At 44.6% G+C, this 72,089-nt stretch overlaps 1 protein-coding gene across 4 annotated transcripts; it reads left to right on the forward strand.

Moving 5' to 3' along the window:
- The first annotated feature begins 414 nt into the window (after nt 1–414).
- On the forward strand, nt 415–56,149 carry LOC146717363 (transcription factor COE1-like). 4 transcript variants are annotated; one of them, XM_085474987.1, is made up of 17 exons: nt 415–1,456; nt 2,379–2,535; nt 3,717–3,780; nt 4,486–4,541; nt 5,890–5,963; nt 7,412–7,480; nt 30,081–30,162; nt 32,054–32,195; nt 34,566–34,696; nt 36,663–36,789; nt 43,836–43,924; nt 47,295–47,360; nt 47,944–48,106; nt 49,654–49,833; nt 51,430–51,627; nt 51,870–51,938; nt 53,134–56,149. In XM_085474987.1, exons 1-16 carry the CDS (start codon nt 1,323–1,325, stop codon nt 51,935–51,937), a joined length of 1,800 nt encoding a protein of 599 aa, XP_085331113.1. In that variant the 5' UTR covers nt 415–1,322; the 3' UTR covers nt 51,938; nt 53,134–56,149. The 4 variants fall into 4 exon arrangements, with proteins under 4 accessions (XP_085331113.1, XP_085331104.1, XP_085331121.1 ...); XM_085474978.1 differs by having other exon boundaries at nt 53,137–56,149; XM_085474995.1 differs by lacking the exon at nt 51,870–51,938.
- The last annotated feature ends 15,940 nt before the right edge of the window (nt 56,150–72,089 follow it).

The raw sequence follows: 72,089 nt of genomic DNA on the forward strand, positions 1-72,089 counted from the left end.
CGGATTGTTTCACTCCACTAGTGCATGCTTTGTCACATAATAACGAGACAAAAACGAAAAAAATGTTTGTATATGATCCTCATTAGAACATTTAATCAGAATCTGTTTGGGCTTTTTGCAGATGGATGCGGGGATATTTCGTGGCGTGCAGTTTCTCTTGCTCTTCTCTTTGCTCACAGACGGAAAACTATATGGATCAAACTAACTTCCTCCCTGGAGCTGGTGTTTGATTGCCATGAACATATTAACTGTCAGCTCTAAACACTAAACACAAAAAAGATTTAACACGCACACATCACGCACGCACAGAGAGAGAGGGAGAGCGCGCGCAAAGCTTCAGGCTAAGTGGCTGGGGCGGGACAGTGCGCGGAGCGAGGCGGGGACAGAAGGCAGGCGGGCGGGCAACGTGGTGGTCGGGTTGGTGGACAGATGATTGTCCGCGTTATTAACTATGTTTGAGGCGTGCAGACCACGCCTCCTTCACCTACTAGTCCTCCCCTTTGCGTGCAGACCACGCCTCCTTCACCTACTAGTCCTCTCTCCTGTTTGGCATCCCAGAGATGGTCCAAAGTGATTCCTCAGGGAAGGAAAAAGAGCGCAAATCACCCGAGCGGGAGATGAGGAGGAGTTGAGCCGCTGCTGCCCGGGACTGCCGCTTAATTGCGCGTAATCTTCCGTTTCATTCATCTGAGCTGAGAGAGAGAGGAGGGGAAGACTTTGTAAATAAGGAAACGGAGCTAAGGAAAGCGAAACGCGTTTTCATCTCCTCGTTTTTCGTTTTCTCTTTGGACTGTTTGTTTGCAAAGAAAAAAAAGAAAAGAGAGAGAAAGAGGGGGAAACTGACATTTTTGCTCGCGTTTATGTCAGCTGCACCTTGATCCCGGGGACTGTCGCCAACTCAGTGCAGCCTCTCATCCTGCGCTTCCCCCCTCTTTCATCGTTTCTCACGCTGTTCATCTTCCCACAGCTGCTGCTTCCCCACTCCGTTTTCCTTCTGGAGTCGCTGACACGAGGTGCAGCTAACCTCGGATGCTGACAGCTCCCGGCCTCCCTTTATTCTTTCTTTCTTTTTTTTCCCTTCCACATGTCGCATCTTTTGTTTACTTTGAGAAACACGCCGCAACTAAACGCCGAGTGAAACAGACCACGCTACTTTGCTCGTTCTGACAGCGCGATCAAACAGACAAGCAAGAGGAGGGGAGGCAGGAGGGGAAAAGAAGAAGAAGAAGAGAGAGAGTGAAAGGAGGGAGCCGAGGAGAGGAGGAGAGAGAGAGGGGGGAGAGAGTGAGTGAGAGATAGAGACAGTGTGAAGGTGCGTTTTGATGTTTGGCATCCACGAGAGCATCCAGAGGAGTGGGAGTAGTATGAAAGAAGAGCCCATGGTGGCCGGGATGAACGCGGTTCGGACATGGATGCAGGGCGCCGGGGTGCTGGACGCCAACACAGCCGCCCAGAGGTGAGCCCAAGGCGGCCTTGGCGGTGCGCTGACTGCGGGGCGTGGAGACCGGGGATATGGGGGGGAGAAAAGCCGCTCAGATCTGCGGTGTTAAAGACGGGAGAGCGGCTGCATCACTTGGGGCAGCACGAGTCCCCAGAGGACGCAGTTGTGGGATAATCACCGCTCCCCCTCCAGGCATTTCAAGCCCTTTTCCCCTCATTTTTCTCTTTCTTTTTTCTTTTTTTTTAGCTCAAAGTCCGACTTACTAAAATATTGTATGTGCCTCGAAGTTTTTTATTTAACGGATTTCAGGAAGAAGGGGCTGTAACAGTGACTAAAACTCCAGGGCGAGCGGGGTTTAAATGTTCCCTCAGCATAACTTTAGTTTGAAAAAGTGAGCGCTGAGTTTTGCTTAGACTTTTCAGCTCACTTTGTTGTTTACTCCTCCTTTATTATTCATATTATTAGTAGTAGTTGTGATTTTGTTGTGATAAAACCGAGTAGCTTATGTGCATATAGAATTATATTTTTCAGGTCTACAATTTCGCAGTTTTCCCACAAAATAAAAGAAAGTGAATTTGATTTCATTAAAGCTGCAGTAGAAAGTAATGACGCTAACATGGACGACAGGCCTACCATCGAGAGAGCAACTGATGTGTCCAAATTATGACGTTAATATTAAATAGTACGTCGAAGCAATTTAACTTTACGCTTTAACATTTAGCCATATTTCTGTAATTATTGTTGATGAAACTGCAGCTTTTTTATTCAACTGCACAGAGACGAATTTTGCCAGCGATGAGGTTGAATCTGAGGGCAGGTTTCTGTCGTGCTGTGATTCTATTTTCTTCATTTTATTCTTTTTTTTTATTTTTATGTATATATATTTTTTCAATGCCCGTCGTTTTGGATGCTAGTTGGTCTGTGCTTGTGTCCGCAGCGGAGTGGGTCTCGCTCGGGCACACTTCGAGAAACAGCCGCCCTCCAACCTCCGCAAGTCCAACTTCTTCCACTTCGTCCTGGCTTTGTACGACAGACAGGGTCAGCCTGTGGAAATAGAGAGAACCACTTTCGTCGACTTTGTAGAGAAGGAAAAGGTGAGTTTGCAAATTAAATATACAAACAAACACACACACACACACACACACACACACACACACACACACATATATATATATATATATATATATATATATATATATATATATATATATATATATATATATATATATATATATATATACATACATGCCTTATTATTTATTTTCATCGTCTCACTGCCTGTAATAAAATATTCAAAGGAAAGAGTACAATGTTTAAATTGCAGCGAAGCATCGACTGACGCCTGACAATATAGTCAAAGTGATAAATTACCAAACGCACACAGCAGGGATTATTACTCCCGAAGGCTTTCCTGATGTGATTTTTAGACGTGGGTTCCTAAAAAAAATATAATACTTTCAGACTTCTGATTATATTTGTCATTACTCTGACTTTCTTCATAGCTGCAAAATAATGAATATTACACATATTTACAGCAACTTTTGCGCTCATCTACCGAGAACCATATTGACTTTTATATTCTGTGACAGCTCAGCACAGCATGCAGCCCATTCCTGCAGGTGCTCTCCTGACAAGCTTCTTCATTTTCACATGTTTTTTTTAAATTTTCTTTAAAAAGGGAACTTTCAATATTAGTCTTTGAAGTCACATCGATATAGGAAAATGTTTTACTTATTAATAAGTGCTGCATTTATTAGCATTTAACAACGACTTCTTTATAATTAATTATAGTCAAATGTTTTTGTGCTGCCCAATAAGAAGACGTTACACATTGCGCGTTGTCGTGTTGGGGGGAGATAATAAATGTGTAGGAAGTTGTATCATTTTAAAAATAGGAAATAAAATAAAATGAAGCTGTGGGAGAACGGTAGAATAGTTTAGGTTACAAAGCTTAAAAACAAATTTAAAAAACAGTGTTTTAAAAAAACAAAAAACAAAAAAACAATTAATTATTAAGAAGTTGGGTTTCTTATTCTTTGTCAAATAGCCTCATTAAAAGTTACGGATTCCTTTTTTTTTATTTTTCTAACTCTTCTCTGCAAACTCGATACGAAGAGGTGAGAGAGAAATGAAAACTTAATTTCACTGTATATATATATATAGATATAGATATATAGATATATATATATCAAGTTGTAGACATGCAGTCGAAGTACCAGGACGAGGTGGCTCGCTTGTCTGCTTGCTTTTACCGGGTCTGGTTTAATTTTCATAGGAAATGACGGGGGAAAAGACCAACAATGGGATCCATTATAGACTTCAGCTCCTCTACAGTAACGGTGAGTTTGGTTTCCATAATTTTTATGGAGCAATAACAGAAGCAGCGTGTCAATGAAACGTCAAACGCAAGTGAGAAAACTCTGGAAATAAATGTTTTAGGTGGTCACTTGGTTGAGCTTCGGTTTAGAGGTTTTATAGTTTTCTTCTATGGATTTATTAGCTTTCAGGCAACATGAAAGATGATAACTTCAGATATTTTTAAATTATTGCATTATTACTCATAAATGAAAAAACAAAAGCATGTTTTTTAATTATTATTTGTATTATTTATGTATTTATTTATTGCTGTTTCATTTGCTTCTACCAATAAACGCAGTGTATTTCTCTTTAGGAGTAAAAAACTCCAAGCTGCAAAATAAAACGTCTTCCTTTTAAACTTTTTTTTTTAAAAGTCTTCCTTCCTTCGTTGAACAATTAAGTTGTATTGATTATGTTTTAGTAGACTCCTGCTGTGCTTATTTTCAGTCTTAAGTTGATACTAAATATTTATGCAGATAAAATCAACACAGTAAAGACAGCAAATTGAATTTTCAAGTTCCAACCAAACTGACAGCGTGCAACAAATACTGAAAGTCATTATTAACAGTTTAGACTCATCGTTTCCATGAAGTGGCTCGCAGGGGAAACCAGAAAGAATACATTTTGTGCTCAGAGAGATTCCCCAGCCCGTAAACGCTTTGACTTTTTAACGTGTGTGTGTGCAGGGATCAGGACGGAGCAGGACTTGTATGTTCGTCTCATTGACTCTATGACTAAACAGGTAAGACGTGCTTCCTTAGACTAAAAAACAACAAAAAATGAACTCTACAATGGTTTGCTGGCTCTGTTGATCTGACTGTTGACCCCCCCCCCCACCCAGCCACCCAAACCCAGCCACCAACCCCCTCCTCTTGCCCCCCCCCCCCCCCATGCATGCCTGTGTCTGGGACCCTCAACTTCAGCACAGCACAGCCTGCTTGATAAACGACCTGTCTTACCTGTGGAATACATTTACAGAGGCCCAGAAAAGTAGAGGACATGTGTCCTCATATTCTACCTCTGCACAGCAGCTAGTGAGGGTGTGTGTGTGTGTGTGTGTGTGTGTGTGTGTGTGTGTGTGTGTGTGTGTGTGTGTGTGTGTGTTTTTAACAGGCAATATATAAGTGTGTGTTCACATGAATGTGTATGTGTGTGTGTGTGTGTGTGTGTGTGTGTGTGTGTGTGTGTGTGATTGTGAGTGTGTGAATCTCTCGGTCGTGGCGATGTGTTAGTGTTTGAGAGAGACAGTGATGCATGCCAGCTCACTCTTTGAGGACCTTGACCCTCATTTCCTCAATGTGAAACAGAACAAACTATCCCAGAGTGTGTTATTGCCAATTCAATCGCACAAAGAAATACAGAGCAGCTCATGTGGGCTGGCGCACTACTGAGGGATTTCACCGCTCGGATGAATTAGACAACGAAGAAAGTGAGCCTCTTCAGCGCTGTTTTGATATCAGGTCTTTTGTTTTGCCAATTCTTCCTCTGGTGCCATTAGGCTTGAAGAGAGTTTGTCTGAGATTGAAAAGAGTAGGAGGAGATGTTGTTTGTGCGAGAGCGTGTGTGTTTGCATGTTTATCGGTGCCCGCACGCGTGTGTGAGTGTGTGTGAGATTGTGTTTGTGTGTGTGTGTGCAGGGCGATCACAGCCCTGGAGAGCATGTTGAGTGGGGTTGGAGGGGTAACCAGACTAGATTTTTGGACGCTGTGCTGTATGGACCAGATGGTGCACTATACTCCAGTCTGGCAGTCCAACTGCTCACTGTACACCACGTATAAACATACGTGCATGCACAAACACATATGCACGAGCAGTAGTACACACACACCAACAATTTTGCTCTTACTGTCTCTGTCAGAACAGAGAGTTCCTGTTCAGGAGGACTGGATTCCCACGATACACAGATTTGCCAGATAGACAAACACTACTCCCAGATGAAAGACACACACACATGCACACACATCTTTCTGTTTTTTACTTGCCCCCTGCATCGTAGTTTGACTTTTTTTTTTCTCTTAATACACCACTGAAAAAATGTAAACTACAATCATTTTAACTTTCTGTTATCTTTCCCCCTCCCCTTTCTTTAGGCCATTGTTTATGAGGGCCAGGACAAAAATCCAGAGATGTGTCGGGTGCTGCTGACCCATGAGATCATGTGCAGGTAAAACGCAAAGCATTTTATACCACATTTCTCACTCCGAAGATGTCTTTGTTGGTGTAAAGAGGGGGCAAGGACATGAGGAGCGCTGCTAAATTGCAATAGAAATCTTATCATTTTCCTCAAAGTGGGTTGGGGAGACGGGCCCTGGCCTATTTCTGTTGTGCGTGTATGTGTCGGTGTGTATGTGCGCGTGTGCATCCCTCTCATGTTCAGCTAATTAGGACAAGGAAAAGCTCATTACTCAAACCCATCCTCCTCAGTTTGTGTAATACATGCAGTTTGCTGTGTCCTGACAGTGAGCTATGTGCAGAGGGAGACAGACTCAAATTACACATAAAATAAAGACACACACACACTCAGTCAAAAGTAGTAAGCTGGGAGGACTCTCACAGTCTCGTTGCATGCATTCACAATCAATAAAGGCATCACACAGCGTGCGATTGTCTCTTACAAAACCAGCCATCTAGAAGAACATGTAAGAATTGCATGGAGAAAAATGGCTAGTGGCAAAGTGTAGACACTTCCTGGTTATCACACAAGGCAATTTAGACCACTTGTTTTCATATGCTGCAGGAAACGGTCGAGATCAGAAATCTGATCTGGCTCTCCAGTCCTCTTGTCCTGGGGGACTTGAGAAAGCAGGGGGAGGGTCAGTCTCTCTCCAGCCTTCTCTCACTTGCTTCGATGTCTTTCTTCATCTCCTCCCACACACACACACAGATACAGTAGATGCACACATGTAGTCAGACACAGGTACACACAGACATGCAAAGGCTCAGGTGAGCAGACAAGAGAGAGAAAGGTAGACGCAATGATACTTTTTGGGGGGGAATACAGAAGGGGGGGTGTCGACGACACACAACACGCTGTTACATAGCGGTGCAGTCAAATGATTCAGAAAGGACTCGTCACATCAGTATGCAACCCCCTTCTACCCGGCATGCACTACTCTCCAGGTCCAGTGGGACCACTCTGTGACCCACTTCTGAGAGAGAGAAAGAACAAGCGAGAGAGAGAGGGAGAGAGGCGGGATAGAGGGAGGGGACGAGCACTGAGGAAAAATAGAGAACATAAGATGTCTGGTTTTGTGATGTCTGACAGAAATGGAGCTAACCTGAGCCCTGGAGGCTAATTCAAGTTTTTATCCAGTCCCATTCAAGCTCGTTCCCGTTCTCCTCCAAACTTTGCCTAAAAATCGCCCGGCTGATCTCGCCTACTGTAGTGCAAAAGCCCCAGTCTTACCTTGACAAGCTAAACAGAAATCCAACCCATGCTTCCTCTTGAACTCCACAAAAGTCTCACGCCCCCTTTACTCCCACATCCCTCTCCTATATGCTCATCTGCTTTCTTCTCCCCTTAATGCTGCACCTTATCTTGCTCTCGCTGCTGTTTGCATCCAGGTGACTAACCCCCCATCCTTTTTTTTGTCTCATCCCCATCCCCTGCAGTCGATGCTGCGATAAGAAGAGTTGTGGCAACAGGAACGAGACCCCATCAGACCCTGTCATCATCGACAGGTAAGCAAACTTTGCCCTTTGACCCCGGCACGATGATGCGCTGTCACCGCAAACACAAGTGCAGCAGGTATAACTGTGGAGGGGTGTGTGAAACAAGCGCTGTGGGCCAAGTACAGGAGCAGTAAATAATGGTAGAACATACAAAGCATGACGAGAAGCCATTTAAATTTTTAGCGAAAGAAAGCAGTTGGAAGGGGTCTTTGACATGTGATTTGGCTGAGAAATTGCAACCTGCAGGCCTAATAAAGCAGCCACAGGTTGTTTTCTGGGGGTTTTTGAGCAGCCATAATTGTCTGTGTAAGCAGAAAGTGTGAAACGGCAGTAAATTATATTCCAGCTGTATGTTTGTGTTAGTGTGTTTGCGTGCGTGAAGTGGAGGAGCAATCACGGAGCAGTCGAGCTCTGCTTCAAGTGTGGTCAAACAGCGTTTGTGTGGTCGTGCTGATGACTTAGCTGATGAGCAGTTAGGGTTACAGCTACTACGCTCTGGTGTGTGTATTTCTGTGTATAAATCTCACTCGTGGATGGCTATTGTTAGCTGGGTTGTTTTTTTTTACACACTCACAGTCTTTTGCCTTTCTTCTGCTGTCATAAACTACCTCTGACTGATGCAGCAGCTTGCAGGATTTATAGTCAGAGAGATTTACTGTCCGGCCTCTGCCATGTGTGTGCGTGTGGCACGCGGGAGGACGAGGGAAGGTATTTTGCTCGTACTCGAGCTGTTCTCGTTCGTGCAGATTTAAGGCGGTTCTGATCAGGACTTAAAGAGAGCTGAAGAGACTTTCCATGAAGGAATTTGGAATGTATTTTCTGATATTCAACTATGTCCTAGCCACTGCGTCATTGGGTAAAATGAGGCAGATTGTAGTCTATCTGATGTCTGATTTGAATTTGTCACATTTGAGTGTATTTGTGTGAGTGTTAATGAGGCAGTGACCTGTGCTATCTGATGAACACAGCTGTCCCGTTCTCACTGCTGCTCTGTGGAAAGCTACTTTTTTACCTGTGCGAGTGTGTGTGTACATATATATATATATAAATATATATATTTATGTGTGTTCAAGTTTGTGTGTGTGCATGCGCCACCCTTGTTCCGCTCCACTGAAGCAGAAGGCCTCACCTCAGCGCTCCCTGAGACAGCTGCACCCCACCACGTGGCCTCAGACAACACGCCTGCCCATCACTCTGTGCCATATTTCTGATTTTTGTTTTTCATGTGTGCATACTTGTTGAATTTCTCATCTGCACGCTCCGTTGCTCCGTCTTCACGGACGCCATGTGAAAACTTTTTCTTTGGGTTTGCCGCGGTTTGAGCACGACCAGCCTTAAGTGAAGCGGCCTGATCCTCCCGCCAACAGCTTTTCCAACACTGAGCATGTGTTGTGGTCGCTCGCTGGCGGTATTCCCCCGACGCCTGATGGCTCAGGTGTGAGGGCAGCATTAACGAACAACAAATTAGAACAGGGGGAGAGAAAACAACAGCAATATCTCTGTTTTCCTCTCCAGCGAGCACTCTTTCTGGACAGCAAAATAGGTCAGGTGAGAGGAGAGCAGTTAGGAAAGGTTGGGGGGGTAGCTAGTTTTTAAAAGAGGGGGGGGGGGGGGGGGGCAAAGGGGATTAAGCAGAGGAGGGTTTATACGTTTGCTCATTTAGTACCAATATATTCTTGGCAATTGTAATAATCAGGGATTCATAAACAAACAAACAACTGTGAGGCTGAAACTGACTCAATTACCATGAGCTCCCCTCCTTCAAATTCATAAAGAAATACCATCAGCAGCCCCTCTCCACCCTTGAAGTTATTTAGTTCGTTAAATAAGGGCTCGTTAGCCCTCTGCTGTTTCTCAGAGATGATTAGATTTTACAGCCCTAATTAGCTGGGCTAGCTCTAACTCTTCTGGAAGAGTAATGGGTCTGATTGCCTAATTAGCTCTCTCTCGTTAAGATTGGAGAAACAGGCCACTGCAGCAAAACCACGGGAATGAGGAAAAATAAAGTCAGCTAATGAGAAACTTATTTGATTGTTAGGAGAACAAATCTGGTACAGTGTGGATTGGCAATGCTTTTGGGTACTGTACTCGCTCACCGGGAGAGTCTCAGCCCTTTCTTTATCTCGTCCCCACCCACCCCCTCTGTTGAAAAGAGAATTTGTTTGGGCTTTAAAGCATCTACGAGGAGCAATATGCTTCAGATGTTTTGTTAAGAAGCGTATTTGTTTAGGCAGGAGTCGCTTTAACGCGACGCCAATCTGTACCGCTTTCTTGGCTGTTTTGATTTAGGACTATCGTGGCTCGCGTTGTCATCTCTCTCTCTGCTGTCTGATGTGGATCAGCGCTGAGGAAGGAGAAGAAGAAGAAGAAGAAAGCAACTCGTGCCATATTTTATGTATTTAACCTCAGTAGCAGCGAGTTCTTGGAAATTCAGTCAGACCTTGACATGACACATTGAGTCTGTGCTTGACACTGGGCAGGAGAAGCATCTGAAAGGTGTGATGCTCCTGTGCTTCTGCTCCCCAGGGAAACATGTGTGGTCCACTTTAGCCTCTTACAGAAGCAGGATAATATGAGGGGGAGCCCTTAACCCCTAAACCTCCACTTCCACTTCTCCCCATCACTCTCGGTTAGCATGGGGCTAATCTTATTCAGCCACAGTGTATGATCGCTCTATCACGTGCCCTGATGGGCCCCAAATCACAAACACATTTCCCTCTCACCCATGTAAAGCTTTTTTTCTCTCCCTCCCTCTCTCTGAGTCTTATGTTTGTCTTCTCACTGAACTATTTTAGTATATGCACTTGGTATAATTGTGGACAAATGTGTCAGCCCTATTTGCAGTGGAGGGGGTATGGCAATCCCTCCAGCACCATGTGTCCTCTCCTGCCTCTTACCACCTGTGTCCTGTAGCCCTTTCCTGCTCATCCAGCTCCCATAGGCCTGCTGCAGGGTGTCCCCGAGGCTGGGAGAGCCTCTCTGGAGGGGTGGGATAGAAACACTCTGTGACCAGCGATAAGAATCCACTGGTTATCATGCGTAGCCCGCAATCCCTCTTCCGTTTGCAATGCCAGGACGGGCACAAAGCGGTGTCAAGTTTACATGTACAGACAATGTTATTTCAGGTTTATTGCTGTTTTTTCTTTTCTTTTTTTGAGGGTGTGTTGGTGTGTTTGCCTTTGCACACACTCCTGCAGCCCGCTGTTGATGTGGCCCATTTCCTCGCATGCGTGTCTGTGCTTGTGTATCCGCATCAGTGTTGGTTATTTCCCCAGGAGCAAGTGTGTGTTTTGATAGAGGCCATTTCCTGACAAGTGTGTGTGTGTCTTGAGTGAAGAATGTCGGGCAGGAAGTGCTCCTCCCGGGGAGGGTGATGTCATGGCCGACAGCTTCCTGTTCTCTGAGCCAGTGGAACAGGCTGACTCCTCAGCTTCACGGTGGGTAGTTAGCACTTGTGAACCAGGTTTTGGTTCACCTATCAGCTGTGTCGGGTCTACACCTTTGCTTAAAATAAAACACAAATAAACATCGGGTCAGCGTTTTTTTAAACACATCATTTTTCCAGGCTCATGTATGGCTAGTTTATCTCAGGTCCCTCTCTTGCAAGCAGGGAACCCCCTTATTGTTTTGGTTGTTATGTTTGGATGCACTTCCTGGGGTGAGAGGTCATGTGTTGCCTTGGCTGGGCTAACGTGCACTAGTGAATAATGTATGTCATTGACTTTATGTCAGCCCTGCCAGCCCCCCAAGCAGAGCCCACCCATGTTTAATTCATCCATCTCATTTGTGTGTGTGTGTGTGCGTGTGCCTGCAAATATGTGTGTGTGTGTGTGTCATTTAGAGGCCCAGTCTGCACCTGTCCAGCCATTAGCCCCCTTCTCATTTGCATTTGATGCTAATGCGGTTTACTGGCAGTGCCTTCCGTCCCCGTAGCTTAGTTTCATTTTCATATCCATGACTGTGTTAGTGAGAAGGTGAAGGCTCACACTTGCACCGCAGTGATCCTCTCACTGTACACGCTGACACCTGAAGGTCTTTATCATTTGCTTTTCTTTTCCACATCTTGGGTCAGTTTTATTTTATGCAAGATTGTGATTCTTTTTTTCTTTCCCTTTTTTTTCTCACAGCTGGTTTTCTGTTGTCCATCTGACCACCTATCAGTAGTTTGGCATTTCTCTAGGAGGGAAAGAGAAACTAGAAACACCCTGGGAGTGACACTTGCACGTTCAAGTTGTCTTGCACTGTCTCCCCAGCGACTTTTTTTGTTTCCGTCATAACTTTTATGATCTCGCCTTGGCTTGATTTGTTGCCTTTCTTTATTTTTTTATTTTTTTTGGGGGGGGGGGGGGGGGGGGGGGGGTAATGTGCATTTTCTTTTTTGTGCAGTCTTAAGCAGGATGCTATGGGAGGCTTTGAAAAGTACTGGCCCTTAGCTGGATCTGGTTGTTTGAACGGGGCTCGGGGGCAAAGAGGCGAAGTTGCCGGCTCATCGATATGCAAGCAGAACTCCCCTACCTCAGGTGCTAACGGCCTTGCAGAGCTGCCTGAGCTGCCTCCAGCCCAAGTGCACATGCAGGCATGCGCATGCCCAGTTGCAAGGAATCCACAGGCGTTCAGAAATATAGCATGCACAGATGTACACTGACCTGCAGCTTTTTGCATCTGTTTGCTTGTGTTCTCCCCCCCCCCCCCCCCCCCCCTTGCATTGGAGGAAAGCATGTCCCCAGGGTACGGGCAGCTACGCTGATTGACAGCAGGGAGTTTGGAGGTCGAGGAGCCTCTAAAACAGCGCTGCCACTTTCTCTCTCATACAAACCTACAACCTCCCCCCAAAAGCTGTCTCACTTTTATTTGCGATAAATTACCACGCAATTCTCAGAGTTTATGCCTGGGAATTGTTCTGGGGGGGGTGAGTTACTTCGTATCAAATTAACCCTGGATAAGTTCGTTTTGTGGAAAGGAAACAATTAGGTACATGTTGAACACATTATTTTATTAATGCTTTTTGTGGGCATGTGTGTGTTTGTGTGTTTTTGTTTGCTTAATTATTTCCCCCAATAAACTAAAACTGAGCTGCAATCCCACTTTATAGGTATTTAAGCTGATTCTCTCCCCCCTGCTGAATGAAGGTAACAGCCAGTTTATTAGTCCATATAAAACATAATTTACAAATGTCATAACAGTGAAAAGTTCATAGTTTCACAACACCAGGGTTTTGGGATTTTTTTGTTTGATTTTTGGCCGGAGCCACATAGCACCGTTGTAAGCTCTATTTTCTCTCCACACTGCTTTGTCATTACTGCTTGACATTCCCCGCTTGACATGGCTGCTCTCCTTGGCTGTTCCCTCTGCCTTTGTGTCAGTGTTTGTTCTGTCCCAGAATGGAGGGGTTTGGCTGGCCAGAACTGACCCAAATGAGTAGCGTCCTACTTCTCTGAGAGCTATTTAAGACATTTTTTGGTGTTGGAAATTGCAGGTTAGAGAGATAGGGATAGAACGGGAGTGAAATAGAAGGAAGATATATTTGCACATGCAAAGGACCTCATGTGCGAGTGTGTGTGTGGTGTACTGCAAGTGAGGAAAGAGTAACGTTTTCCAGGATTTAGTCCATGATTCGCCCTAGAAGATGCGCTCAATTTGCTTTTCAAATGAGGCGTGAAGAGCATGTGTGTGCGCGTGCCCCTCCAAGTGTGATGCTATACATTTGGACGTGCAAAGCTGTGTGTGTTAGTGTGTGAGAGGCTTTGTTTTCCCCGTGCTCTGATGTGCGCAACCCACTAAGTGCTCTCTCACAGCCAATGTGATACACAGCTGCCCGTGTTGCTGCTCTTAATTGAATAGACACACCAGCTCCTCTCAGTGAAGGATACTCGGGCATCCTTTCGTAGCAGGCTGAGCCAGTGTGTCATCAAGCAGTGTAGCTTCAAGCTGCCCCGATCGCAGCCCTCACTGATGATTCATTGTTTACTGATTGTTTATGCTAAGTGAGGACACAGACAGTATGTCTCATGCCAGCTCCATACACCTCCCCAACCCTCCTGATGTTTCACTTCCTATCAGCCAGTAGTCCCTCCTCTGGTGTTTTACCTCAGCGCCGTTGCCCAGGATGTAAGTCCAGGTGTCCAGGATGAGCACTTGTGACACGCTGTGCCCGAGCAAGATGTATATTCTGTTGATTGTTTTCCATCAATCTGTCCAGGAAGAATGGATCGCTGGCCAGGCGCTGCGAGCGGTGCTCTCAGTTTCACATGTCACAATGGAAGGAAAACCTGCACGCCATGTGGGAGATTGGGGGGTGGGGGGGGGTGGGGGGAGATGTGCTCTGTGATATCGGCCTTGGGATCCTGCGACAAAGTTACAATATTAAAAGTCATCTTCTGATTATTCTGCGCAAGATTTGCTTTTAGGTCCAGCGTTTTCAAAACCATAAAAAGAAGAAGAAGAAAAAGCAACCAAAGCAACCCAGTTAAACCTCTTCATATCTGCTCTTATATATGAGTTCTGTGACACTGAGCTTGACTAATTTGAGCTGCGATGTTAAGAGACAAAAGGAAATCTTCAAAGTAGCATCTCTGCCATAATTAAATGTAAAGCAGTGGACGTCAGTGTGCAGACAATTATGGTCAACAGCTCAGTTCGATCAAAGGGATGATATATTCTTACATTCCTAATATATTCTTTTCTTTTTAACTTTGCATTAATCAACAACAAATGAGACCTAAGCACATGTCACTGTTCCACCTCAAAAAGCAGAGCTGGATTTAAAGGCCTTTGTTTGTGTTTATGTAACTCATGTGGGGAGACAAAGTAAGGCGTAGGCAATCGACTGAGGCACTTTGTTGTTTTACACCGCCTTCACCCCCCCTCTCTTCTGTGCGCGCCTCTATCGTTGTTTGCTTGTTTACTGAGTGGCTTGACCTCACTCGGAGAAATGTTCACTTGTTTCCTTTGCTTCTGCGTCTCCTTCTGCAATCTGTGTTGCTCCCTCTGCTCTTCTCCATCCATGTGTCTCCCCTATCTTCCATCTCTCTCCCTGTCTGTCTGCCCCTCTGCCTATGTGTCTTTTTCTCTTTGGTCCTCCCACTCAGAACTCCAGATTTAACTCTGGAAGCTTTTCGGTTAATCACACTTGGAATTTTCCTCGCTTTTTGAACGCTTCTTCCTCGGCAAACGCGTTCCTCCTCGATCTGCTCCTCGGCTGCAGGAGAGACTGCGCGCTAATTATCCCCCCAGTTATTGGCTTCCCCAAACACAGGAGCTGTGATTTACATGAGGTGACATTCAGTTCAAACACACAGACCTTTGCAACCTTTTTCTCTGGAAAACAATTAACAGTGCCGCTTTCTCTTCTGCCTCTCTCTCTCTCTTTGCCGTACCTTCTCTTTTTTCCCCTCGCGCGACACCGCTCCCTCCCTGCCTCCCTCTTCCTCTGGCTATTGTCTTCGCACAAACAGACAAGATTTACTGCCAAAAGAATGAAGGGGTGTGTGAGGTGTGACTGGCAAAATTTTTTTATATTTTTTTGTCTTAGCAGGCAATTACTTGCTTGTTAATTTACAGTTATTCTGTCGAGGTAGCTTTTCAGAGAGGAGTTTGGAGGAGCCTTCGAGAGAAACAGATAAGGCGCCAAGTTTAGTTTTGTAGAGCTGAAGAGGACTTAAATTAGGTCACGTTTTTACAAAAAGAAAGAAAAAGATAAAATAAAAGCACTTTATCAGATTCGTCTGTATTTCCTCCATTGACCTGAGTAAATATGACACACGCTCCCTCACACGCACACACCTATGAAGAGACGTATAGCCTACACAGGCACGTTCAAACACAAAGACAAACTTACAAGCGTGCCGTTAATGAAGCGCATCTCTCTTCTGTCATGACGCCCATGTTAGCATGACAAGATGTTTACACACACGATCACGCCAGCACCTCTGACGTGGGCCCGGATCAAAGAGAGATAAGAGGAGAGAGAAAAGAAGAGGCAGGGACGCGACGGTGAGCGTCAGGTATGGGATGCTTTTCTCTGTTTGACAGGAGGACGGTTGTAATAGTACCCCACTGAGAGGCTGAGAGTGAGACAGATAGACAGACAACAGAGAGGGAGGCGTATACCTGGAGAAATATATTCTGAAAAAGGGAAGACTTTTCTTCTTCTTCTTCTTCCACTGCAGAGGACTTCTCTGAACTCAACCTCATTCTCAAATCTGGAGGAAAACAATTAGATCCACCCGCTTCCCCTTGTCCCGCAGTGTAGATTACAAATGAGCAAACCTGGCATTTATCACATTACTACAAACATTTATTAAAGCCGGTTCCCCTCTAAAGCTGCAGAGATAACAGTGGGTAATTGCAGAGACTGGCTCTATTAGTTAAGTATGCCTAATGTCACTGCCTCAGAGCATTAATGGACGCCGTAGTATTATGTTCCTGCACTCATTACCACCCCACTCCCCTTCAAACAGATACACACACACACACATCCACACACCATTCTCTCCCCCCTCTCCATTGACCCTGCAGCAGGAGTCTGTGCCACTCTAATGAGAAATGGAAAACACCGCTCCGCGAGCTCCAAGACACGTACACACACACACACACTCATTCACACATATACACGGACACACGCACGCTCAATGGGAGACATTACAAGGGGACAGAGGGGTACACTATAATCACACACGCCCAGGGAAACAATTGTGCCGTTATCAGAGTGATCACATTATAAAAGTTTAATAAACACCAAACGGCCTAATGGTGAATTAGCCCGCATCTGCCCCGTGTTGTGCCAGGCTATAATTAGTGATTTAACAGAGACAAACAAATGTTTTTTAACCAGAGTTCGTCGCAGCTTTAACAGATTTTTAGTCAGGCATAAATTATCGAGTTTGTGCCGAAATTAAAGGGAAATGAAGGTCTTTATTCTGCGCTCCTCTTGACTCCAAGACACTAAAAGTCTCACACACACACATACATGCGCACACACAGAGCCATACAAACACTGAACCACCAAGAGGAGAGTTTGGCTCAAACCCCAGTCTGGTTTTCTAAGTGGCACTTGAGATGTGTATGGAGAGAGGCGGATGGGTGCTTGAGATTGTTGAGGAGGAGAAGAGAGAGAGAATGAAGGGGGGTGGTGGAGGGGGTGGAATGGAGAAAAGAAACAGGAAGAGATCGTGGTGAATGACGTGTAGTAAGTCAAGAGGAGGTGGGGGGCACTTTCTTTCTTCCCTCCCTGCATGGGCAAATGCAATTGTGTGACTGTTTTAATACGTGTGTTTTTGCGTGGACACATATGCATGTGTGCATATGTGGGCAGGGACGGGAAATCGATGACAATTTATAATTTAACAATCACAGGGACTATCAGTTTTTATACAGCCTCCATACTCATTCATCAATATTACATCAGGACTCAGACTCTCTGTGTTAGGGAGTAGGAGGGTGAGAAAACAGCTGAGGAGAGAGAATATGGCTTTGGTCCAGTGTGTGTGTGTGTGTGTGTGTGTGTGTGTGTGTATGGTGGGCTTGGGGGTGTTGGTAAAGGGGGGAAGGAGGGCATTTGCTGAGGTTGTAGAAAACATGGCTTCCAGCATACACAAATGTGCAAACGCACACCCCAAGCTGCATGAGTGTATGTGCGTCTGCATCTGTCCGGCTGCTTTTGTGTGTGTGTATAGGTGTGTGCGTCGTTGTGTGTGCGTGCATGTGTGTGCGTGTATGTGTGTGCTTGCCAGCTGAGTGACAGCTTACTATTGATCTGTGGGAGGCCACGGTGTCATTAGACCCAGTATGGACCAGCAGGCACACGTGGAGGTCAGGGCACAGAGTTTGTGCATAAGTGCATGTCTGTGTGTGTGTGTGTGTGTGTGTGTGTGTGTGTGTGTGTGTGTGTGTGTGTGTGTGTGTGTGTGTGTGTGTGTGTGTTGAGTGTGCATGGAGGACTGGGGGACCAAGTGTTCAGTAGTGACAGGCTCAAGCCTCTGAAAGAAAATCAATCGTGTCATAAGAGGAGGGTTTCCTCCAGCCTCCTTCTCCCTCTTTCTTCCCTCCTCCTCTTTTTTCTCTCTCCTCTTCTCATCCTTTCTCCTCTTTTCTCCCTTTTTCTCCTTTTCATTCTCCTCATCTGAGAGGTCATCCACCCACTGCTCCATTTATACCTTTATCACACCCTTTTTTCTCTCTCACTTTTTTTTTTTTTTTTTGGAGACTGTTTTTCTACCACACGCTCATACACAGCACTCCCCGTGTCATGCATGTGTGACATACGGATCAATTCAAGAGGTTAACCTAGCTAAAACTGAGCCATTAGTGAGAGAACTGATCCAGGATCAGCCCTCATTAACTAAAAGGGTACGCAAACTGTTTGTCCAGATAAAAGAAATGACACCCCCACCCAAACCAAGGCCAATTAACCGAGAATGCTGAGACTAGTTGAATTGATGGCACGCCTTGTTTTGTTTAACAGAAGTTTGGTTTTGAAAAAGAAAAGAAACTGATAAGACTTTCTTTTATTGTGAATTTAAGATGTCCTTCAGTTATTTATCATTAAGGATGAGCACACACAGACACACACACACTCTCGTATACACATAGGGCAAGCATCCACCTGTTCTCCTCTCCCCTGTCTCGCCTGAGGGGACTAGTGTGGTAGATAACAGTTTGAGTGGGCCTTCTGCAAAACACTAATCAGACCTAACACTGCCTAATTAGCACAGAGTCCACTGATTGGCTTACAGCAATAATTAACACAGGTGAGAATAATTAGCTCCCCATAGACCTGTTTGTGGCTGCGTGTGTGTGTGAGAGAGAGAGAGAGAGAGTGAGAGAGAGAGGGAGGGAGTCTGTGTGTGTCTGTGTGTGTGTGAGTGTGTGTGTGAAGGATGTTATTATGCAGTCTTGGTCCCTAGTGAGACTGAGGAGGCAGAGAGAAGAATCAAACTCATTACTGAAACCAGGCCAACCTGTGTTAGGTGCTCTGCTTTCCCACACCCAGAGAATTAGCCACACAGAGATCCACCTCGTATTTCTCCTTCTCACTCACTCTCTCTCTTTGTATGCATGTGTGTGTGTATGCTTATACTTTTTCCCTTTTCTTCTTCTTTCTGTCTCCGTCCCTTTCCCTACCAACCCCACCCCACCCCTCCCCTCCCCTCCACCCCCTCCCCCATTGCTGATGAGTGAAGGTACGTTTGAGGAATCTCACCGCTAGCTGAACCTGCTAAGATGAGATGAAACGCAGACGCGGAGCATCTTTCGATCACATTCTGTCTCACCGGTGGTCTGCCTCTTTCTTGTATCCTGCACCCAACCCGTCTTTCAATCTCTCTTTTCGAATAGCAAGAACGTCAGTGACTGCCGCCCGTTCCTCGTCATATAAAAAGCTTTATCATGCGCTTCACCCTCTCCACAACACGCGAAATACCGCCAAGCCGCTCAGCTGCATAAAGAGGGGGACTGAAGAGCCTCATGTTTGTCTTACAGAAACAGAGAGCGAATGGGATAATGAGGTAGACTGGGGAGGAGAGACAAAGAAAAAGAGGACGTGACATTGTTTTGCTGCAAGACTGGCCGTCGTTCATCAGTCTGCGAGCAGTGTGGTGTCCTCCATCTCACTCTCCCCAGTTATTTTTACCAAAGTGCTGCTGCTTTGATCAAGCCGACATCACAGAGAAGGAGATGGGCATAAAGACATTGAGAGGGGGGTTAATATTGGAACACAATTGACGGCTTGTCACTTTTTAGCTCCCAGGCACCAACATCGCCAAGTAGTTAGTTAGAGAGCGTAAGATAGAGAGGGGGTAACACACACATACACTCACATATACACCTCCAAGAGCTTTTTGTGTGCTAAATAAATAACAACCACTGATGTAAATTGGTGTTTCCTGTAGTGTGCGGCTGTGTATTTTTCATGTCGAGGCATTTTAGAGTGGTTTCGGAGCGCAGCATGTACAACTAATGAATTTAACCCCCCGAAACTGAGTGTAAACTCACACAAATGCACAGTTTCGCTCTCATGCGCACATGCTCACTGGGAAGGGAGTCAACCATTTACCTGACCACAGGTGAGCCACGTACCAGGCGGCTGATTGCCACCCACGTCTTCCTCTCCACACAACTGTTCTCCACCCACCGGGATCCAAGGGGAGGCGCCAGGGGTAACATCAGGCTGTAATGGCAAACTATCAGAGACATTGAGGGTGCGGGAAGCTCACTGCTGGTCGACTGATCTCCGGCGTTTCATTGACAAGGCCTCACATGTTCACTAGATTTGTTTTATTGGGGGTTTTTTTGTTCTGTTTGCTCGTGGTAAACACTCACCTCTTGTAACAGGCAGCTACTGCCTCTGTCACACCGAGGCTGTCAACACAACATTCAACCTGCACCGTAATCCACATCACACTGAGCTGCACAGCATACAGATACACACACACACATGCATGCGAGATGTACTGTATGTATGAGCGAAATAGATGTACTCAGAGGCAGCTTAAATGCATATAAGGGCTGTTAAAGCTGTGTTTATGGGAGGCATTTGCATAGTGTTCACAGCGCGTTCTGTTTCCCATACACACACAGGCGCAAGCACACACTCCTAAGAGGCACTTCTCTACCACAAACACTCTCAATACGCCTTCCTGACTTTAAAAAAAATGAAAGAAGCTTGATTGAGGCAAAACAAGAAAGGCTGTTTTTTTTCCATATTTCCTGTTTCAATAATTAATATGCATGAGTTTTATGGCCGCTTAAGATGCGATCAATTATTCATTAACAGCATGTTAATTGCATCCACAGTCGTGAATATTTAACCAAACACTAAATCAATGAGGTCGAATGAGCAGCAATATGGACACTTTATAAGCTTTGCCAAAAAATTAGGTTAGGCTTTAATGAAAAACAGGAGAGAACAGATTGAAAAGGGACAAAAAAATGTGAAGAACCAGCTTCACAAAAGGAAGGGAAGTTTGTGTTAGAAAGCAAACAACTGGAATAAATGCATGATCGTTGTAATATTATAGTCAGTAACTCTTAGCCTTTTCTCCCATTTTGTCTCTTTTTTTTCTAATCTCCTTTTTTAAATGGAGAGGATGTAATCTCTTCATCTTTGCCCACTGTAGCCAGCCTTTTTTTCACTCTCAAAGACTCCAGACTGCTTTGTCCTGGATCTTTGTGTGCTCGTGTGTGTGTGTATGTGTGTGTGTGTCTGCGTGTCACAGCGGTGTCTGGACAGTGACATTTCTCTGCTTGGATAACCATCGCGCCCTCTGTCCCTCTGTCCGTCCAGCCATGACGCAGGGTAATGTCACCTGTCAGTCTCAAACTCCTACTTACAACCGCTGTCCCCCACCCCTCCTCAACTCTCCCCCCACTCCATCCGCATGGAACTTCACCACCCGTACACCACCTTCTCACTGCGACCCTAACTGCCCCTTCCCTGGACCTCACCTGGGGTACAAAGCCCTCACCATCTTCCTTTTCCTGCTCCTTTTGTCCTCTTCTCCACTACCTCATATGACTCCATATCCTCTTGGTCTTTCATTGCACATATCCAAATGGCAACCCCACCCCTTTATTCCCCTTATTTGCCCCCCTAGGACCCCAAAATATGGCATAGGAAGACAGCACATATAGCACTAGTCAAAGTCAGCAAAGTCAGGGGGGTGGGAAGTTGACTTTTTGACTGGGCCCAGTTGCATTCTGCGCCTGTTTTCAATTATTCTCCTGGCACTGGCAGGGTGGAGGTTTATGCATTATATGGGAATGTAATTGACTATAACTGCCCTCTTAACATTAACCAGGTGTACTAGCTGAGTGTGTGAGATTAGGCCCCGGGACTTGGCTGTTATGGAGTGTTGGCCTGTCTGTGAGGTTGTGTTGTTGTTGATGTATTTATATCCTACTCCTGTGCGGTGCCGCCCATTACCACCGCATTTAGATGTGCCTTTCCCCGACTCTGTGCGCATTTCTGTGCATGCCTGTGCTTATGCGTGCATGCACTAAGCTCCCGCTCGCTCCTTTTTGTGCAACTTCCATCATGCATCTGCCTGTGTGCGTGTAAGGGTGAGAGAGAAAGTAAAGAAAGAGGCAGGATACAGATACAGCCTGCTTCAAGGGGGGCCTGACTTTACAAGGACAAAGTCAAAATGGGCCCATTCACAAGGCTGACATGCTGTGATTTGTATGTATAGTGGTGTGCAGCCTGCAGGGCACTAGCCCAGGGGCTATCACAGACACCCAGACCAGTACACCAGCAGGGGGAGGTGATGGAGGCGAATCGAGATTGTGTGTGTGTGTGTGTGTGTGTGTGTGTGTGTGTGTGTGTGTGTGTGTGTGTGTGTGTGTGTGTGTGTGTAGAGAAAGAAGGGTGTGTGATGGAAAAAAAAAGAAGCATCAACAGACTGTCAATCAAGCCCTAGCCACAGCTTGTCACTCCTCGATAGAGCTCATCCGGGGGAGAATGGGAGTCCCTGGGACCCCGAGAGGAGAAAGGAGCAGGTGCTGGAGGGAGGGCGGAGGCAGCAGGGAGGAGGTGACTGTCTGCCTGTCTCAGTGACTCAAGCTTGATTTGATATTTGATACCGAGCATGTGGCATTTGAATGCAAATCTATTTTGATTGTCTCACCGTCTGATAGGGTTAAAAGGAATCTATAGGGGATATGCATGCGTGCATGTGTATCAGAGGGCCGGCTGGAGACATTCACATGCACAATATAAAAAAGAGAATTATTCAGATGGATTATATTACTGACCATTTTGCCTGCATCAAGCAATCCCCCGTCTGCTCTCAAAGTGATATACAGATATTTAATAGAATAAATTCAAAAGGTAAAAAGGTCAGAGGTCACACAAATGGGCCATGTAGTCATCATCGCCTCCTTGATGTTATAGCAGAACTGAAAAAACTCAACTGTGTGCACACACATGATGTGCACATGTACATCTGAAAATCTGAGCCCGTGCAGGATAATTATTTTTCCTGTATGCACGTGGAGGATTGTGTTTAAAAGCAAGCATGCCAAGTAGGTAGACAGACGGACAGATAGATCGATGGATAAAGTCGGTATTACTGCAGTATGGAAATCTGAGGCTCAGTTCCCCTCCCAATTAGAGTAGTGACTTCTGAAATGCCATAATACCCATTAATTAGCAGGCTGCTATTTTCTCAGTGATTTGGCTAATTAGTCTGCGAGGCTCTACACTATCTGGACCATTATTATTGGGCTGAAGCCATGCAAGCACACTCGCGTGCACGCCCGCGTTCAAGTTGGTGCACAAACACAAGCGTACTCACCATGTACCTTACAACTGGAAGCACAGTCGAGACTAATTTAAGTGGCATCATTATTTGCTTGCGGGACAGCATGAAAGAGTTTCAGCTGAAGAATGGTTTGATGAAGACAGACACACACACACACACACACACAAACACGCACATTGCCCTCATCGTTAGCTATATGGTCTTCGTAACATGGTACTGATACTGGCAAAAGCCCATCCTACTGTTAGAAACATAAGGAAAGCTTTTCAGCCCTCTGTAATGACTTGGCATGTATGTGTGTGTGAGAGAGAGTGTGTGTGCAGCTCTCTCTCTCTCTCTCTCTCTGCTTCGACAGTCCATCAGTGTCTCCCACCGGACAGACAGGCCACTGACACAGCACCACAAGGCCAGGAAACCTCTTCAATCACTCCCTCACTTTTCCTTCTCTGTCAGGCAGCAGAAAGACGTGATTGATCTGTTGTTTCATCACCACCATGATAAAAGAAAGAAGTTGCTCTTCTTTCAGTGTGTGTGTTTGTGTGTGGCATCCACCTTCTTAAAACTTTATTAATCATCTTCATCAATAACACAGCCCTAACATTGGTCATCTTATACTTCGCATGTGTGTATGTACGTGTGTTTGAGCGCACGTGTGAATGTATGCTCGCACCCCTTGCAGCCCGGTGAACTTCATAAGTGTCCCATCACCACTTTAATCAAATTACTTATGAACCAAAATTGACAGTTTTCATTAATTATAAAGGATTATTCTAATTGCGATTCAAATTTATTCATTTAGAACAGACGGCATTCAGTAATGTTTCAGGAAATTTGCATATTAAATGGAGAGGGTAGGCGATTAGCTATGCTAATGTATGCATGATTCCTTATTTTGTGATTGGTGGGCCATATGTAGCAGGCTGGGGGTGTGCAGGTGAGGAGTCTAGAAGGAGCTGTAATATGTTTGATAAACACAGAAGGATGCAAGGCCAAAACATACACGTGCACACGTATTTGCACACACACACACACACACACACACACATACACACACACACACACACACACACACACACACATCTGTGTTCAGTATCAGTCTCCCTCCGTCACACACTCTTTCTCTGTCTTGCATTTTCTCGGTCTCACCCCGCTCCCTGTTTCCACATTCCTCCCTCAAGACCCATTGGAGGAAACAACTTTTCACCCGAGAACAAACATGGCACACTAATTATGTTTCTGATTTCTGATCCTGCTGCATTTAGAAACATAACCTTGAGCCTGTGTACAGTTACAGTCACAGTTATGATTTAATGTGGTGTTTAAATGGAACAAAAAGAAAGAACTTTTGCGAGCAGCACATTCATCCCCACAATGTATGGGGCCGGTCCAGGGTTGACACAGTGCTCTTTATCAAGCTATATATAGTCGATGCATTATGCATTAAGTTTAACATGTGCTTAAATCAACAGTATTCAATATGAATGCATCAGTCTTTAAGTAAGGCAGAGGGGAGAACAGTTAAGGTAAATGACTGCACGGGGAGGTACACAAAGCAGGCTGAAGGGCCCGGTCTCACACACACGCACACACACACACGTGCGCGCATGCATGCATGCGGTCACACACACCCTTCGGCTGTGTGGCGGTGTCAACCCAGGCTGATGACAGGGCCATTATTCACTGGTCAGTCCCACGAGGGCAAGGTTTGGGCTGGACAGCGTAGCAGCGCGTCCCAGCATGGCAGGACAGCGGTGAGGTGAGAGGGACCAGGACCCTTCATTACTCCCGTGGTTGGGGGCCTGGAGCCTCTCTTTCTCTCTTTGTCTCTGTCTCCATCAGATTAATGGGCCAGGCCCGACAGAGGAAGTGTTTCAATCAGTGCCGCCTGCCAAGATTGTCCATCACCTAGACAGCCTGCTATTCATCATGGCTTTGATACACAGACGCACATACACACACACATGCACAGATGTTTATTTGGTTGCATTTTTCTGTGGGTGGTTGTGGCGTAAAGCCAGCCCACAGGTAGCGATCTTATCCGGCTACAAGTTGTCGAACCGGGCGCTCTTTTCTCCGTCATCAGGAAGGCTCTCATTTCCTTGTGTCAAAGCGCTCGGCGCACAACTTCTCAGCTGAATTTTGAATGATCTTTTTCGGATGAAATGGATGAAACACAATTGGTTAAGTGTCTCTGGGACTTCTGTCCCCAAGCTGGGACTTGAGCTCCGGATCCAGGGGGAAGCGAGGAGAGATCTTTCCCCAAGCAGAGCCTCTCCCCAAGCGGCAAAGGCACAGCGTGGATCCCCCCACGCTCCCTGACCCGTCGTCTCCCTCCTCCTGGGTCCATTTGTTCTGAGAAATATTTAACGACAGGGCAAATTCAACCGGCATGACGTGCACACACATCGAGCAGATAAAGAGGAGGATGGGACGATGCGTGGAGTGAGCTCGAAATGAATTTTTCAGCGCAGTGAGATGTTCTATTTGAATAAATCATGACACTTAAGATAGACATGAGGGCAGTATAGAGGTGCCCACCACTACTTTGAGGAGTAGCACTCCAAAGGAATGAAGTGCGTGTGCGTGTTTGGGAACGAGACAGAGAAAAATGGCCTCTCTTTGTCCATTTACGTCAAAGTTTTTGTGTTCAGTATTATTTTTTTTACATATTTAGTTAAATATTTTCTCTTTTTAGTCAAGTCACATCACTTTATCTTGCACCGGGTGTTTCTGTCACTGTCTATCTAAAGTGGGCCATTGCAGACTATTACAGGCTGGTGTCCGAGACTGAGGGCCAGGCCCAGAGACAGACCTGGTTCTGGATTATTAATGTCCCCCCAACCCCGTGGAGCCAGGCCGCCTCCTCCACCCAGTGCCACCCCCCCTTCCTCTGCACTACACCCCTGGGGTCAGCCTGCATGGCTCCTGGTGCAAGGCCCCCCTCATAAATCTCCCTAAATTAGTGTGTGTATGTGTGCACGCGCGTGCGTGTGTGTGCCTCCATGCTTAAACATATACTGCAGGCAGGGAGACAGGTCACCACAAAAACAAGCCAGTCAGGCTCTCGGTTGAAGTGTCAGTGATGCATGGCGGAAAGAGTGCAAGAAAGAGTTGCAGAGGAAAGAAAGAAAATGAGAAATGAAACACGAGGGGAGGAAAAGAAAATATACAAAACAGGAGTTGAAGAAGATATTTGATTCCGTGAGAGCGCCGGACTTCGCTTTTAGTTTGGTCGCCTATTTATTGCTCCTTTAATATTTTTTTCTTGTTTTTTTGTGCTGTAACATTATATTTGCTTACAAATATTTACACTTAATTTGAATCTGCCTCTGACTTCATTAGGATTGATTTCCTGAGCAAATCTTAATGCTTAATTGCTGAAGTGCAGGAACTTCCATCCTTCTACCTGCCTAGATTAGTTCAACATGTCCCACGGTGGTAACAGGCATGGGGAAGTGCTGTTGTGTCACTTAGTTAACCCCGGAGACAAATGGCTCCCCTCCGGAGCACAGTGAATTACACACCTCATGAAGCATATTAGGAGCCAGACACAGGGGCTTTTCTTCTGGAGATGATCTGTACAGCAGAAATGGATGGAGGGAGAGGAGAGGGCTGAGTTATGGTATCACCCGCAGCCATTTTTACAGCGCATCAGCATCAGAACAAAACAGAGAGAGAGAGCAGCATGAGGAGGGGTGAGGGAGAAAGAAATGGCAGAGAGATGTCCAACAAAAGGTGGAAAAGATAAATAAACCAAAGCTGCGGAGGAAGATAAAAAACCCAGAGTTCCAAAGTTATCTGTGTTAGATTTGACAAGGAAAACAACTCTTTACCTCATTTGTGGCTAATGTGGCAAAATTATTAGAAAATATAACAGCATTGTCCCTCGGAGGCTTCATTGCTGTTAGCTAATCACTTAGACAATCTTTATCACCACAGTAATAATATTTAGATGCTACAGGGATTACTTAAAAGTTGTGTTATAATTGCTTTTCCTTGTTTTGTTTTTTATGGGCAGAGGGTGAGTTTGTGTTTAATTGCTCCAAAGTGACAAATAATGCCCCTTATGATATGATGAAAGTGTGAGATCATTAAATTACTACGCCGACTGGCTGCGTGTGTTTATTCGTTCAGGGTTTTTTTTTTTCTGCTTTTACAAATTTATGCCATGAGGCTTCAAGAGGCCAAGCAGTTATTTTCACAAATTCACTTCCACAGCCATTTCTAGATTTGGAGGGGGGGGTAATTACGTGAAAGCAAAATGGTTTTATTTCATTTAATCCAGCCGGCGCAGCAATTTGCACTGGTAATATTTGTAGCTGTGGAGTCTGCACAGTAAAACAGCTGAAAACCACAAGAGTTTCAAATACAAACAAGGTAGAGGGAGGCTGTAATCGAAGCACGACCGTGCGCGGGAGACAAGGGTGCGTGTAAAGCAACTGAAAATTGATGTCTTCAGAGAAGATGCTGTTTTATTTTTACATTTACTATGTGTAAGACTTAAAAAACATCATATGCTGGCCTGAGGAATATAAATACAGAAGTAAGGAGGCAAAATCCCCAAACACACACACAAATAAGTTGTCAGGTTATCCAAGTGCTTTTCGGCGTTCAGCTTATTCGTTTCATTATTTTCTATAAATCTTATACAACTACATTCCCCTACGTCTCCCTATAGTAAAAAAAAGTAAAGAATTAAAGATACTGACTTTGGTAGGACTGACTCTGTAGGTCCTGAGCCTGATAAGATGTAATGTGACCATGATTATTTTGCTTGGTGTTCCCATTTTCTTGGACCAAACTACTCTCACACGCCGCCATGTGCATGGAGAGAGTGAGAAGCAACAATTGTTAAACATCAAATGGGTCCCCTATTGATCAAAAGCAAAGAAAACAGTATAATAGGGAGCTGAATCGAGCAAATGAGAGAATTACAGGCTATCTGTCCATATTTACCGGTCAGCTGTCAATCAGATTATCCATAAATCCGTATGGTAATCTCCTTGCTAATGCATATCCACCCCCCACTCCTACAGCACACACCCACACTCTGTTGATCCATGTAAATGTGTGCCAGTGGTGATTCCAGTCCCCTCGGCTCTCCCTGGGAGACGAGATGGAGCACAGAGGAACCAGCTCGCTGCAGTTTTGTAATGTTTCCACACGGCTGACTCGAGACACCTTAAGTCATGTAAATAATGAATCAGATGATGCGCGGTTGTGGGAGATCCGCATGCTGACATATAGAGCAGCATATGAGGCGTGCTGACTTTCTCTCGCTGTGTTTCAGGAGCAACCCAACCCCCTCCTCCAAACTCTAATATTTAACCCTCTGATTTGGTCACCTCTGACTCGGCTGACCCTAACTTTTCTCCTTCCACTTATCCATCATCTATCTGTCATGAATAGCGGAGCAAGAGGAGGAGGAGGAGGAGGGCAGTTGAAGAAAGCGTAGAATCGATGAATTAAACAGGAGGCGCAGCTAGGAAGGTGGAGTATGTTGGACAAGTGGAGGTAGGCCACAGCTGTCTGTGAGGCTGCTCCCTGACCTCGAGGAGACAAGAAAGTTGGGAGACCCTCAGTCTGTGGGGTCTAACAGCCACTGTAAAAAAAAAAGGGGGGGGGGGGGGGACTCCATCTCTCTGCTTCATGAATTATTGAGATATTGGCCTACAGCTTCTAAAATATACAGGAGGGTGGTCTGTCTCTCCTTTCAGATTTCACATACTGTCTACTCGTCTCTCTGTCTATGTTTCTATCAGTTTCTCCTCTCACTTTCTGCCTCCTCTGTTTTTTCCCCTCTTTTTCTCCCATCCCCTTCTCATTTCGATTTGGCCGCTCGAGCCAGCGAGACTGTAAATCAGAGCACAAACAAAGCCAAAGAATAAAACAGAGCATCAGAGAAAGACAGTTTGTTATTGAGAGCATATAAGAGTCTTTTTTTCTTCTTCTTCTTTTGCTTCAAGAGGAGCATCTACCACTAACCAGCTGTCACGCATTTAAAAGTTGTCAGGGATAAATTCACGAGTTCTTGTGTTACATCAGATGCTTATAATGCACACAGCAGTAGGCTGGCCCTTGGAATGAGACATAACTCCAGCTTGTCCATTTATCTTCTTTGCTCCTTTCTCTCTCTCTTTTTTTTTCGTATCCCTAGATGAAGCAATTGTCCAAGGCACGCTGCTACTTACAGTGTTTCTCTTGACATGTTTCTGTATGTGTGTCTGTGTGTGCCCGCACGTGTGTGTGTGTGATGCGCTCACTCGTGCATGATTATATCTGAGGCGGTTGGCTCCAAACGCGCTGCCCAGTGCAGAATCCTAGCCATAACAAATGAACAGAGGGGAGAAAATAAGACATATGAAAGAAAAGCTGAGCAAAGGAGTGATTCTCTCACTGGCTGGTCGAGATCTGTATTGTAAGCAGTTTCAGCTGTCAGCACTTCTTTGAGCTACCTCAAAGGGAAGTGGGGGGGGGGGGATTGGGGGCGGGGGGGGGGGGGGGGGTCGGTGGTGGTGGTGGCGTGTGTTGTAGTTTCATTTTTCCCCTTTTGAGGGTTCCTGTTTATTTGTACACGGCGCTGTTTATTTTCGCGGCTCATTTGATTTTGGTGTTTTTTGTGTGTTTTCGTTGTTGTTGTTGTTTTTTAAGACAGACAGACAGCGCAGAAGGGAGAGTGACGAGACGTACAGTGGTGTAGGTTCAGTTAAAGAAGAAGTTGTCAGGCTTCGAGCCTTGAGGTGGGGCTAGGGAATAAATTGTCAGCCGTCCCCCTTCCTGCTTTTCAGCCCACCCCCACAACTCTCCCCTTTACTCCTCCGACCCTCCCTCTCTCCCCCGTTCTCCTTCCCCTCCCTCCCTCCTTCATTAAGTATTGATGCGGGTAGCCATACTTGCCATCTCAGCCTATTAATAATGCATGGCAGGTGCTGTTGATGTGGTCTCTCACACTGAGATTGAGAGAGGCAGGAATGACAACACTATGCTGCAGAGTAGCTACAGCACAACCTCCGTCACACGGCTGTGCAGCTGTGGGGGGTGGGGGGGGGGGTTCTGCGTCTGCCCTGGTGAGTTTATGGCAAGCTGTGACAGCAGCTCCAAGAGATGGATATACAAGGTAGCATCTTACTCAATATCCCGGAGCTGTTTTTACATAGAAAAGTGCCTGTGTCATAAACAACTGATGGATGATGGTGGGATAGTGTATGATCCTTGTCTGCCACTGCTCTTTTATTTGTTTTATTTGTGTTGTGTGTTTTATTGAAGGGAGCTCGCACTGTTTCAGTGACTCACAGGTGCTGTTGCAACAGCTCATTCGGTTCTCTTGCTGTTTGTTTCTCTTGCACGTGCAGGTTCTTCCTCAAGTTCTTCCTGAAGTGTAACCAGAACTGCCTGAAGAATGCAGGGAACCCTCGAGACATGAGGCGTTTTCAGGTGATACATAACTGTCTGAATGCCTAGCTCAGTGTTTATAGTGGACAGGAGTAACACTTCTGTCTGTTTCTTCTTCTTCTTCTTTCTTTTAAGGCTACACACACAACCACAGCAGAATCTCCTTCCCTTCAAAGAATAACAGAAAGAATTCAAAAGATCTCTTTCTAGTAAAAATGTCCAGAAGCCACAGAGCATAAATGTTCGAAAGTTACAAAAGAATTAATAAACAAATGTCCTGAGGACTCAGAGAAAAGCATCACAACAAAAGAACGTTCAGTTCTAAACCCACATATGAAAACGCCACAAACAAAGCTGCAAAATGCCTCATGAAACGATAAGTAGATGTGAACCCGTTAGGAATGATAAACCCAGCTTTCTATTTGAAAGCTCTTCAAAGCATCTTTCTGCTCTTTGCTTTGACAACTCTACAGGTTTGGATGACTCCTACTGCTCTCACAGCTTTGTTTTTGGTGGCAGCCACTGGCTCCTTTAAGGGAAAAAGCTCTGAGAATCCACTGTGCACACACTTCCTGTTCCTTCTGGAAGAAAGGCTCGCCACTGGCAGCCATCTTGGCAACAAATTTGGTGGTTATTTTGAAGCCCCTCTCTAAGTGAATGAGGAAATAGCAATAACTTTAATTTCAAAGGGACATAAGTGTTGCATGTGTAGAATCACCAGTGAATCAGAATCGATTTTTAAAAGTTTTCCTAACAAGTTACACTTTAACTCTTCATGTTATAATAAAAATACAAAATACTTTGCACGTGCATTTGTGCATCTAAACTGGCTAATAGATGTCCAGATGTGAACAACCCCCATATATGCATTCAAGGAATTCTCCTATGAATTTCTATTACGGATCATTGGTGTCATGTGTCCAGTGCAGAGAGCTGCTGGCAAAGGTAGAGAGGTATTTAGCAGCTAAAGAGCACGCCATTTCTCTCAGAGGTTGGTGGAGACCAAACCATAGCTAAAAGGAGAGTGCTCCACATCTACAGGATGTGTAAGTAGGCAAATGTAGGCTATGGTTTGCTAATACATCACCAACACATACTGTGTGTTCCCAGCTATTTTCTTAAGTGACCAAAGTGGGTTTTTTTTTTTTACTAAACAAGCACCACAGATATGGTAAAGCAAGCAAAATAATGTCAAATTAACCCCTCTGGGACAACAAATAATAGAAGTAAAACTTAAAAAGTGTAAAACATACTGTTCATAAAAAAAACAAGTCCTAAAAGCCATGAACGTGTGAGACTATACGAATAAATATTATAATGTAAATAGGAGTATTTGTTAAACGTAGGTTAAAGATTATGTAATGTGTGTAAGCGTGTGTGCGTGTGGGTGGGAGTGAATCTCAGGGTACACGTATGTATAGCGCAGGTGACTGGCAGGTCATGTGAAAGTAAGATATTGCTGTCATTCATTAGACAGGAAGGAGCAGTAGGGTCATATAAGTTTATACTTCTTCCTACTCACGTTCAAGCATAAAACTTGACTTACTTATATACAGATGATTAATATATTTGGGTTTTTTAATATTCATACATGTCAGTTGTGCTTTATTCTTTTACATGTTTAAAATAAATGTATATACTTTACAAAAATAGTGATTCATATGTTAAAACCCATTTATTCCTAGAAAATATATCAACCAGTCTTCATGAAGTGTTTGGTAAATTGTAGATATAACAAAAGAAGTATAAACATGTTTACTTCAGTGTGAAAGTAAGTTAATCCACATAGCATTTTGCAAGAACTCCTAATGCTTGTCCGGCGTAATCACGACAGCGTTCAATTACTGAAGATTTGTAAGCAGCCACAACAGGGTGCTGGTTGTTGTTTTTAACACCTTGTTTCTCACTTTCTTTTGGTTTTCCTTTTTCTCAGGTGGTTGTGTCGACTACGGTGAGCGTGGAGGGTCACGTTCTGGCCGTCTCCGACAACATGTTTGTGCACAATAACTCAAAACACGGGCGCCGAGCTCGGAGGCTGGACCCGTCAGAAGGAACGCCATCCTACCTGGAACACGGTATTTAAAGCGAGAACAAAACACCTCGGCTCTCTTCCCCATCTTTCTTTGTCTCCTTCACTTTATTTCTCTCTCTATGACTCCACTCCTCTCCCTCCCTCTCTCAACCCCTTCCCCCCTGTCTGGCTCCACACTCAACCCTTCCTCTGTCTCCCACTCCACTCCCCTCCAACCTCCTTTCTTTCTTATCTCTCTCCTGTTTCCTCCTGGATTCTCACTTTCCTCTCTTGTAGGGTTTCTAACTCGAGCTAAGAGAGGAGTGAGTGGTAGCTAGTGAGTCTCTTGTCTCTCCCTTGTGGCTTGCTCCCCTCAGGTCTCTGCCTCTGGGCCTTCTACTCTGCCTCGCATAAGCACTATGTGTCTTATGAGGTCTGTTCTGCTTAAAGCCAACACTGGCTTTATTTCCTCGGAGACCTGCTTTTATCCTCCAGCCCTCCATCACTCCCCATCCCTCAGGTTTTCAAACACACCCATACACATACTGAAAAGCCCCTTGCACACACATACATACACACCCCCGCATGCACAGTCAAACCCAAACCTTTAATACTTCATAATGACATGTGCACATGATTTAGGAGCCTGCACTGATTCCCAAGTCCCTAATCCAGTTATTTTCTCATTTCGATTTCCCAGACATTGAATAAGAGAAACATATTTTTTTTTCTTTGAGGAAAGTCAACCTCAGGGATGATAATGACAAAAAAATAAGCGGGGATTTACATGATGGCCTATAGTAGATTGCATTAAGATTGAATGTTATGGTTAAGTCTTTCTAATGACTATTCTCCAGAGGCAAGGTGGACCACTTGTCCCTGCGACTGGTCTCACAGATGATTAGAAAAGTTCACAAAGATGAGACATATTGGAGACGTCAGCGAGGCTTGGATCTTGCACATAAAGAAGAGTCCACACAGGACACCAACAGATGTTTCTCGTGTTATAGAGATTTGTTTGGGAATTTCTTCCCCTCTGATTTTCAGTTTTCCCGGTGATGGGAGTTAAAAAGGAGGAACAAGAGGAGTAAAAGGAACAGAACAGGTTACAGGGAGAAATGTAAATGTGATGAAAGAATGGGGGGAAAGTGCCCAACAGTGTAAAGAATAGAGAAATAATTTTTTTCATTAAAAAGAGGACAGTAGTTTCCCATTCCCCCCACCCCCCCACCCCCTTTCTGGTGTGGGTTCAGTTTGTGTGCAGGATGCGCAACTTTGGGGCCCATTTCAGGCGGTAATAGATGAGCAGTGCATAGAGTTGAACAGATGGCACCGAGGAACACCCCAAAGTATAATCCTATCACATGGATTCACGTTCCACCATCTGGTTAATCCACACACACACAGATACACACATAAACACACACATGCACATCGAGCGCACATAATATCAGCGGCTGTGAAAAGGAGGCATCTTAGGCCATGATTACGGCCACAGATTGCTGCTTGGTGAACGCTGATCTCTGCAGGCGTATCGGGGGGCTAAATATCATTCCAGCTTGTTGGGGAGGATCAACAGAACAGGGAGTCAGGCAAAGAGCAAAGGCTAGGCTGCAGGGAAAAAAGTCAGCCTAGTCTAAAGTGGATTATGCCGCTTTACAGAATTACAGCATGTCTGACAAGCTGCATATCTGTTAAGGAGAGGAGATTTAGCTTGTATAAACATGTATTTTCCCAATGCTGTTCTTTTCTTCAATCACACCCAGCAATCATAACACCAAGAGATAAGGTCAAAAAGCACACTGAATGGCAGTTATTGAAAATGCTGTTTATTGTTGTGGTCCCACGTACTTTGTCCCATAAGATGCGAAGAATATGCTTAGAAGGAAAACACTGGGAGCTTAGAAAAACCCATTACAAATGTACCGGGCAGAAGCTGGAAGGAGTCCATGTGGTCGTGCTCTGAGACACTGGCTACTACACAGATATATGAAACAGGCAGCTGAGCAAGAGCTAAGTGTTTGGCTAATGAAGGCAGTGTATTCAGAGGGCAGAGCTACTGTTGGCTCTGCTGTGTTCCCCGGTCGCATGGCCTTTGATCAGACACTGAGCACACCTGACATTTACACGCCCGCACGCTTTGCCACGTGTCATAAAACAAGTGCACCGCCGCTACCCTCACACGCGGGGCAGGGGTGATGTTTAATAACAGGGCGAATATAATCACTCTGATTAGTATTCCTCACTCGCCCCCCGACCCCTGGGAGAGAGGCGATAGGTGATATATGTGTATGTGTGTGCGCATGTGTGTTAAAGAGAGGGAGAGATGGAAAGTAGAGAGGACTATGCATGCTGCCAATAGCAAAAGACCTTCTAGGCTTTCATTAGGATAGCAGTTAATCTGTTATATATATATTTTTTCTTTTTTTTCCAGCAACCCCCAGCATCAAAGCCATCAGCCCTAGTGAAGGCTGGACCACAGGGGGCGCAACAGTCATCATCATCGGGGACAACTTCTTTGACGGCCTACAGGTCATCTTTGGGACAATGCTGGTCTGGAGTGAGGTTAGTCACAATTTAGTCATATTTGTGTTGTTTTGTTTGTTTTATTTTTATTGGCTTGGTACACTTCTTATATAGCCAGTGTGGGCAAACAGTCTTTTAAATGCTTCATTTGGGAACCATTATTTTTACATTAGATTAAATACATAATTGTGATTTAAAAGTGCCAAAAAAAACTTGTAACACTGTAGCATCACACTTTTGATAATGTTGTAATTATTTTATGGACAAATAATATAATCAGATAAACCCTTGTTACCCACACTGCATGAAATCACTATTACTAAACAGAGAGCAACCATCTGCAAATAGCCTTATTTAAATTCACCAAAACTACATCAAATGTTGAAAATGAGGCATGTTAAGTTGTTTCCAGCATATGGAAAAGCTGGGCAAATACATAAATAAAAATCACCTGGAGGAAAACATGGATCAGTGTGTGACGCTGTTGTCGGATAAAAACCAGAACCCTTAAAAAACGATTTTCCTTTATTTGAACAGAACAAAGCATGTGTCGTTGTTGAGTCATGTTCAGCAGTGCTGATCATCTGAAGTCCTGCATCAAGCGAGAACAGGACAACATTTGGCTTTCACAACTACTCGGTTCCCAAACACTTGCATCGTGTTGTTAAAAGAAAAGGTGATGCAACACATTGGTAAACATGTCCCTATCCCAACTTTTCTAAAACGTGTTGCTGGTGTTAAAAAAATCTAAAATTTGAGATTTTTTTTCAACAAAGCAAAGTAAATCCTTTTAGTTCCAACAAATCATATCACATGTTTATGCAATTCCTACATTATTATAGGGTTTAAATGAATGGGAAAGCACAGCATTCTGTTTTTGTTTGCATTTCACACAAAGTACCAGCATTTTTGGAAATGCTTTTTAATTGAAATCGCAGTCATGATTAATAAATGATACTATAAGAAATAACTGTTTGCAGGGCTATAAATGCATATTAGTTAATACTTAACAATCTCAATAGAAGCCTATTGTTGCATTTCTCTCTGTCAGCTCTCACTTCTGTCATATTGCTATTCACCTCTCTTCCTGTCTTTTAATACGTTGCTATCTTCCGTCTTGAAATATATTCACATCGTACAGTATGAATCCCTTTGTAAGGAGCATCTGCTACATGACTAAAATGTAAATGGAGTCTATGTGTGAAATTGAAGGTCAGTGAGCAGTGCAGCTAAACAGCTTTCTCTTTAGTAAAGGAATAATTCTATAAAAAGCTCCTATATTATCTCGCTGAGAGGTGAGTGGGGCCAAACAATGCTAGAATGAAAGCCTAGCTAAGTGAGCAATGAAAAGGACAGCTAGAACAACACACACACAGATGCACACATACATGCGCACATACACAAAGCGCTGGCAGCAGCAGTGATAGCTTTTGAGCACTGCTAGTTTTGAGTGCTCGTTCACTACAGCGTGCAGGAAACAAGCACTCAGCGAGGTCTCATCTGTGTTTTGTCTTGTTACCGTTTTCCTTCAAAGACCCTTCAGCGTGAACACACGTGCGTGGCGAGCGGGCTCATCAGCTGCACTAAGTGAGCCTGTTTAAGACACAATTGTGCTTTAATGTGACTAACGGCAGCTTCAGCTGACAGACACGGAGACAGGGGCAGGCCCATTATACATTAACTCGCATTGTTCAATAGGCGTACGCAGAGGAAAAGTGTGTTTTATTCATAAACAGATAACTGCTTTTGAACCCCTCTTACAGAGTCCATGTCAGCACCGATAACCATCCCAAGCCTCACAGTGACATTGCCTTAGGCTACGAGGCCACCTGAGGGCTCGTAGCCAAGCGCATCATTTTCAGGCCGATTATACAAAGAAAAAAAGTCAAAGCTGCAGAGGAAAGGTCCGAGATGAGCCGAGAATACCCCCACCCCCACCGGTGCACATGTTTAGATATGAAGTATCATCACATTAATCTGCCTGGCCTTTCTACTTTTCCTGTAGCTCATCACCCCCCATGCCATCCGCGTCCAGACTCCACCCAGACACATCCCCGGGGTGGTGGAAGTCACACTCTCCTACAAATCCAAACAGTTCTGCAAAGGCACACCTGGACGCTTCATCTACACAGGTACCTTTACACTAACATTTACCAATCTGCTGGCTTTTCTCCCAGTTTCTCTCAATTCTACATACAACTCATGTAGAAGAAATTGACAGCTATAAGCACATCAAAATCTTCACACGCTGACTTTAAGTTTTATAAAAATCTCACTTTATTGTTATATATATATATATATATATATATATATATATATATATATATATCTGTATTCCTAAAGTTTTGTCTTTCAGTTTATAAGCTGTCATTTCTCTGGACGGTTTCTGGTGAAAAATGTGCATGCTAAGCAACTTAAAATTCAATAACAGAACTCAATAATTCAGTGGAAAAAGCCTGCTGATCAGAGGAGGAAAAGCATTTGCCCTCTTTTATGAAGCAGGTGAAGGTCAGGAGGAGGATTAACCTTTTGATTGGTGGGATTATTGAGAATTGACCCTGTCGAAGACGCGATTCAGAAAGGAAGAGGTCCGTGTGGAGTGTGTGATATTTATTTATTTATTTACTTTATTTTTTTGATGGTCAGCACAGGGGCATGAATAGCTCGAGTGTTACATCAGAGCACGCTGGTGCAGAGTGAAAAAGGCGCCGCGAGAAGAGCGGCACAGAGAGAGTGAATGTGAAGCTGTGATTAACCAATGCAAGGCCACAGGTCCTCTGGGAGACTGTGAATCACATAAATCTGTCTGTAATCTCAACCACTGATAGACTTAGGCCGTAAGCCCCGGCTGGAATTACCAACATTTGACAAAATCACAATTGAGAGAAAGCGCGCGTGCGTCACATTGCTAGCGTTTCCTACATCTTGTGTGTTCCTATGCATCACAGCTATGACTGTGTTTTGTGTTCTTGTGGGGAAGACTGCAATAGGATGCCTGTGTTTGTTTGCACGTAAGTGTGAACATAGTCCAAGCGCACACATGCACGCTGACAAGTAACTGCATTACTAAGACACAGGGCAGATGGGTGGGCAGCCTTTGCCATGCCAGAGCTGTCCAACAGCCCACACTCTGCCAAACCCATAGAGCTATGCGTGTGTGTGTTTGTATAAGTGTGTGTAGGTGTGCATATGTGTATACGCAGCCTTTTAATGTGCCAGACATGTGGCAACCGCATGCATAAATGCCCTATCGCTTCCTAGTCCTCCAATCTTTCACCTTGTCACATTCACTTATTCAAAACTCGGCTTCTTTGAACAAATTCATTCTTTCCCCGCTTTCTGTCCCTCCATGCTCGGCTTCCGTGGAGGCGCATAGAAGAATCTCAACAGGTGAGAGGTAGCAAGAGGTCATCCGCTGGGTGCCGACCGCATGCGCCACGGTGCCGCGTGCCAAGAGCTGGCGGTGACAGAGTCAAGTGTGTCGAGGCACAGACCCCAGTTCTACTTTTCACACACTTCATTCCAGCCACCCCCGTGGGCAATTGTACGTCTCAAATATAGGTTTTTGTCATTTTACTTTCTCCCAGTGAGGAGGAAACCTGCTCACATTTAGCGGCGGGAAAAAAGAAAAAAAAAGAAGGGGAGGATGAGCAGGGCATTTGGAGCAGAAAAGCAATCGATGTGAGTGGAGAGAGAGAGAGGTGGATGAGAAAGAGGAGAGAGGAGAAAGATGGGAGCGAGGGATGGAGGATTACCATGGGCCATGTTGCCCTCCTGGGTCTGTTTGGCACCAGTTTGAGCCCAGTTGCCAGTGGGTACTAATCATGGAGGATTGGCAGCGCTGCGTGGCAGCTGGCAGCCGGCACATACACACACATCAACACATCCCCACACTCACAGACATGCATATACTCCTATATTACATGTGCATGCGCGATCACACACACATGCACGCTCTGAATTACATTGGGGACAGCTGGCATTGCTAATCAACTTCTGCTGAGGAGAGGAAAGCGAGCAGCTCACAGACCTAATTAAGTCAACACATACCCGATACTGCTGCTACTGCTGCTTTGCAAACATACCCGACACACACACACAAACCTACCCACATAGCCCTACCTATAGGTTTATCCCCTCCGCCCTTCTCTGCATCATTATCGATACTCTAGAACCAGCCACCACCAAAATGAAAAAAAAAGAAGAGACGAGAACTTTTGGTGCAGAGAAAATTCGAAGAGAAGCTATTACAGTAATGTGTCCTCTGCCGTCTCTGAGGACTCCTGTGCCATTAGACTTCAGAAAGCTCCAATTAGACTCATCAAAGGCAATTAAGCTATCCACTGATAAGAATAGAAGAATGTTTTTTTTAATTCCCTGCTCTTCCTCTGTCTTTTTATCCCCTTATCCCCCTTCTGTTCCTCTCTCTGCCCTCTGCCTTACCCACCTTTGGGGCTGAGAGCTTTCCCTAATCTCCCTCACTTTCCTCTGCTCTCTCTCCCTCTCTCTCATTATCAGGTCAACCCCCCCACCCCCCCTGTACAAATGCATCTCCATGTTTGGTTGTGTATCACCTTTTACTAGATTGCTGTCTTTGTAACATTCATCAAGGAAGCTCTCTCTTTTCTTTTTGCCATGCAACATAAAATGATAATACCCAACCAGTGCGGCCTATGTGTGTGTACCTGTACTCATGTGTGTGTGTTTGTGCGACACAAGGATGCCGGCCATAGATTGGGGGAGTTGATGAATCACCCTTGTCGTTCAAAAGGCAATCCCTCCCTCCTCAGTATGCAGCCTTGTCTGCTTAGTGCTTCCACTACAGCTTCTGCTGATATTAAAAGGCTCTGCTGGCTCACATTAAGGCTGGCACCGCGCACGGTGACACGCATCCGCGCACGCACAAACATTAGGGGTAGTTTTTCAGCGCTCAGTGCAGATTAGGTGTGTAGGAAACATCACTCAGTTGCGGCAAAGAGGCGCGGGAACAGTGAGGGGGGGAGAAAAGACAAAAGTCAAGAGCAGAATTTAAACCAGCTGCTGCTGACATCTCTCTCCGTCTCTGCACGCCTGCCTGTGTGTTCCGAATTAGTTTTAGGACTGTCAGTTGTCTCTCATTTTATACAGTGCAGACACTGTATTGTAAAAGTGTGACACAGGTAAGTGCTGCAAACAAGAGTCTGCAGTTTAAAGTTAGTGCTAGCTCTAATTAAACTGTCCCGAACTGTGGTGAAATCTGCTGGTGATGCACACTGAGAAGCACTGCTTTAATTACAAATCACCAGAGTGCTTTAAATTCCTAAGTATATGTGATCCTGGTTGTGTTGATATCATAATTTTGGAGACGCGTGCATGATAATCAGCGGGAAAATCTCCCGCACATGTTGCTGCATAAACAAACTTAACATCAACATAGACAGACGTAGTCTACATTCATATACACACGTGGATCGCCGCACGCATGAGCACGTTCGCACATCACACAGATGCACGAATGTGGCACGAAGTCATCTGGCAATAAAAGTGGGGTGCAGCCACGAGCTGGTCAATTACTTGTCTTGCTCCTGTTTGTGAATGCTGTCTTTTATTGAGCCTGGGCGGGATGCCTGCTGTTGATTAAAACGGCTGGTCTACAGCTGGAGACAAGGCCAGCTGAGATAGCTGCATACATTCCCGTTTACGGCACGCAGTCTTAACTGCGAGGAAATTCACACCTCTATTTGAGATTGAGATTAATTTTCTGCACCATGTGGCTTGTCTTGCCTCTTTAGCATGCTCCGTTCTTATTACGGGAGCATCTGCTCCATGATGATGATGTAAATGAATTTCGAATGTAGATTATTTTGTTCCCCGCCGAAATGAGCGGCGCTCACCGGAGGAAATGATTTCTCGTGTTTTCTTATATCTTAATTCAAGCGCACACTTTTCATCTGGATTTTTCAGAATTTGCATTCTCCCAGCGAGAAGCCATGCTGTCAGGTATTGTTAACTGTCGACATGCACTTCTTTTTTTTTTTGCAACAGATAATTAGAGCTTAGGTTGTAGTAGTATCCACACCTCCATTGATTTGTAGAATCTCTCTGCACACACACACACACAAACACACACACACATTCTTTCCCTCCTTCCAGCCCTCTCTCAGGCTCAGCCTCTCCTCTCCTTTAGGAGCAAAAAGCTCTACTCATCTGTTTTCTGTGTATGAATTTCCAGCCATGCATTAGTCTCCCTGACATGTTCAAGCGTTGCTTTATTTAGCTTGTCGGATTCTGCAAATAAACGCAATCTCAGGGTTTATGGAAAAATGGATAAAAATTAGATTGTAAGGTATTGATCTGGATTGTGAGTAGTTGGTGGGGGTGCTGTGCGTGTATGTGTGAGAGAGGTGGTGTTGGAGGTGGGGGGACGGGGAGCTCTCGTGTGTGTGTGTGTGTGTGTGTGTGTGTGTGTGTGTGTGTGTGTGTGTGTGTGTGTGTGTGAAGAGGGTGGGGCGTGGTGGGGGTGAGCAGAAATGAAGCCGTAATTCAGGGCTATTGAACCCCCTGCCACTGGCGGCATCGATCGCCAGGCAGCGGTTATGAGATCACACCTGAGCACTGGAGACTGCAGAGGGGAGGGAAGGACGGGGGGGAGCTGTGCGGGCAGGGGTGGGGGGAGACGAGGGAAGGGGGAGACGAAGGAGTAAGGAGCGAGGAGGAGAGAGAGAGAAACAGAAGGTTGTGATATGATCAGCTCCTTACCCGCTGTCTGAGGGCCTGTTAAGGTGTTAACATCAAGCCTCAGAGCCAATTACCTAACCCTGCAAGTACACTACCCACTCACCTCCTCACACTCACAGTGTTGTGACACAGAAGGAGAAGAAGACAGGGCAACTGGACGCTGGCTGTTGTTCTCCCCTCCTCCTGCTCTGTGTTTCCAGGACAACTCCACTCTTCTGACCTCTCAATTATCCCTGATCCCCCCCCCCCCTCCCCACTCGACCTTCTACTCTTTGCACCCCAAACATCCATCCGAAACCCCCACCCACCCACCCCTTCGTACACACTCCCCCTGCGGCTCTGTGGGTTATTATAGTGAAATATGAAGCGATGTGGATTCTAGGCTTCATGAAATTTCCATGAGCATTGATCTGATCTGATGTGGGTGATTGCTAGGTGAATCCCTCCAGTCCAGAGCTGTTGCTCATCTATTCATTTATTTATGGCAGTTATGTTTTACTGGCTTTGATTTGCTCTTCTGGAGAGCGACAGCTAAGGATTATATATATACCTGAATAGGAGAGTGTGCTTGGAATCCTGGAGGGCAGCAGCGCACCACTCCTCTTTCCAACTTGGAAAGTTGTTTTTTCTTTTTTTTTCTTCTTCTAGCATTAATTCTTGGTGTAAAATGTGAGATATTGAGCATGGATATAAGGGCATAAAAAAAATAAGACGATCCCCAAAGAGGCACAGGCAGATAGTTAGTGATGTGCTTTGTCCCCCACATACTCGTCTTCTGGTTTATGGTCCTTGAAAACGAGCAGAGACAATATCACTTCCTCTCTCAATTACCAAAATTGTCTCTTTATTTGTAATAGGGGTATCTATGTATGTCTTGGGTTTTTATGCTATTGTTCACTCGAGGCTCATTTGGCACATTGTGGGGAACTGATAAAAAATTCATCATAAAAACAAAAGCCTCTGAGACGAAAGAGAGGATGTTGTCGGAACAATCCCTTCCTCAGACTGAAGGCCTAATCCAGGGCAAATCCTCCTTAAAGCTTTAGAGAGATCAGAGAATAGGGAAGTAATGTCAAATATTTGTCCTCGGAAATAATTCATACTTTATTTGTTGCATGTGATCGCCTCATTGTTTTGGCTTATTTTATCAGCAAACCAGCTGGCCCTGTAATGTGTGTCATTCTCTGTAAGCTGAGCCAGCCTCTGGCATCTCTACTTCGACTTTTCCATCTCTTTGCTGTCTTTGCTTCTAGCTATTCACCTTTCCTTTCATTCACTCTTATGGATCGCTGGAACACTCCACTGGGAGAGCTGTCCAAATACATTTGTGTTGCCAAAACAGAGCATCACCCATTCTCGCTCCCGCACGCTGTTTTTTTCGGTCCGTGTGTTTGAGCGGGCGGGCTCAGGAGGAGCCGTGGTGAAGTCACTGGAGGTCCAGCAGGACAGCTTGTACTCATAGCCTCTAGGGGCCTTTTTTCTGGGGGCCGCCTAGTCAGCCTGGCTGCTCAGATGTGAGGCGAGCAGGGCATCAGCCCCCAGGAAACGTCCAAGCTGCGACCCACAGGGGAAACAGACGGACGGCACAGACGCATACAGGCGATTCTCACGTGCAATGGCGCCTTTTCTTTTTCTTCCATACAAGCGCACATTTACTGTTTCAAACTCTGTCCGGAAGCAGCGTCTTAAAGGCTGTAGCGCAGGAAAGTTGTCAAGACTGTGCCCTGACTCCCCGAGGCAGCCCGCAAAGACAGGAGAGGGAGAGACAGTACATTAGGAATGAATTATGTGGAGAGAGCACTTATCCAACAATCCTCCTCTGAAGTGTTTGTACTATAAGCCTCAGATCTTCATTGTATTTATTCTAATGTTTAAATATTCATGGTAAACCTTCTCATATTCAATTACCGAAGCACGACCACAGCATGCAGAGAGTGCTTTCTCCCTGCTGCCTGGATGATCTGACTGTGTGTGTGTGTGTGTGTGTGTGTGTGTGTGTGTGTGTGTGTGTGTGTGTGTGTGTGTGTGTGTGTGTGTGTGTGTGTGTGTGTGTGTTTAGCTTGTTCCCTGGAGCGATCAAGCCTTTGTTATATTGGAACCAAGCTCTGTAATTGCTTATATTAGTCGCTGATCAACGCAAGACCACAGGACACACACACACATTCACTTTCCCTGATTCCTGACAGTCTTTTTATTAACCACCAAAGCGGGCGACAGAGAGAGATTCATTACATCACAGGCAAACAAAGACACACACCAGACCTAATAGAGAAAACCCACATTTTTCAGCGTGGCTAGTTTAATGTTGAAATATTCATGGATTCAGTTATGTCTGCTGTCACTTGCTTCTCCCGCCGTACCTTCTCTGGTGCTTTTGAACATTAGGTGTTTTCATCATTAAGGATCAAGCTGTAAATGTTTTTTTTCTCTCTCTGCCTGCTTCCCTCCACTTCCTGCTCAGCGCTGAACGAGCCAACCATAGACTACGGCTTCCAGAGGTTACAGAAGGTCATTCCCAGACACCCTGGAGATCAAGAGAGATTACCTAAGGTACAGTGCCTCTGCTCCTCTCATGTGTCTGCTCACACTAGTTGCCAAGCACAATAAATTCACAAGAATCTGTCTTGGTAACACTGGTACAAAGATGTATTGAAAACCTCTTGAGTTTCATAGTACGTAGGATATACATGGCACAAGGACAGCATGACCTCTTAGACAGAGGAACAAACCATGCGCTATAGACAGTAGGCCATACATGACACTATGCACTATGCACATAAACATTTAACCACATGTTCATGGTCATTTTCTGTTCAAACAAACACTTTATTTGTGCAATGAATGCACAAGCGACTCTATTCATCCTTCCACTGAGTATAAGGTCATTTGGACTGGCAAAGTGGGAAGAGGAAAGGGGATAGATGGAGAGAGGAAAAGAGAGGGAGAGAGAGAGAGAGAGGAAAGGAGGTTGAGGGGAGAGAGAGAGGAAGAGAGAGGCAGAAGCAGGTTAGGTGATCCATCATAGCTGTCCAGTCTTACCTCCTGCTGGGTCAGTGGATCGAAGTCAACCCCGGGTGGACTTTATTACTTCCAACACACACACTTATCCACAATGCAGCACACACACACACACAGAAATGCACACAGACTTCTCTATGCCTTCATGTGCACGCACACACACACACTCAGTGGAGGGAAGTCACCACCAGGCAGAGATGGAGAGCACAGGTAGATGCAGAAGGAAGATAGAGAAATCACTTGTCCTCACTGTGTGTCATGTCTGGTGGATACAAGAGTTGTCCCGGTGAGTTCTGGTCTTTAGCCTATCAACCCCCCGTATCTCTCCAAATATCTTTGTATCCATCCATCTCTTTTCCTCTCCTCCTCTTTCTCCCTCGCTTGGCGGTGTCTCTTTCACTTCTAAATGAACAGCGGTAGCTGGCAGGCCTGGTTGTTCATTTCAGCTCTATTGATTTGTGCCTTTATTGAGGTAATAACAGTTTGTTGACCACGCTTCTCTCTCAACTGTTGGCCTCAATCATTAGAGAGGGGCAGGAGAGGGGCATATGCTGGCAACTTCTTGAGCTACAAATGTCCATTCAAAGCTACCTTGGCACAAGCCTCTGTGTGGCTGTTCTTTGGTGGGTCTTTAAACTAGATTCAACTGACTGGGACTATAATATATTCCAATATATTGGCACTTTGACGAACCCGCCCCACCCCCAATACACATACAGCGTGCAGAGAATAGGCAGGATATATACCAACCCCTGTTCTATCTCTGTATGTTGCGATAATGATCCAGTGATCCAGCTGAAAACAGCCCCATACTGTGCTGTAGAATAGTCAGGCAGTCAGACTGAGCGGGGACTGCTGGGTAGCCAGACTGCAGGGTGTTTAGCTAAGGCTGCGGTGTGGCTGGGGGTCTGGGGCTGGCTAATGAGTGACCGCCCTGCCAGACGAGGCCAGGCTCTGCTCTGGATCAGGTTCCCCTTCCTGTTGACGTCTCTGTGGGCCTGACTTTACGGGAAGAGACCCTGCGCCCAGGAAATGGTCTCCCCTTACAGCAGCAGGGCTAAGGAGGCAGCATGGCGCTAACCACATTTATCTGTTTATCAGAATGACTCTGGAGCGCTGCCTAATCGCGTTTAGCTACTGGACAGATCCCTTCGCTAACGAGAGACTGATAGGTACAGACAGGGCACAGGAGCATGAGAGAGTGATTAAAGGGGGGGGGGCAAGTGAAAGTAGTTCGGAGGCTCAGGTGAGGGGAGAGTGAATTATAAATGAGGAGATGCACGCACATAATAGACCTAAGGAGAACGAGCAGAATGGCTGGTGCAGAGAGGGGCAAAAAAAAAATTAAATAAAGAGACTGATGTTGCACGAGTGCTCCCGGAACACCGTTACACTCCAACTGCAGATCTGTTCATGTCCTAATGCCTCGCACTTCCTTCATTTCCCCTCCTCCCCCGCTTTCTTTTCCTCCTCCTCCTCTCTTTTTCCTTCATCCATCCATCTAACTATCTAGCAATCCCTGGGAGGCATGGGGCGTCGAGGAAAAGCAGAGAGAAGGAAGCGAGGAGCAGTGCATACATACTAAAGAACCACTTACCTTCCTAGGGCCTCTACATCTCTCAATCACCTCAAACAGGCCTCCTTTCTGGTCTCCCCTCTTCCCAGCTCTCACCCTCCTCCTCCCCTCGCCTCCTTTTCTGCCTCCCCCAGATAGTGCTAGTAATGGGAGGTTAACACAGAGGCAGCGCTCCCATTATTGAGTGAATTTAGCACCTCGGACAGCGCTCTACAATCTTTATTGCTTTGCTGACCCTCTCGTCATGTCCTGGGCGTGCTCGACAGCCTCCACATGTGCATGGCTGCGTGTGCGGTTACACTCGTGTGTGTTTGCGTGTGTGTGCAATATGAGGTCTGATTGAAAGGCGGCGTGTCACGGAACAGAGAGCACACATGCTCCGGGGCTTGTTCACAGCGAGGGATACACTCAGGAGAGTATAACGCACAGCGTGAGTGTGCGCGAGTGGAAGAGAAAGAAACGAGGAGAAGGTTGGAGGGGAGGGGGCTGCAATTTTCTGGTTGTCGCGCCTCCAGCATATATCCTGGCCCCGGCACATTAACTTTTAAAAAGGGTTTTGTAGGACTGTAGGTGTCGACATCACACACACACACACACACACACACACACACACACACACACACACACACACACACACACACACACACATATATATATAAAGACTGCCTGGAGTCACACACTCACACACTCAGGGAGGAAAAAAGAATAGAGACAGAGAGAGGAGGGAAAGGGTTGTAAGCGGTGGAAAATGAGTGCGGAGAAGCTGCGTTAGGATAAATGTTTGATGTGGGAAATTCCACTCGGCGGTTTTCACCTGAGCAATGATGTTCTACATTTATCACACAAAGTGGATACAGGGCTATTCACTCGGATCATTACCAGGGTTAATACAGGGCAGGAGACGGGTGTGTCCCGGCTGACGAGGAGAGTTGTATAGCCGTCAACCTGATGATATGTTGTGTTAAATGAGATTGATGCGTGATCATGTGCGGCGGGTTCGTGATCCATCAGCGACAGAGGAGAGAGAGAGAGTGAGAAGATGTGGAAGATAGTTGACTGATAGAGAGATATAGGCTCATGTTTTATTCACAGATAACAGTATCTTCCCTCTGCTCTCCCAAACTGCCCAGCTAGTAACAAAGTGCTGGGATGGGCCCATTTCTCTTCCTCTCCCTTCCTCTGTCTACCCCTTTCCTCTCCCTCACACTCTCTCTGTTCTGCATTCACAGCATAATGCAAGGAGTGAAATGTAATAAAAGTGACTGAACTCTTTGAGCCGCCACACTTGTGATCAATCCCCCTTCCTCTGTCTGCGCTTGATTGCAGGAGGTGATTTTAAAGAGAGCGGCAGATCTGGTGGAGGCCTTGTACGGGATGCCTCACAATAACCAGGTAAACTCTCTCTTACACACACACACACAGACAAAAACACAAACAGCAATATCTCTTATTAGACATTATTATTTGTTTGTGGTTCGGGCCAAGTGGCAGCATCAAAGGCGCTTATCTCTGCTGGCGATGTAGCACCCTGCCGTGTTCGCGCAGAGATATGGGACCCACAAACATGCACGCTAGACTATGTTAGAGCTTTTTATCAATGCAGAGGGTGGAGATGAGATTAGAGGGAATGCAGAAGGCAGTTGAAGAGGAGGAGTGGCATTAAGGCTTGAGTCTGAAGGAGGAAGAATGGAAACCCAAAACAGGGAGGAAGAGGCAGGCTAAAGATCTGATGTGTCTGTTTAATGAGCCTTTCCTCCATTTACTGAACCAATCCCACCACTCCCAGCGACAACTGATAAAAACCACTCAGCTCTGCTAGATTTACATGTGCAGTATCTTGAGTGGAGATCTAGCATTCTTATCAGGCTATAAAGCCAACATCAAGGGTATATTTTCCCTCTTCTCTTCTCTTTTCTTCTCTGTTACTGACCACCACTCTTTTTTTTTTTTTTTTTTGTTCCTTCCTCATCGTCAGGAGATGATTCTGAAACGAGCAGCGGATATCGCGGAGGCCCTCTATACAACAGTCCCAAGAGGGCACAACCAGCTAGCCAGTCTTGGCAGCAGCTCTGTTCATGCTGGCATGATGGCAGTAAACTCTTTCACCGGGTCAGAGGTGGCACAAACAGCCAATCAGGGTGAGCAAACACACCAGGAAACAATTCTGGCCTATTGTCATGGGAAAAGGAAAAAATGTTTATTTGCTGTTGTCCATTTAGGGATGACAGCAGGGGGGGGGGGGGGGCAACTGGCATTTTATTTTTCATGTGGGAAATTTAGAGATAGTGATTTAAGAGCATGGAGCAAATAAGAAAGTGTGAAAAAGGAGGACAGGAGGAGGAGAGGTGACAGTAAGAAACGGGGAAAACTTGAAAGAAAGATGGTGAGAGAGTGAAGAATGGAGAAAAAGAAAGCCGTGGATGGAGTACGATGGAGAAATATGAGTGGGTCCTAGGGGTGTGTATATTAGACTGGGGTCAGCCCCTGTCTGACAGAGAGAGATGTGGGTGCAGTCAGTGGTGATTCATCACATGTATCGGGGGAACCAGAGGAGAGTGGATGGACCAGCCTCTGGATGCATCTCAATAATTCCAATGAGCTTCCTCTGCCCTTCATTTTCATCCGGAAACATTTTTAACCTATCGTTTGTTTCACCCTCATATTAGATGAAAATGTAAACTTAATCAGGGAGGAGCAGAGTGATGAAGAAGTGAGACAATACTTGTGATGAGTAGCCTTTGTTACACTAGAGCAGGGGTGTCAAACATAAAGCCCGGGAGCCAGAATCACCTCAGTAAAATCCGTTTTGACATCCCCACACTAGAGAGTGGAAATTTCAGATGTTCAGTTCCAGCCATTTTTCCCCCACCTATGTTATCATGTTGTATATTGTATAGATATTGTGTAGGCTCACTTTGTGTCTTCAAAGCAGCTCTGACCCATGGGTGCCCTGTAGTGTCTGGTACTGGGATGTTGGCAGTTTGTGATGTGGAGTGATGCATCCGTGTATGAGGGATGTTCCTGAATCCTGTAGAGTTTGAAGGCCGGGTGAACAGATTGGGCACCATTCATGTGCAGGCAGGGCACACCGTCGTGCAGGGCAATGTGCAGGTGGGCGTTACCACGTCACATGAATGGCAGTACCCGAGGCTTCACAGCAAAACACTGCAGTGAAACAATGATTTTCACTTTGCCCGTCAGCGGTTTTAGTGTTGTAGCTGATCAGTGTGTATTTATAGTCTTCCATTTTACATTGTTCTCCTTCTGTTCACTGCCCCTGTAAAGCATGAAAGGTCTTGTCAGAAATACTAGCTTCATTCTTTGTAAATTACAAGAGAGCCGCCAAGGCCTTTTACCGTTAATTGCCTTATCAATATATCTAATTCTGAAGAGGAGCCAGCAGGGTGATAGTCCTCTTGTTTCAGGCGTTGGAGGGGGGGTGCGGCTATATCCCTCTCATATCATTCTTCCTCCACTCTGTTCATTGCTTTTTTTCTCTCCCATATGCTGTCTAAGATTTTTCTAAGAAAAAGCAAAACATTTCTTCTGGCTTGTAATGCTATGTCCATTAGTATGAAAAAAGGAGCATTTGGCAGCAGCTGCATGTAGGCTTTCTTGTTTTGGTATGCCTGCCATCTGCTATACCTCTAACACTCTCCATCCCCCTTTCTTTCTCTGTCTTTAGGTTTCAGTAGGAGTACAAGCAGTGTGTCCCCTCATGGTTATGTCCCCAGCTCTACTCCCCAGCAGAGTAGCTACAGCTCTGTCTCCACTAGCATGAATGGCTACGCTAACTCTGGCATGGCAACCTTGGGCACCTCACCCAACTTCCTCAATGGATCTGCAGGCAACTCGCCCTATGCTAGTGAGTAAATACAGTGCATACTAGAGCTGAAAGTTTGGGTGGGGATCAGCATTTTGTAAATGACAGAAGACATCTCTGAGAGGAACTGAGAAGCACGGCAGGAAACAAGAATCGACACGACAGGAGAAAGTATTTCAGTTCAGCTGGCTCATCTGTTTCTTTAAGAGCAGAGTCAAACACAAATCCCCGCTTTATTGGCCAGGGGAGGAGATCACCTAGCACGTCCCAACACCTCCTCGACACACACGTGCACACACACACACACACACACACACCACCTCTGCTCACACACACTCACCCTCTACATTAAAGACTCTTGATTAAATCAATAAACTAATTGCTAGAGAAGCAATTCCATTTCAGCTCTTTGATTCCTGGGTGTTAACAAGTATTTTAACAGGCTCATCGGCCCCACACAGACACTTTCAATCAATGGCCCCTCGGCCTGCCTTTGTAGGTCCAATTTTCATTAATTGATTAGTTAGGCCCCTTCATAAATGGATTATGACTTTATTGCAAGGATTTGTCAGGAAGAGCCATAAAAGCTAAGTGTTGGATAATAACAACAATAAAGGCAGAGGAAGATATCACAGGGCAGGTGAAATACGGCTCAGCTGATTGTAAAATCACTGAAGGGGGAAATGCTCTTAGTGTATTAGCAGACAAAAGACAAACCCGAGAGAAGTGGATGGATGGGATGATGTCAGAGGACATGATTTGGATTGTGAAGAGTTGGGTCATTTGGCTGTGTGTGTCTCTCATGAGGGTGAATTACAGTGGCCACAGTAAATCCAGCTAACGGCTATCTTGTACAAAGCTTTTGATTTCATTTCAGAAGCACTGAGAAGCTCTTTTAGATATGAATATGTTCAAAAAGTTTCTCTATCTTGCATTTGAAATCTTCAATCCACCGTTCCAGAGGGGATGTCCCAAAAGTACAAATCCACATCTAGCCCTTAAATTACATGACATATGGTTAACAACTGTTTAGAGTGCTTTTAAGGTGGTGAATGATGCCTAATGTGCAGTTAAAATGCAAAGAGCCAGTGGGCAAGCATATTGCTTATGTATTCTAATTTTTTAAACCTTGTTGGTTAAAACCTCTAGCATAAATATCTGTGATAAAGTAGATGTGTGGGAGCTTTGTTTGTAAGTTGCCCTGAAAACAAATTACAGGTTACAGTACCTAAAGTTGCTGAGGAGATGTTTATCATCCCCTGAGCACAGGATGAGTCATCAAAACAGATTGATCAGAAGGGGGAAAAAACGACCTCAGGCCATTTTCAGCATTTTCCAACTAAACACATTTTTGTGTAAGATATGGAAAATCTCTTTGCCAAATAATTGCTTAACAGCACAACAGGTAGCAAAACAAGTCTGAGCCAGTTGATCTGAAAACAACATGTCACCCCTCCTGCCATCATCCATTGACCAGTCCCCTTCTGTTCGTCCCATCTGCCTGTCCTCTGCCCTCGGCCCTCTCTCTAACCCCCTTTCTGCCATCGTCGTCCCTTCCTGTCCTTCTTCCCTGACATACACCTATGACGCCCCTTCCTAAAACATCCTCTCCTGCCCGTCTCTCTCTCTTTCCCTCAGTCGTCCCGTCCAGCCCGACGATGGCGTCGTCGACCAGCCTGCCCTCCAACTGCAGCAGCTCCTCTGGCATCTTCTCCTTCTCTCCAGCTAACATGGTGTCTGCAGCCGTCAAGCAGAAGAGCGCATTTGCCCCCGTTGTCCGACCCCAGAATTCCCCTCCTCCCACGTGCACCAGCGCTAATGCTAACAGCCTGCAAGGTAAGCCGCTAAGTAGCCTCACGCTAACTTGCTGATGAATTTGAAATTTGCAGTATGAGCACAGTAAAAAGTTTTAGTAAAAATATTTGCTAGGAATTGTTCACCCTCAAGCTTTAATCCTGCTTTTCCTCACCTCCTATGATAACGTCTCACTTTTACTCCTTCGATTTTCCTTTTTCTTCCTCCACTCCTTTTTCCCCCCCCTTTCTTGGCCCTCCCTCCACTCTCCTTCCTCACCGTAGATCAGTCTTTTGTGGACTCTAGCAAGTACTCATCAGCCAGCTCTCTGCAGGGCCTGGCCTTCTCCTGAAGTATGTTACTCCTCGCTTTCATTTTTCTCTTTCTCTGTTTTGGCTTTCCACTCCACGCTATCCCAGACCGCTCATTTGCACCATCCTGCCCTGCCCTTCCTTCTCGTTTCTGTTTTTATTTGTCACTCTTGACTTGTCAGATAGTCATCATGCTACCCCATATGTGTTATATTTCCTGTTTTCACTTCCTGCTTCCTGCCCGTCCTCTAGTTGGTGCGTCTGCGGGGGGAGGGTGTGAAGGGAGGTCGTTATGCCACCACGGGTCACTCTGTTCTCTCATTTCCATCGAATGCGGCACGGGGTCTGTTCGTCTGGGCAGGATGTTGTATGGTGCTGAGATCCTGAGAGAGAGAAATGATGGATGGGAATCTTTATCAGAGCCCCAAGCTAAGCACTTCCTCACTTCCTTCGTCGGCGTTGATGAGCTCTGACCACTGTGACCTAAGGGCCAATGGCCACTATGCTCTGATCACACTGACACGCGCACACACACACACACACACACATGCACACACCATTCTGTTAATCCCAACAAGTGGGAGACACTTAGGAAATAACCTGGGAATTAGTGGATTGAAGAGTGGGGGAAATCAATAAGGAGCCAATATGTTATATGAAAAATTTATATCTGTGATGGTTTCTGTGTAAGAAAAAAAAACAGGATAGAGGGAAGGAGTGATGGGGGGAGGTGGCTTGTGGGGAGGCGGAGGTGCAATAGTTGGTGCTATACGGAGGTAAAGATGTGAGTATATCTCATGGATTTCATTTCCATGTTTGAGCCTAATTTTCATCACCTCTGTCATTCCACATCAGTTCATACTCTCCCCACCCTCTCGTTTGAGTCATTCTCCATAATGCACATAATAGGCTTGCACCATGTAGCTGTTAACAATTAACAGCGGCAGCTCTTGCATGAAGCTGTTTAGGAGGCCTGTGAGAAGCTGAACAATGTTGTCGATGCGCGGCCAAGTCAGCGGCAGCGGCGGAGGGAAATGTTTTGATTCCTGGGGCCTCGGAATGAAGAGATAATGAGGGAGAGTCGTCTTTGTTCGCCAGATGCTGGAGCACATTGCTGTTATGTGACTGTTGTGATGACAGATGAAACCCAGCAATCACATGACTGACCTTTCTCTCTCTTTCTTTACCCCTCAATCTCCCATTCACTCCTTCTACCTCCCCCTCTTTTCCCACAAAGCAGCGATTCCCGGGATGATCGTTCCACCCATGTAGAGGATCTGGGATAGCTGGAGATTTGGGAATGTTGAGAGGAAAAAAAAGACAGTCTGGTGAGTCTCTGTTATGCTGCAGAGCTAAAGTGAAGGAAGTCAAGATAAAGACGCAGGACTCTGTTAAACTCAGGCCTTTCCATTGGGATTTCATCTGAAGGCGATAGGAGAGAAAGAAAAAGGGGACAATATGAACCTTTTGTGATGTTATTTCCCTCTTGGTTGAAATAGTGTAGCTTCTCTGACACCATGTTGGATGGAGTGTATAGAGACTGATAGTTTGCCCACAGTGTGACACTGACCTCATGAAAAGAGCATTTATTTATCTTTGTGTTTATGCCTGTAAGGTTTGGGTTTGATTACTGGAGGCCCCCACGCCGCCTTGCAATCCATAACTCGCACAAACAACAGCGAAGTGTTGGTTTGGCCATGAAGTTTACAATAACTTCAGTCACAAACAAAGGAGCTTTCCTTACCGTTTCCGCCTCTCTAAAACCGCAGAGCGACACAGTGGCCAAATGGAGAAGGGAAAAAAAAGTTCAGCAACACAGAAAAAAATAGAAAATCAACCATTGATTTTGCTGCTAATTTTCCAATAAATCTTAAAAATTGTCTAGCAAAACTGCCCCAAGCTGTTTAAACATCACGCCTTGCTTTTATTTTATTTTATTTTTTTAAATCTCTCTCTCTCTCATTTTGGTTGGTTTGTTTGAATTTTAATAAAACTGTGAGGATAGAGCTGTTTGCAATATGCTTTTTCTGCTTGACATGTGAAGACAAGGTGACGATGAGAATTTAGCCAAAACTGACGAGGTTTTTAGTGAAGACTTGAAAAGCCAGAGGATGTGTGTGCGTCCAGCCAGCACTGTAACTGAAGGAGCCTAGCAAATATCAAATTAGAATAAATGCGTGATATATGTGATATATTTTTGTATATATAAAAAAAATGTTCATTTTGGGGTTTTTTTCACTTCTTTACTCTTTTTTTTGCGATAGCTCTAGTTTGAAATGTAAACATTAAATGTCTTAAGGCAGCTTCTCAGTACAGAAGATAGATTTACTGCGTCTTGTCAATATCTCATTTGCTAAACATGAGAAACATGGGTTTGGATACAAAAAGGGGATCCCTGTAAAATACCCTATAAATAATGTATTTATCCCTTGTATTTGTACATTGACTCTCACCCTCGTTTAGTTGTGTTGTGTAAGTTTAATACAGTAAGTGAACACTTTTCGCAGTGTTTCGTTTCATTATTTGCTGTTGTCTCTCACTATTTAAATGTGACTTTTTTTAAAATCTTTGTTCCTTTTTGTTTTTTGTATGTTGTTTTGCATCAGTATGCCATGCTTCTGTTTGTTGATTCAAAACATGCCATTGTCTATTTTTGTATTATTTGTAAGTTAATAAAAAAATTTTTTTTTTTCCTTATGAAAATGTTTATTGTACGGCAAAAAAAGTAGCATCCTATTCAGAGTATTTCGTTGAAGTAGATTTTTTAAGAATATAAACACACATTAATATATACTGTAAATCTATATCTTTTTGTTTGAACTCTGAGGCTTTCAGATTGATACTGTTCTTGAACTGATAATATGCATGGGTTCTTCTCTTGAGTGACTCTTTCTTTATGTGTGTGGAAAACCAAGAGAACAAACAAATTGCTCTGTTTTTCTTTCTTTGTGTTCCTCTTTTTTGCCTCCCTCCTCTTCCTCCTCCTCCTCTGTTCTTCCCTATGTTATTTATGCCTGCTTACATACTGTATCTATATACTCTTTCTTTTATTTCTGTCACTGTAATCTTTACCAGCAGTCTAGATGCCTTAACAATGCAAACCCATTCTTCATTCAATCATGTGTACAGTTTTTCTACCCTCACCACAATTGTCTGTTGCCACAGAGGAATTCATGAGAACTTGGGGACAAAGCACAAACCCACTCTGTTTGGTGGTAAAGCCAGACTAGAATACAAAGAGCCATAATTCAACAATCACACACACACCCCGATGTACTATAATACTGCAGCAATGGCACGCTTTGAAGGACAAGTTGGAGCGGCCTTTCTCAGCTGTGCTTCCTGCACGTTCGGAGAAACACTTTTTGTAGCAATTATGTAGCTTTTTTTTAATGATTTTGGCAGCATGATAGTGACATTTCTCATCAACCACAGGATCACAACAGTACGACAACACATGGCTGTTTTTATTGTAGTACAGAGGGGCGCACAGTGAAGACAAGCGCTGCCACAGCACAATTTTAATCTCTACACAGAGTCGTAGGTCTGACTCCAGTATCCGACAGTCAACCCAGCCCCCAGTCCTTCACCGTCTGTATTGGCCTTTGGACAATACAGCTTCATTTCAAGCTAAACAAGACTAAAAAGAACATGTGATGAACCACAAAAGGGAGCTCCTTGGCCCATCAGACATTTCTGTAGTCTTTTTTTTTTCTTTTTTTTCGTGTCTGCCGTGTGTCTTCAAGCTGTTGCTGGACAGAGAATAGGGCTTTTTCTCTCTCTGCTTTTTCTTTTCTAGAGCCTGGTTTTGTTAAGGGGGTAGAAAGGACCGTTTTAACAGAGGCGCCTGCTGACAGACGAGTGTTTTTCAGGCACTTGTGTGCCTGTGCCGTCTGGGCCAGGGCGGGAGGGGCCGCAGCATATCTGTTTCAAATGAACTACAGAGGTCTGTTGTCATACAATGGCATCTTTGTAAGCAAAAGTTCCATCCCAAATATGAGTATCAGTAATGGGTGACAAAGTTTTTGTATTTAGGTAACAAACAACAAAAAAAGAAGAAGATGCAAACCAAATAGCTGGTGTCTATTTTTTCCTCTGTTTGTCTTTGACTGCAAATACACTGAACAGCTCTATGATATAAGGGAAGAAAAAAAATCTACTGTATAGATTGTTATTGTTTTTGATGAAAATTGAGCTGTAAGATAACTTTTGGAATCTCACAATGTTGAATTAAAGTTACCTCTTGTCTGTGACTTTGTCAGGTGTCCTTTTATTTCAAAATATGCCTCATTCCTGATTTATTTTATGTTACCGGTTTTCTCTGGGCTTTTTTTTTTTTTCACTGAAAATGCCTTCTCCAATTAGCTGACAGGCAGCTGACTAAGAATAGAGGAGGAACGGCTACGGCTTATTCCACAGGTCAGAAACAGGCCTGCATCCTTTCCCCTGCTCGGCTCCTTTCTCTAATGAATCTAATTCATTAATGCATTACTGATGGCATGGTGAACATGGTTAGCCTGACAAGTTTCCTCCTAAACATATTAGTTAATGATGATTCCAAGGTTATTAATTGCAAAGGCACCAGCCCACCATAATTGAGTCATCATTTGCATACCCGGTCATCAGCAGAAAATTAATTTCTTTTTTATTTTTTGCATATCTAATTTAGAAGGCTGCGATTGGATTAGCTCGTGAAAACAGCGGATCCCAGGATTCTGCTGACCTCAAAGTATTCCAGGGTCTCCTCGGTAACTGGAGGCTTCCGCAACACCAAGGGGCGGTGAGGGGGGAAAGCAAGACGACCTGGAAGTACTGATGAAATAAGGGCTCGTAAACACTGCGTGCGCTTGTGTGTGTTTGCCTCCCTAATTGCCTAAAGGTTCATAACAACACACAGTCTTTTTTTCCTCTCTCTACTAAGTCTAATAACAGAGTTGATAGTTTGCTGACAAACAGTAAAGTGGGTGGCGGCGTGCATGATTTAGCAGTAAGAGGTGGGATATTGAATTATGGAGGTTGCACACTTAGTCCCGAGGAAAATGAATCCTGGAGCCTAATGTTTTTGATTAGCAAGCCGAGCACCAATGCCGCGTTGCACCGAGGGATTCGGCTTCCCCTAAATGTAGCTTGCAGTGCAGCACATATACACACCTACACACACTGAAACACGCACACACTCATAAATCATAAATACACATAGACAAAAGGTGAACGCATTTTGCTCTTTATTTCCAGCTGCTTTTCAGGCCCCAGATAGACTGGTCAGTGTGGGAGGAGGACAATAGGAGTGGGAGGCCGAGGGCAGCGTGGAGCCAGCAGACCTCAGCCCTCTGGAGACGTAACATTAAAGACGCTATTCCTGGAGAACTACTCCACTGGATAGAGCCGGCAGAGCCCTCGCACATCAAGAGAGGTGCTGTTCAGGAGCTTCTGTGCTACTAGTACCCTAATGAAATATATTAATGCACACATTCCTCGCTCTCCTACTCCACCTCCTTCTTTTTTCTCATTCTCCTCCCTGCATGGACACATGAAGGGAGGAAGAGCGGAGAGATGTATTTGAATGAAAAACAGGAGTCCCCATGGGGATCTCGGATAAAGAAGAGGAAAGGAAAGAAATGGAAAGGAGAGAGGATGTGAGTGTGTGTGTAGGGGGATATTCAGAATGGAGGCAAGGCTTAGACAGCGAACAAAACACAAGGAGAGGAGGGATGAATATTAATAATATTCTGTGTTGGAAAATAGTCACAATGGACATCATTGAAAGACGCAGAGAGGCAACGGGAAGCGAGAGCCATCCCCGGCCTTACTTACTGAGCGTGTGCGCACCTTCCTGCATGCGCACGAACACGCCTGCCATATTTGAGCACACCTCGAACAAGTGTGTACTCACAGTCGGGTTTTGCGCGCCCGCTTGCGAGGGTGTGTGGTCGTTTCCCACAGTAATTATCCCGATGACTGTGGGTGTCTGTCTATGATCTGTGTGGTACCTGTCAGAGGGAGCCCAGCAGAGCCCGTGCTTTATATTCCCTGTAATTGCTGCTGCTAATTTACTGTGCGTTGGCCTAATGAGTAGGGAGGTGAGGGGCTGGGGTATGTAATGGATGTTAGAGAGATAGAGATAGAGAGATGGATTTCACCACTGGCGGCACACAGAGAGGGAAGAGGGGAGGAGGCCGGCGAACTGTGTGTGTTAAGCAAGCATGTAGAACACTTATCTTTATTGTTCTACTAAAATGAAAAAAAAAAAAAAAAAAAGCAAAAAACCAAAACAAAAGATAAGCTATTTGCCCCTCCAACACCACCACCACCCTCCTCCTCCTGCTTTCCCTCTCCCTCTTTCTCCCCCCTCCAGCTGACAGTACAGTGGCGACTACAGCGAGCGCATTAGACGAGCTTTTTGTTATGTTGATTAATGATAAAAGCAAATCCATAAATAATATAGATTATTTATTCCATTTATTCACATGCTAATTAGAGCTAGAAACAGATACCTCAGAGAGATGGCCCTTTTTTTTTTGTACACCCCCCTCATCTGTTCCGGTGCAGTCAGATAGATAGACCAGCTGACATTCACCCACACGCATAGACAGTCACACGTTAATGTCATTCACACTTTGAAGCACCAATGGTATCTTGTGATGGGGACACGTCCACCCTTCATTTCTCCCTAATGAGGTCATGATAGAGGCCAGCGGTTTCGGCACGCCGCACACACCCCTCTGTTTTTCCAGGCGCACACATTCGGCGAGCGCTGGATTGACAGGGTCGTCTTTGATTGATGCACCGCGGTTCTTCCACATGTTCTACAGCTCACTCATTTAATTATGTTTCCTAAGCATCATTAAGTACCATTATATTCTATCATATTGTAATGAGAGAGGTGGCCAGTCACAGGACAAGCTAATTGGTGATTAATGTTGTGTATCAGTGAGAGACGAACGCAAGATTGGCCGTTTAATGACAAAACACTGTATTTAAGTGCTGAATGTGTAAAAAAACACAAACAGAGAGGGGAAATTAGAGAGAGTGTGATTGAAATCAAAACAGATATGGCCTCTTAGAGGTCTAATCTCTCACCTTTCCCTTCACACACACTCAAACACACACCTCCCTCCCTTCCCTCCTACCTTAAACACACACAAACTTCCTGCATTATTCTGAATTGTTCACCTCTTAGCTGCATTAAGGACACTTACTCAGGTAATGCTGGAGCCTGTCTCTGCAGACATAACTTACCTGCTCCTTGAGATTAACCGCTAACTCAGTATTGATGCACTGGCTGCATCACAGGTACACACACACACACACACACCCAGCACACAGATACAAACATCCTCATCTGGTATTGATACGCCGCGCGGCTGTAGGTGTTTCCATTTAAGGTCAGTCGATTGCCTTAAGTATGTAATGTTAGGAGGGGGGTCCGTAAACATGTCAAATTAGCAGTAATGAATGACCAGGTACTGGCAGGGGGAACTGTCAGGGTGCACGGCCAGGACAATACATTACCCTGAGTTATCCTAGTCTGTCCTCATTGTAACACACCCACAGTGACTGAGCAGACACGGGGTGTAAACTAGTGGGACCCATTCAGCGGTCACACACTCCACTTTAATGGTCCGTGTGGCTGATTGGTGCCCAGGAGATGAAAAAGACTCGAAACAAGAAGTAGACACGTCACCAGAGCACGGAAAGTTCAGGGTAAAATATTCTCAAAGCAAAGTTTAAAGATTGATGGACACAACCAGGAAGGTAGAAGGGGAAAAATGCATGAAAATAGATAGAGAGATAGATAGAGGACTAAGCTAGAGGGAGAGAAAACAAACTGTGGTATTTATTTTTTCTTCTCAGTGTTGAAACAGGAAAAGGACCTCTGGTTTAATAAACCATGAATCCTTTCACAGAGGGTTTGTATGTTATTCTTCGGAGGAACAGATACGTGAGGAGGAGAGGAGAGCGAAAGAGAAGCAGGGAGCAGCAGGGGGGGAAAAAGAGAAAAAAAAAGATGCTCTGCAGCCATATGAAATTTGCTCTCCCCACTTTACCAACACACACACTTATACATCCACTCTTCAGCCCACTTCCAGGCTGTATGTTAGTTTTGGGTAAGAAGTGTGGGATGAGGAGGGAGGGATACACATCCTTTCCCCCTCCTCCTCCTCGGACTGGAACTGAAGAAGCATAAATGAGAAGTAGAAGATATACTTTCCATCTGTAAACACTCAAATTCCTCTCTCTTCTTCCTCTCTGCATTGTGAAAACGACCTTCTAACATATCCTGTCCACACGGAAAATCATCTGTTCACCACAGGAAAGCGCTCGCATCAGTATGTGGCACATACGCACAACGAGACTGTCCACTTTAATTTCTGAGCTTGTCCCAACTATATGCACAGTACTGTGGCAATGGTGATAAATAAACATGTACACAAGCGTGAACCTACTGTTTCTGTATGTTGTCTCCTCGCCTCCCACACTCCTCTCCACGTCTTCTCTCTCTCTCTCCCTCCCCTTCCTGTAACAAAGGTTACATTGATCATGTTTCTAAAAGAGTCTCTGTATTTCCACATGGCCCAGCCTCTGATATGTTTTTCTTGGCAGGTCCGACTTCTACTTTTGTCATTCACTCAGCATATTTTAACAAATTAGAAACATTAGAAACCGGGATCGCGGCAATGTTTTGGTTTGGTTTCGAAACTCTTACAGTCCCCACAATTATATTTCAAAACACGGGCGAATTGTTTGACAGCCTGAGCGGAATAAAACCCCTAAAACAACTTATTCATTAGAAACACATGCTCTCGCAATTACAGCTTAGCATTATGTTAATGTGTGTTTGCACTGGTTCATTTGTTGTCGTGTGAAAGGCTACGTCGCCAGAGTGCGAGCTCGGGTTCGAATGTGTGCCTGCTTACACGCGCGTGCCCTCTTGCGCGATTGCGTGCCGCATGTGTGTGCGTGCGCGTGTTTAAGGGACAAAGGGACACAGTGCTCCACATAACAGCATTACAGATGGCTGTTGTGAGTGGTTGTGACAGTGAAAGCGAGTGAGTTCCCACTCCATACAGATGTACTCTGAGTGACCTTACAAACACAGTGGAACTAAAACAGGCCCCCTACCTCTCGCTCTCACTCTGGCACACACTGTCAATTCTCACTCAGCCCTTGCGGGGCACTAAAAGTTGTTTCCTGAGCCAGGAATACATCAAGGGCCAAGAATATATAAGCAGGGAGCAGGAGAGATGCATAGCTAGGGTCCAGGAAAGCATAACTTGGACTAAGTAAATATTGGACTGAAGGATTAGTAGCTTTTGCCACCTATAAAAGCAAGGCTGCTATGCCAGGGGAAGTTAACGACCACACGCTCTGACTTTACCGTGGATTGTTTTACCAAGGAGCTGCTGTGGACAAAGAGGACATTTCAACAAGATCACGTTATGGAGGAAAAGAGGAAAACGAGAAATGACTTAAACAATTGCCCCCTTCCTTTCACTGACTTTGAGACAATTCAAAAACGACTCGAGTCAGGAGAGGGGTGATCTTTATGTTTCACTTTGTGAAAAGCCCAGGCCCACCACTGTTGCTGCTACTTTTAATTTTCTTTTGGATCCTCCTCTCAAGTAAGAGAAAAATGCTTAACTATTTCTAATATCTCGAAATTGTATAGCAACATTATTTGCAATGATTACAACAGGTATATGTAAAAGTTAAAATGGTGCTTTTCCATTTTTAATGTGTGTTCAGAGGTCTTGTGGAATACTTCTACATATTGGTTGGGAAAAAAAAAAATATATATATATATATATATATATAAAATTTGGTATTTTTTGACAGAGCTGCTTAAACTTTGATAAATTCCCAAGCTTCTCAAATGTGAAAATGAAAACATCAAAAATCAGGGGATGTGTAGAAAGAAGGCTGCTTACCAGATTTAGCTAGCACCTTGAGGCTACATTCAGATCGGTTAACACTCACTCGTCGTCTCTGGTTTCTTCCGTGTTTTGGGAACATCTCCCAGTGCCCTTTCATTTTGCTCTTTCTTCTGGAAAACTCGCTCAGTTTGCATGACCCCTCAAACTCTATTATGAACAGACCGTTTAGATTCAAAACAAAATAGCTTGCAATCTTAGCTTTTATTTTCACCACTTTCTCTCCTTGCAGCAAAGACAGCAAAGATTAAAGAGCAAGATTTTAAAACACCAAAATAAATAATGGAGTTGTCTAATGTTTGAAACAGGGAGTTGCAGTCTTTGGTAAAGTTGGAAAGAGTTTTCTAAAATAAAAACTTTTTTTAAAGAAAGAAAAAAACGCAGCTACCACTAAAATATTAAAACAAACAGTTATCCTGAGACATGGACAAACAGCACTGGTATCAGGTACTACGACCAACTTTAAAACTTGTTTTTTTAAGATAGAAAATTTATTTTACTTACCCAGACTGCACCCTCCATCACCATAATGTCAGCGTTACAGAATAAAGCACAGCGCAGCAACTTGCTGTATATATATACTGTGTGGGTTGAGGTAGCCACTATGTAGCGGAGACGTGTGTTTGTTCACTGGGAAGAGGTCATTTAGCTTTGCCTATGTTCTACCTCTTTGTGTGACCCACATAGCGAGAGATTCGGTAGTGCTAATGTAGCTTGCTTGTTGGCAAGAAGTCAAGGCTGCGTTGCTTGCCTCCGCTTTTCTGACCCCACCCAGGATGCAATGGGGTAGCTTGGAGATTGTTTGGGGCATGAGTAGTGTAGGTGGATAACGTAATGCCAAAAACTATGGCGTTATTTTTGTGCCACTATTCTGAGCGCGCGTAAAAAAAAGTTTGCAGGTGTAAGTGTTGCATTTTGAGGAGAAATTTATTTTGAGCAAAGAAAAGCTGAATATGAGTGAACAAAATTCATTCCTGCATGCAGAAAATGTTTTTCAGTGTTTGCTATTATCCATACACACACACAATAGCAGCCCCGCTCGCTCAGTTTTTATATTTGCGCTCGCCCGCAATGTGTTGCTCGCGCTCTCAACATTTCTGCCCATGCGCGCTCAACTCTTTATGTATACCGTTATATTTGTGCCACAAAACCAGCCAATCACAGACTGACTGAAAAATCTGATTGGCTGTTTTGGTCTCCAATCAGCTCGAAATGACGAAATGCAATATCCCAGAATCCATTTCGTCCAAAACTCAAACAAGGCAGTGGTGGAGGAACACAGAGTGGCAGAGTTTGAAATATTACTCTTTCTGGGTCACAAAATAAACTTTTCAGATATTTTCATGCGAGAGTGGTGCTGTGTAAACTTCTAATATCTGCTTGATTCATCAAGACATCACATAAGTGCTCTAACGTTTTCAGAGATGCCTGTTACCCACCAGCTGACCGGGTGGTCACTGGTGGGTCACTTTATTCTATTTAGTAGGAAATAGAAATGCTTGATACATTTTAAAACATACAATAGACCACGGTTTGGGCGAGATACAAGTGCGTCTTACGAACATTGCTTGGAGTGCAGTAGGACGTGGCTAAAGCAGCGGTAAGCTACATCGATGCTACATCTTTTCAGCGAGAAAACAAAGTTCATGCTACTTAATGTCAGATCATTAAGACAGAGAACAACCAGTGATTAGTGACGTTACCCTGATGTCTTACTGCTGAGAACGCTACATTAATGCTAGAGTCGCTGTGTGTGTGGGTCACCCAGAGACAGTTGGAACATAGAGCACTGCTAAGCAAACAAGAAACGACCTCTTCTCAATTGGTAAGCACATATTTCTGCTCATAGCGGCTACCACTACCCACACAGCAGTTATATTTCAGCATTACATCACTCTGCTGTCTGGGTAGTGTACCTTTATCAGTTAAATCTCTTCACACATCACTGATCCCCTTGATTACACCTTGTAGATTTTTATTTTTTTTTGGGGGGGGGGGGCTTTTTCACACCGGAAAAGTCACTATCACAATATTTCACCAAAATCGTTTCACGTATGTCTTAAATTAGGTGTTCCTAGCCTTAACACAGCTAAATCAAACACTAAACCGTTGGTGGTTGAATTCTTCGTAGGTATAGAGAGGGACAGAATTATTAGACCCCTTATGTAATTTAAAGTTTCTGTCAAAAATCTTTCCAAATGCTTTTTTAACAGCGCAAGGGAATTTCAACATAACACTCCTAAACATACTATGAGCAGTGATGTGCTTTAACTTTGTAATGCTCATACCTTGTAAAATCATGTTAAAACAGAGGTTTATCTTCCAATTTACACACAGTGTAAAAATTCCAGCAAGAGTTTGAGCTGTAACATGAGAAAGCAAGAAATCAGATTAGACTTCAGAAAAAGAATTGTTGATGCTCTCCAAGCAGGAGATGGATGTACAAAGTTATCGCAGCGAGTGTCAAGAACTGGAGTTAGAAGCCACACAGTATTCTGTACTGTGTGGCTTCTCACTTCTCACTCCTCACTCAAACCTGAGGTAGGAAGTAGAGATGGACCGATCCGATATTACGTATCGGTATCGGTCCGATACTGACCTAAATTACTGGATCGGATATCGGAGAAAAATAAAAAAATGTAATCCGATCCATTAAATATCACGAAAGCACCTCACAAAACTTGCAACACGCCGTAACTCGCCTCAGAACGTCGGAGCAGTATGCATCACGTGATAGAGCAGCTGTGGCATGCGGGACCTGTCGGTGGTCTGGATAGCATGTGGAGCTTCGCTAGCAACCTGGCATTTCATCCTTGACAAAGTTATCCCCGAGAGAAGTAAAGCAAGTGTGTAAGTCCATCTCTGAATGTTTGTAAAGCATTCCCACGTTAAGCTTAACGAGCGACTGCCTCTCGCTCTCCGGCTGCTACTTCAATTGTGAAACTGCTAATGATCAGCTGATCGGCTTTTCTGTTGTGAGTCCGTCTCTCTTGTTTGTTTTTGGTCCACTTTGCGCCAGAAAGAGCAAACCAGCGGCTGAACAACAGCAGCACGTTTAAGCTTGATAAGCTGTTGTTAGAATTTATTTAATATTACTTTCTACACCAGGATCTTTTTCTACGTAGCTGACGGCTGGTAACTGTGCAGGGGCGGATCTAGCAAAGTTTAGCCAGGGGGGCCGATAGGGCATTAACTGGGAAAAGGGGGCACAAAGACATACTTTTCTTTCTTATTCTCATTTAAAATGTCTAGCTTTTAATAAATAATTATCTGACACCCAAAGTTTTAATTTGATGTAAAATGAATAGAAGTCAATTACTGTATATAGTGACTATTAAGTCTAATATATATACCCTAGTAAGCTATAGTACATTTTCCTTTGGGAAGGTACCATCTGTGCAGTCTGCAATTTTGTTGAAGAAAGATGTTGAATCTATTTAATATTTCTTGAAAAATAATTGATTTCTGTGCATTTTTTTTCACACTGCATCAAATTAAGGTTGATTACGTTGATTAAGCATCATGAGGTGGAGCGTGAGGGGTGGTTCCCTATTTTTTTATTTTTTTATTTTTGTTGTTGCTGGGAGTTGGAACCCTATTAGTTAGGTTGCTTAATATTTACGCTAAGTACTCTTTAAAATACCAGAATAGGGAGGATGGTGTAGGTCTAAGTTTATTAGATTGATCAGTATTGCTGAACTATGAAACATTTTTTTTGTATACAGGTATAACAGAATAGCTTTAGTGTAGTTGTTGTTTTAAACTTGAGTATGAACTTGCAGACTTGCAAAATGCAGCAAGATATTTTAAAAAACAGTTTTGTTGATTAAAAAACACTATATCGGATTCATATCGGTATCGGCAGATATCCAAATTTATGATATCGGTATCGGTATCGGACATAAAAAAGTGGTATCGTGCCATCTCTAGTAGGAAGTGAAAGATTTCAAAGACTGTGGAACAAAAGCTAGTGAAGGATATATCTAAAGACTCCATAACAAGTGCCAAGGCACTAGTGAATGACTTAGCCAAGCTGGGAACTGTCTCAAAGAAGGCAATTACTAGAAGCGTGCACACCAATGCACTGAGAGGTTGCACCCTAATAAATATTTTAACTTTTGCAGAAAAGACACTTTCAGGCCGATTGAAGTATGCTAAGGACAACCCAGAGAATCATTATGGATGCTGGAATTGTGTCCTCTGGTCAGATGAGACAAAACTACAACTTTTTGTGCCACAGAGTTGCTGCTTATGTTTGGAAAAAGAAGGGAGTGACGTACAACCCAAAAACACCATCCCCACCGTGGAACACGGTGGTGGGAGTATTATGCTGTGGGGATGCTTCTGTCCATCTGGAACTGGAAATCTCAACAAGGTGGAAGGAATCATGACGGAGAAGGATGTGTGAAGTTTTTTAAAGAAAAACTCAAGCAGGCAGTAGAAAAACTTGTTGATCTCAGTGCTGCAAAAAAAATTGAAAACTGGTAAGTATCTATTGGAAAGGGCATAAGAGAGAACCCATCAGAATTCTTAAGTTAAGGCTTGCTTTGTGTATTGTCCTTGCATATTTTGTTTATATTTATTTGGTTACTCATTCTTGTCTCTTATTCTAGTACCAGGAGTACTTGCATCCATCTGATGTTCTTTACCTTCATCTAATTGTCTTCTCCGTGTATATAAGTTTTTCCCCCCATGTCCTCTGTGAGATCATCTAATCTTTCCATGTACTTGCCCCTGTTTTGTCTCCTGGTTTTTGCCTCTGCTTGCTCTTTTTGGTTTTGCTTGCCAAATGGAACTGATCAGCCATGTCCCTTTCCATGTGCTTTTACTTCATACAAATTGCAAATTCTAACCTAGTCTGTAGAATTGTGCATTTGGGTGCACCCTGCTTGTCATCACTGGCTGAAAATTAGTTGACAGCTACTTCCCTTGTGCTACATAATCAAAATGGTGATCATGCAGCATATGGAGCACTGCATATTTGGAAACAATTAGCACTCCATACTGAACCATCATGGATCTCATATTGTTCTAGGAGTGCAATGAAAAATGTCTGTTACAATTATGATTAGTCATGGCATATGGCTAAATACACTCAAGGGCCATTTAATGTGTATCTTCTTGAAGACTCTCCCAAGACAAGGATAAAATAAACAGTAAATGTAAGTAGAATGAGAAAAAAAACGATCCCATACATCCCTTAGAGTTATGACTCTTGGTCTCCATCAAAGTACAAAAAGATACTTTTCCGACCCCCTGTAATTTCTGTGCAGTCCCTCATTGTGCCTCTCTGTTTTCTTTTTAAATACAAATATATTTTTAAAGGGTATGTCTTGGAGCACTCTTCTGCTTGCTGTGATGTTGAAGCTGATTTTGATTTTTTTTTTTTTTTTTTTTTTACTTTGCTTGCTCATTCTTTTATTCATCCTCTGAGCCAGCTCTTTTTCTGGTGGTGGATTGTGAAACAACAAGAATGTTTTTTATCTTCGTGCGGTCTCACCCGCAACATTTGTTTCCAATTTGACAGATTTTGGAACAGAAATTCTTGGGAGAGAAACTGATGGTTGCATGATGGTTCAAAAATAAGCTCTTTGCAAAAGTCCTCCACCTATTCCTCAAATCTCCACCCCCACCCCCCTCTCATCAGCGCTCTAAGGCTCTCTCCACTTTACTTCCTGCAGCCCTTCTCTGCTTTCCTCTATTGGTTTAAGTCCAAACAAAGTCACCTCATCGTGTATTGTGGGAGAGATTGTAAAGTTTTCATCGAGTCCATGTGGAAGTGATTTGGCTGTAATCTCCAGTAATTGTGACTGTAACACAGAAACAAGCTGGAACAGATTGGCCTCATATTTTTTCTTCAGGGTCACTATGGGCTTATCTCAATATTTAGCGACTTGCCTGATTGAGTTATCATATCACATTTGCTGTTAAGAGCTGAGTGATGTCAACAAACGTAACTAGAGAGCGCAAGATGTTGCTTTAAATCACAGAGAGGAAGGTTCCTGTTTGAAGAAAGCACACACATCAATGTCAGCGTGACCCGCGGAGACCCGACTTTTTAAAATGCATGACATTTAAGAGCGTTGGTGGAGATGTGAAACAGAAATGCTGTTAAAAAAGGCACCATTACAGCATGACCTATCCTAGATCTGAACCCAGTTTCCCCCGACCCATGTCACACACACACACACACACACACACAGAGAAGTCAAGAGCACTCTGCTCAGTTGCTGCTGAGGTGCAAATGGTTTGCCTCTATGCATCATTGACCCAACGCTGCTCCTTCACCTACTCTCACTCCTCTGCCTGCTCCTTCTTGACTCTGTCCATCAGTGCTCCACCTCACTCACCCCTCTCTCTTCATATGCACTTTTTGTCTCCCGTGCCCTCTTCCTCCTCTTGTCTCTTTGTCCTCTGTTCATGGTACTTTTTTCTTTTTGCCATTTTTCCAACTCATGAATTGTTTTCTCTATGCTCCCTCATCTCAACGGCTCTCAGTCACACGTCCTGATGAATGAGTAATCTTGTTTCATTGTACTCAGCCATGCCTTGCCCGTGTTCGATAATGGCTCATTTGATTCTTTCCCACTAGCGTTTGGTGGATGGCAGAGACTGGGAGCTGGGAGCCGTGCAGTTATCATAAAGAGCATGTCAACTGTGAAGCCACAAAGCCTGCGAGTGATTAAAACCCTTCAACTCAGGGTTACTTCATCACAATCATTAGTCTTTTCTTGTCCTACCTTCTGGCTGTAAAACCCACGCAGCCTAACCCTCCCCGTCCGTTAATAATATTCACTCAGCTTCTGATACATTAGCCAGTGAATGATAGGGCAAAGCCCTGGCCTAATTGCTTTTCTTCTTGTAAAGTCTCAATTCATTTTTGCTGAGATGTGTGCCTATAGTGTGCACACGTATGAGCCAACACACACGCACGCACAACCTGAAGCGCATACTTTCACACACTTGCACTTACACACAACCCCACCTTCCCACTGCTGTTTTATGATGGATGGGGCTGAGGATGCACGGGGGAAGGGGTGGAGGGATAGACTGTAAGGCTGCGTGTATGTGTGTGTGTCTCTGTGCACGAACAAGTGTGTGTGTTGGTTGGAAAGAAAGAAAAAAGGAGAGGGAAAGAGAGAGAGAAGCTGAGCTGAGGAGCTCTGATTAACGACACAGAGAAGAGGTCCCAGAGGAGTTGGGGGAAGAGCAAAACTATCTGGGGCCAGCTGAGAGAGAGAGAGAGTGTGTGTGTGTGTGTGTGTGTGTGTGTGTGTGTGTGTGTGTGTGTGTGTGTGAGAGAGAGAAAGATAGAGAGAGAGGGCACAAAAAACAGGTATAAAATGGGGGCGGGTGGGGGTGGTGGGGTTGAAGATGTTTTCTTTTCATGCCTTTCATTACAAGAGACTCACAAACACATGAAACTCTGCATATCCGTCATGATCATCTGCAAACCGGAGTATCAGCTTTATCCACTTTAGCCCCGCTGCTACCCGGTGCGTTCCTTCTCTCCTACCTACTAGATTCGACACCCACCCATCAGATTAAATCTTCTCACTTTACCTTACTTAGGATCCTGCAGCCCAGCGCCTCCGGCTTCTGTCCACACAGCTGTCAGAAGGAGAAACAGGGTGTGTGTTGCCAGAATACAGGCCATCACCTCTCTCTGATTGCACATGAGAGTAGAGGTAATGGGAGTGTAATAGCACCTTAAGTACCCTGCTCTCACTGACACTGGCTGTATAGCATTACCCCTTGGTCTGACTGTGCGGCAAAGTGTATGTGTGTGCGTTTGGTTGAGGGGGGGTGTATGCATTGGCATATGCACAAGTTTTTCTTCTGTCAATCTGCTTGTCTGCTGTGGATATGTGTGTGTGTGTGTGTGTGTGCGTCTCTGCTAACACAAGTCTGATCCAGGTTTGAGTGTGCTGTGTTTTCCCTGAGGGTCGTCTGAGCCGTAGCGATCAAAGAGAGAGATGGAGGTTAACTGACCAGACCCGAGAAGCTCCACAGAAGGACCGGAGGGACTCCTCTCTGTTAGCCCAGGTACCGATCATCTGACACATAAACACACACAATCAGTAGAGCGGTGAGTGTACAAGAGGGCAGTTTGAGCGATCCGGGGGGATTTTAAAAAAATCTGTAAGGCCCAAACTAACTTTGTCACTTCACTCACGCAGCCGTACCCTTTCACACAGTATCCATTACCTCAGATACGTTTGCTACAAAACATCAAATAGCTTTATCCCAACTCCTACCTCAGTTCTTTCACAGAGAGATGCCTTCCACTGATATGGAAGTCCTGTAAAGTGAGTATAAGGTATATAGCAGTGCTCCCTGGAGAAAAACTCAACGACTAGTCTTGTACTAGAAAGTTAGACTGTATTCCCGAGCAGCTCAAAGTGATGACTTGTGCTGAAGGACTAGGGAGTGGCACACTTCTGCTGGAAGTTAAGCTGGAAGTTGTGTTCTCGAAAAAAGAAAGAGGGAGAAGAAGAACAATCGCGTTCGTGTGCGCAAACGTGTGCAACCGTGCAAACGTGCGTTGGGTGTGGGCGTGTGCGCGTGTGTGCGCGTTTGTGTTTGTTTAAAAATGAATGAGAGATAACCATCACAGGCAGCTGCCGCAGTGAGGAGAGACGACTAGCACCAGCTATGCGGCAGAGAAGTTTCCGTGGAAATAACATCGGCTACTTGTTGATTCCACGGCTGCTTACATGTCTCGTACATTTTTATCGCAAGAAGGCAGATCCTTTAATTGCTCGCAGCACTACAGTTTAATGCTCTGCTCTACACAATTTAAAGTCCTGCATTTTCAAAGCATGCTGATAAAAGTGCAGAAGTGGTTGCAGCAAAATGCAATTGAGTATTAAAAATAAAGCACTCATTAAAGTCCTTTTCACACTGAAGTGATGCACTACTGAATTCCACATTGCAATGAACTGTAGTAACAGTATTGGTCTGTGTAATCAACACTGTTTATTCCGCTGTCCCACGCAAACAGAAATGATCAATAAGACAATAATGGGCCACACTGTTGGACTGGGTGGCATTTTTTCTTTATTGTGACGAATACAGACATTTCTTTGATTTAATTCTGACTAGTCAGTTTCACTGGTAAAATAAGGAACTATGTTTTCGTGTCAGAACAAAAGAAGTGTACAAAGTGTCATTTAAGTCGAAAATTCACCCACTGCTTCACTGGGTGAATGGGTTAAAGGACGTCTTTCTAACTTTCGAGACTTTTTTGAAGATCAGCGCACTAAACCTGTGGTGGCTCGTCATTTGCGACCTCTCGAAAACTCATAAGTTGATGTTTTTGAACCGTAGCGGTGAGTGAGAGGAAGGACGCTAGCATCAACTAGCTAGCCAGTCGTCACGGCAAAGCTACAAGAGCGTCTCTCAGCATGGGCCCGAAAAAAGTTCTGTCAGCCGAGGAAGGAGACGATATTAAGAAGTCGCTGGAGTTTATGACAGAGGAGATTTCTGCTGTCAAACTGCAGCAGAAAGCCATCCTGGACCTGGTCGAGGAAGTTAAGGCTCTCCGCATCCAGAACGCCGAGAAGGATCGGCGGCTGGCGTACCTGGAGAACAGAGTGGCGGATTTGGAGCAGTACACCCGGATGAACGATGTTATCATCACGGGGCTTCGCATCAAACCCCGGTCATACGCTCGGGCGGTCGCCACTGACAATGTAGGAGGGCCAGGAGAGGAAGATGTCAACTCCACGGAGCATCAAGTGGTTACCTTTCTACGGTCCAAAGGTGTGGAAGTGGATTATAACAACATTGAGGCTTGCCACCCTCTACCCCGAAAAAATGACAGTGACAACCAGCCATCATTGTGAGATTTGCAAACAGAAAACAGAAAACAGCACTGTTAAAACAAGGAAAGAAACTGAAAGGATCCGATGTCTTCATGAACGAACATCTGATAAAAAGAAATGCGGACATTGCCAGGAAAGCACGTTACTTGAAGAAACAGGGAAAAATTCAAAATACATGGACCACCAACTGCAAAGTATTCATTAAACTCAATGGAACACCGGAACAAGCCAAAGTGTTGGTCATCAGAAATATGGAAGAGCTGGACAAATACTGAGGTCAACTTACTCTGGAGGTATGAATACACATGTGACGTGACACACAACACAACACATGGCACAGTCCAAAAGAACTTCATCTGCATCCGGCAACAATATCAACATAACTCATTGGAATTCTCTTTATGATAATCTGGAACTGAGAACATTTCGATACA

Source organism: Copadichromis virginalis, linkage group LG2 (genome assembly GCF_057382275.1).
Source record: "Copadichromis virginalis isolate Kocher_CV1m ecotype Utaka linkage group LG2, C_Virginalis_male_GT1.1, whole genome shotgun sequence".
Lineage (NCBI taxonomy): Eukaryota > Metazoa > Chordata > Actinopteri > Cichliformes > Cichlidae > Copadichromis > Copadichromis virginalis.

What these genes read in the sequence shown, in the direction of transcription:
- LOC146717363 (XM_085474987.1), top strand. Translation starts at nt 1,323, where the DNA reads ATGTTTGGCATCCACGAGAGCATCCAGAGGAGTGGGAGTAGTATGAAA. An exon ending in TGGACGCTTCATCTACACAG is followed by an intron (nt 36,790 to 43,835) that starts GTACCTTTACAC and finishes CTTCCTGCTCAG; the next exon opens with CGCTGAACGAGCCAACCATA. An exon ending in TAATGCTAACAGCCTGCAAG is followed by an intron (nt 51,628 to 51,869) that starts GTAAGCCGCTAA and finishes TCCTCACCGTAG; the next exon opens with ATCAGTCTTTTGTGGACTCT.